General features: G+C 36.1%; 1 pseudogene; it reads left to right on the top strand.

Annotated features, from left to right (window-relative positions):
- The first annotated feature begins 56,023 nt into the window (after positions 1 to 56,023).
- LOC143569002 (protein CHROMATIN REMODELING 20-like) lies at positions 56,024 to 68,291 on the top strand (annotated as a pseudogene).
- The last annotated feature ends 3,798 nt before the right edge of the window (positions 68,292 to 72,089 follow it).

Raw genomic sequence — 72,089 nt, 5'->3', positions numbered from 1 at the left:
TGTCATGCGCTTTAAGCATGACAAGTAGATTCCAACATAATCCGGGAAGTAACCATTGGATGGCGGTTGTAAGGCCCCGAACCCGGTAGCCCCACTTTAGCGTCGGATTTACTCATAAACACAGTTCTTCAAATCAGAGTTTATTAAAACTTTTCGCGGAATATAAAACATCAATCATTTGTTACAAAACATTAAATCTTTTCTTTGATACCATAACACAAAACTTTATATTTAAAACATCTTTACTTCTTTCTTCAGATGCCAGCCGTTCAATCCATGCCGTGTGTCATCCTCATGCTAACTCTATAATCAGCTCACCTGCGTGCATACTAAAAGTCAGCTACGCTGAGTGAGTTCTAGTTAATCATACAATATCATACAATACCTTCTTACATACATTCGTACTTAACCTCATAACTTTCTTTCATACACACATAAGTACTCATACCTTCATTCTTACTTACATACTTTCTTTCTTACTTACATACTTTCTTTCTTACTTACATACTTTCTTTACATTCATAATCATACGTTTTAAAGAGCCTTTCGCCCTATAACCTCACAGATATTATAAGGGTCTGGTCCCTAGTTTTCGAATATTAGAAGGGTTCGATTCCCTAACATCACAGATATTATAAGGGTCTGGTCCCTATCATCACAGATATTATAAGGGTCTGGTCCCTAACATCACAGATATTATAAGGGTCTGGTCCCTAACATCACAGATATTATAAGGGTCTGGTCCCTAACATCACAGATATTATAAGGGTCTGGTCCCTAACATCACAGATATTATAAGGGTCTGGTCCCTAACATCACAGATATTATAAGGGTCTGGTCCCTAACATCACAGATATTATAAGGGTCTGGTCCCTTGGTTTTCGAATATTAGTAGGGTTCGATTCCCTCTTCGTTTCCATACAACCATACATCCTACCTCGAGTATTATTAGGGCTCGGTACCCTTTTCGTAACTATACAACCATACAACCGTCATTTCCTTCTTTTCCTAACTTTATTACGTTCATACACATAAACATACATATCATACTTACCATATTTATAACGTTACAACCTGACAGTACGTACAATATCCGAAGATCGTTCACGTACCATCAAGCAATCATTCATACATATCACACATATCACATACCATTCGTGTACCTATACACACATACTTACATTATATCATAAGAACACTCTAGGCATTCTTTACCTCATCCATTAACAACCATACCCCTTGTCGTTACGTGCAATATCCGAAGATCGTTCACGCCCCGACAAGTATTCATTTGAATATTCATACATCTACGACATATAATATTCGTACCTTTATTTTTAACCTGACATTACGCGCAATATCCGAAGATCGTTCGCGTACCGACAAACAATCATTCATATCTATCACACATATCACATATGACATACACTTATCACTTAGGATAAATGTATTAACAACACATCGAGTATGCACACAGCCCCGAAAACATAACAAGGAATGGGGCTAGAAACTCACCTGAATACTGTTACGCTCTCCGTTAATAGTTATTCCCCTCTTGAGCTGTGCACGGCTAACTGTATAATATTTACACGTATCAATTAGCTACTACTACTTATGTTGCGTTTCTATCTTTATATGACCCACAACGAACGGGGGTCCGGGGGCAGCGCCCCTGGTAGCGGGGTTCTAGGGGCAGCAGCCCCTAGCGGGGTCCAAGGGGCAGAGCCCCTGGCTGGGGTTAAGCTGCCAGGTCAGCTTGGAAAAATTTTATTTTCGATAACTGCCTTAACACATTTTCCATTAGGTTTTTAATTTATTTTCTAAACGAACCTCACTTCAGGCGAAGTTAAACCTTAGGCGAACTTGGCTTCAGGCGAAGTTAAACCTTAGGCGAACTTGGCTTCAGGCGAAGTTAAACCTTAGGCGAACTTGGCTTCAGGCGAAGTTAAACCTTAGGCGAACTTGGCTTCAGGCGAAGTTAAACCTTAGGCGAACTTGGCTTCAGGCGAAGTTAAACCTTAGGCGAACTTGGCTTCAGGCGAAGTTATCCTTAGGCGAACTTGGCTTCAGGCGAAGTTATCCTTAGGCGAACTTGGCCGTAGGCGAAGTTATCCTTAGGCGAAGTTACGCTTGAAGGCGAAGTTACGCTTGAAGGCGAAGTTCATCAGGCGAACTTAATCTTGCAGGCGAAGTTGTCGCGCTGCAGATCTGTTTGCCCATAACTCCTTCGTTTCTTAGCCAAATAACTCGATTTTGGTACCCACGGAACCGTATGATCGGCGCCTACAAACCCCAACCATCAAATCGGCCTAAAATCGACGTTTTAGGGGTCCGATTTGGGCAGTTGGGTTTCGGGTCCGGTTAACCCATCCAATCCTAACCATTTTCAGTAATATTAGCTTTGTTGGATATGTTCTTACCTTACCAACGCAGATCTATCAACAAAACCTCGGGTCTCGGCTCCGAATCTTGATCGGTTAGGATGTGTGTGTTTTGAGGGTGTAAGGAGTGTGTGTTAGGGAGTTTGGTGAGAAATGAGATATTTTGGGATTTTGGGGGTATTTATATCCCTGAAATCCCATTCTCATTTAACCTATCTCAATTAACCCAAGTCCATAACCCACTTCCATTACCCGACACTAGCCCGACCCATACCAACTCCTATTCTTTTATTTATTTCCTGATAACCCGAGTAAACTTCCCATCTATTAATAAGTAATATAATTAATAAAATTTCGGGATGTTACAGCGGTCAAGAGTATATTGAAATACCTTAGAAGGACTAAGGACATGTTTCTAATATATGGTTCGGGTGAGGAGGAACTCGTTGTAAAGGGTTACACGGATGCGAGTTTCCAAACCGATCGAGATGATTCTCGATCACAATCGGGATATGTGTTCGTGATGAATGGTGGGGCAATCTCTTGGAAGAGCTCAAAACAAGATGTGGTAGCTTTGTCCACCACAGAATCGAAATACATCGCCGCCTCATTGGCAGCTCAAGAAGCTGCGTGGATTAGGAAGTTCATTGCCGACCTAGGGGTGGTCCGTACCATTCAGGACCCTCTAGAAATCTTTTGTGACAACGAGGGTGCGATTGCTCAAATCAAGGAACCTCGTGCTCATCAAAAGACGAGGCACATTGAGCGAAGGTTCAACTACATAAGGGATGAAGTTGAGAAAGGAAAGATATGTATTCGCAAAGTTCACACCGATCAAAACATTGCGGATCCACTCACGAAGCTCCTTGAAAGGCCAAAGCATGAAGGTCACACTTGTGCCTTAGGACTTCGATATTCTAGTGATTGGATATGATCGAATCTTGTATTTGGATATCGGAACAATTGTAATTTGACTCATCATATGATTATGGTTAATGATTATGATATTTTGAGTTATGTTCCATTTTAGCATGTTTAAATCATGAATAAGTTAATTATTCTAAATGTCCGTAGTCGTTCATATTTGTGGGAACAAATATGAAGGTAAGACTATTATGAACTAGGATTGGTGGATATTCATGGGATATGAATATAGAGCAAGGGTTGCTGCCAAGGTTCATAGATATTTATGGGTTATAAATATTAGACTGACCCGCTCTCAAATATTACTACATGGAATCCTTGTGATTGATCATAAGTAAATTTGAGTAAAGGCGAATATCATAGTATCCTCCGACCCGAGATACATATTGGGTCTTGATATTCACCAAGTATTATACTTTGACTTAGTTCTTAGCTGTTCTGAAACATGACAGTACACAAGGCTAAGATCAGGTCTGGTACAAAGTGATTGTGAGAGACGCATGTAGTCAAGAGGGGATTTGTCCCTCTTATTCGTTGAGAGTGAGATGTCTAAGGCCTGAAAGTTAAATCAACAGAGAATGATCACTCTGTATCTCTGGATTTGACATGACATCTGTGGCAAAAGGATAAATGACAGATGTACCTAAATCATTCAAGTAAGGGACTTGAAGGGGATGATGTTATTGAATGGCACTTTGTCATGCGTATTAGGGGTAGTAAACCGTAGTTAGGCGGTATTTGCTACTTGCATCAATCTTCTATGTATCTTGTGCAAGTGGGAGATTGTTGGACTTGTTATGCCCAAGACACATATTATTATTGATGTGGCTAGTACGTCATGATCCAAGTCGGGTCATACCCAATAACAAGCTAGACAAACACCGATTATATTTGTTTATATATGATATGATCATAAGTAAATAAATATAGACACTTATGTTATTTGGAAAGGGTTTCTAAATACAATATACTTGTGAAATGAATAAATCATATGGATGATTTATATTTTGAGAGAGAGAGCATTTCATAGTGTTATTTAAGATGGTTAAATAACAATATGTGAAAATGGCTACCAAGCATGTTACCTATATTGTGTTATGTTTATTTTTGGAAATAACACAATTGAGTTTTATAATATAAAAAAAATAAAATAAAATAATAATAATAATAATAATAATAATAATAATAATAATAAAGGAAGAGGGTGCCCCCCCCCCCCCCCCTTTTTCTCCTTTCATTTTCTATTATTATTTTTCCCTTAGTGGGTGCATGCAAAGAAGGCAATTGGTCCATGGAGTGGTGCATTTTGAATGACCACCAAATCCCTCTTTCATTTTGATTATCACATTTTTGCAAGTATAAAAAATACTCTCACTCTTCTCCTTTCTCTCCAATTTCGGCCAATGGAGAAGAAGAACAAGGAGGTGTTTTTCAAGTGCTAAAATCCTAGCTGAAGGTGTGTTGTTGGAGCTTGGGGTATACAAGCTTGAGGAGCTTCTACGTTGGAGTTCTTGCCCTTCCGCCATCTCCTTCTTCACCCGGTTTTGCTACTTGAAAGGTAGTTATAACATGCATGGACTTATAGTGACATGCATGTATTAGATAGTATGTATTTCGTATTTGGATCCGATTTTGGGTTTTACATGTATAAAATTGGTTTTATACACTATAAACTAACAAGATTTAAATCTTTTATCCGCTGCGTTTTTCATACAATTGGACTTTTATGACTTTGATAATCTTGTTAAAACTCAACACAGGCTTCAATACTCTCTATATATCTTTTTCTAGCCTCGTCAACCCGTTCTGATCTTTCCTTTGCATCAACGACAGCCCTCTCACAAATTAAATCAAATAGAATATTCTAAACATTCAATGTCTAGTCCATCATAACCAAATACTTTTAGTTCTATAGTAAAGAAAGCAGGTTAAAAATCATAGACCAAAAGTTTAACTTTAGCTTTATATTCAATTAGTTTCATATTTGTCTCAACAAAAGTTGTTATCTATTTTGTAAAATGCCTATTATACCCAAATACTATAAATTGACCAAAAAAACAAATAATCTTAAAACATATAATCATAAGGTGAATGTGATTGTGAGTATGATCCAATATTACCTTTGTTTGGAATTAGTTACAAGAATTTTAACAACCGCTTCGACCATTGTCATATGAGCTTTACAAGCTGGACCAAAAGCCCACCGGCCTATCAAAGATGTGAAATTTTAGGTTTCTTTCGGCAGATCTCTGTTTAATCCAGAAAAATAAAATAGTGGCAAAAGGAAACAGCAATAAAACTAATACACAAGAGTTCATGATTCAGTACCCATTGACGCACCAGATATTGTGGACAAGAATCAGCACAATATTATATGAAATCATCACAGAAACAAAGGTGTGACTATTGAAGTTGTTCAAAATATTATATGGAATGAAATAACACATCAAAAGAAATGGAAAATTCATACCTTAATCACTTAGTGAATTATTGCCCGGTAAATATTCGGCTAAAGCCCTCTATCTTGATATTTACAGCCATACGTTCTATAAACCCTAAATTCATCACAATTAGCAAAGACATTTAAAAAATTACAGCCTTCTATAATTGGATTTGGACTGAGAGCCTACCAGAATCCTCCAGCCTATTCCTGCTTTCTCTCTCTCTCTCGATCTTATCGCTTTCTGTCTTTGACTCTCTTCAACGGGAAAGAACCTGCTATTACTAAAATAAATTCAACCGATGGTGGATCTGGAATCATCAATTTTGTTCTTGAAAACAACATTTTAGAAATCGAGCAGCAAATCAAGCTGAAGAAATCAAACCTTACAAGTAAGGACCACCACCTAAACAACTTTAAATCAAGCCATCGAACATCTGTTTCTTGATTTAGGAGAGAGAGAGAGAGAGAGAGGATAACTTTCGTAAGGTCTGAATCTCAAAACCTGGTTGTGATGCTTTTATGATATTTACGGATTTTGAATTAGCCACGGATGGGATGCGCGGGATATGATGAATTTTACTCCTTACGCATTACAAACTTGTACATGGTGTATCAAGAGTACTAAAACTCTTAATTTTAAGAGTTTTTGTTAAATTACTATTTTGCTCTTCCGATATGTATTTTAATATAGTATATATCCATAATCTATATAAACGAAAACCCAAAAATCATATGTGTCATGATATGGTCGCTCCCCCCATTTTATGGAAGCCACCAGATTTTTTGATTTTTAAATGGAGGTCTCTCATTGATTTACCCCAAATTCATGGGTATGAGTTTTACCAAAACCAGATAGCTCATAAACAGGTTATAACAGATCATTAAATTAAAAATTATTCTTACCAATTATTTGATATGAAAATCCTATAAAATAGGAATATACTAAAGTTTAATATCCAATTTAAAAAGAAAAATATTATTTATAATTAATAAACAATTTTATAGTAAAAAACATAAGCGGGTCATTGGTCCAGATAGCTTTTAAACGGGTTATAACATATCATTTATTTATGAAACCCTTTCATCATCAAACCCTAAGTATATTATTAACTTTCTTACAATAAAGAAAATTAAAATCCAAAAAATAAATATTAAAAAACGAAAAATGTAAAACAACTATTATCTCAAGCCATCAGATTACTTTATTTGGAAATGAAGGCTTCTCACGCATTTAACCAGAATTCACGGGTAAAGGTCTCACCAAACCCAGATAGCTCTTAAACGGGTTATAACATTTCATTATATTAAAAAATAATCTCATCAAATATTTGATATGAAAATCCTATAAAATAAAAATATATTGAAAATTAATATCCTATTTTATTTTAAAAAAAAAGATAATATTTATAATTAAGAAACAATTTTATAATAAAGAAAATAAACGGATAATGGGTATCACCAAACCAAGATAGCTTTTAAACCGGATTATAACATATCATTTATTTGTGAAACTATTTCATCATCAAACCTTAAGTATATTAATTATTAACTTTCTTACAATAAATAAAATTAAAAATCCAAACATACATATATAAATATTAAAAAAGAATAATGTAAAACAACCCCCGTAATACGAGGGATAAAATCTAGTATATATATATATATACACACTCATAATTAAAGAGATAAATTATGAAGCAAGGGGAAAAAAATAAATCCCGAGTTCGGTTTCGTTAAACTAATGTTCCTTGAGTACTATATCATAATTAAAGGTGTAAAAATAAAAGGAAATAAAAAAAGATAAAATTGAGGGGCATGGGACTCGAACCGCGTCCTAGCATGGCCAGAGTCTTAACAAAATGTGCACTAGCCACTCTGGCCAGTGACTAACTTGGTTGAATAATATAACATCTTATTTATATACTGGACTCAAATTCAATCCTAAACCCTTACGAACCCCAAATCATTAAATCGGCTTAATTGTTTCTTGTTGGTACAAATTGATTTAGGGTTATTATTTGCTGATAAAAATGATTTAAATACATATAATTGTTACCTTAAATGTTAACGAATTGGGGAAAAATGGTTAGTTAGGGTTTCGGCTCAAACTCGAATTCGATATGGCTATTGCCGGCTTCGTATGTTGCAATTGATTTAGGGGTATGAGTCGTGATGATGAGGGGATGGTGTGGACGAGTTCAATTGCATTATAAACGTGTATTTATAGTGTTTTGAGGTCAAGACCAATCCGTGTGTAGAGTTGATGAAAATCGATATGTTTCGATGTAATTAGCTGTCAGTTGGTTGTTCTTACCATATAGATTGATTACGCGTTGATTAAGTAACAAGAAATGTCATCAATCCCTTGTTAATCGGCTGATTAGATGGGTTTGACCTTGGTCAAAATCGTGGAAGGGGGGGTCTGATGATCACGGCTGGGAGGAAGAAGAAGGGAAAGGTTTGAGTGTTTGGCATAATTGGCCTCTCAAGCTTTGGAATGGTTTAAATTTAGATAAAACTTAATAAAACTAACATATATCAATATTAAGATAAATATGTTTTTAAATTGTAATAGATTTGGAGGGAAGGAAAAAAAAACAAAATGGGTCGAGTTTCGGGTGCGAAAATAAACGAATGTTACAAACGACTTGATCGATAGCCGCATTCCAATCAAAGTTATCATCATTTCCCCATAGATCTTCAACGATATCGGGAGGGTTTGGTTCTTTATATACTTAAAAATATAGCCGCTGGAATATATGGTCATTAAAAAATATATCCATAGGAAGTACTTATTTTAAAATTTTAATGTTAATTTATTTTAATTTTATATTATAATTTAAACTATCTATAATATATATAAACGAAAACCCAAAAATCCTATGTGTCGCGATGTGGTCGCTCCCCATTTTTATGGAAGCCACCAGATTTCTTGATTTTTAAATGGAGGTCTCTCATTGATTTAACCCAAATTCATGGGTATGAGTCTTACTAAAACCAGATAGCTCTTAAACAGGTTATAACATCTCCTTAAATTAAAAATTAATCTTACCAATTATTTGATATGAAAATCCTACAAAATAGGAATATCCTAAAATTTAATATCCAATTTAAAAAGAAAAGGATATTATTTATAACTAATAAACAATTTTATAGTAAAAAACATAAACGGGTCATAGGTTACCAAATCCAGATAGCTTTTAAACGGGTTATAACATATCATTTATTTATTAAACCCTTTCATCATCAAACCCTAAGTATATTATTAACTTTCTTACAACAAAGAAAATTAAAATCCAAAAAATAATATTAAAAAACAAAAAATGTAAAACAACCATTCTCTCAAGCCATCAGATTACTTTATTTGTAAATGAAGACTTCTCACGCATTTAACCCTAATTCACGGGTAAAGGTCTCACCAAACCCAGATAGTTTTTAAATGGGTTTTAACATCTTATTATATTAAAAAATAATCTCATCAAATATTTGATATGAAAATCCTATAAAATAGGAATATACTAAAAATTAATATTCTATTTTATTTTAAAAAAAGATATTATTTATAATTAAAAAATAATTTTATAATAAAGAAAATAAACGGGTAATGGGTATCACCAAACCCAGATAGCTTTTAAACTGGATTATAACATATCATTTATTTGTGAAACCATTTCATCATTAAACCTTAAGTATATTAATTATTAAATTTCTTGCAATAAATAAAATTAAAATCCAAATATACATATATAAATATTAAAAACGAATAATGTAAAACAACCCCCATAATACGGGGGGATAAAATCTAGTATTATTATATAATAAAAAGATTGGTTTGGTTGGGTTATAGATGAGAATGAAAATTTAAGTTTGGTTGAGTTGTATAGGGGGAATATGAAGAAATTAATTTTTTTATTAAAAGTTAAGTTTGATTGAGTTGTGAATGGAAGTAATCTTAGCATGTGTATTAAACATTTGCAAAATTTGTTACCACGTATATTTGTATTATTTTTTATATGAATTGTTACTATAATCTTTCTTTCCATAACTTATAATAATTTCATAATTACCATATGTAAGATTATTATTATTAGGCGAAAGTGAATACGGTTCTGTTAGATATCTAAGCTTAAACGTAAAATCAATCAAAACTACGTAGTTTTGATTAAAAATTTCTAAAAAAGTCATTTAATTAAATTAAATCTACTTGGGCATATGAGATTATGAGTGATTGGACATCGTTGAGTCATTGTTATGCCGGCTTTGATTCCTGCACTCACTTGCAGATCATTATGGCTAAGTAAGAGAAAAAAAGAGATTGAAATAAACATTTTGCTGATAAACCGGTGGCCAGTTTATGATAACACGAAGTAAAAAAGGTTAAAGTTGATTTTGAATGGAAGACGATATAGGGACACGGGTTTTTCTTTTTTACAAGTAATTAATGGGTGGGTATTTCTTTTTGCAAGTAATTAATCTTTAAAATCTTGTATTGTATTATTATATGAGATTTTGGTTAAATAAGGAATTTTAGGTAAACCTTTAATCAAAACTACGTAGTTTTGATGGGCTTTGTATTTAAGCTTGGACGTTTAACAGCACCGTATTCACTTTCCTTTTATTATTATTATTATTATTATTATTATTATTCATAACACTTTGAGTTGTGAAGAGCTTAGTTAAAGCGTCAAATCACTGTTACATAACCAGTAGGTTTTAACTAACCAACTCTTTAACATCGTTGTTGTGTTTTGGTTAGTTATTAAAAAAATAGTAAAAAAACATAAGAAAAGGTTATTGGCTTAATTTTTCAAAAATGAATATTAGAATTTTAAAAATTTAGGAATTTATAAAATGAACCTTAAGAAATTAAAAAAATAAAAATTGAAAAACTTGTTGGGAAGTTACGTCACGGTACTATCATTTAACTTTTAACCTTATTAAGAAATTGTTTATTTGAGGGTGTCTCAAAAACGAAAAGAATATCACCATCATATTTTTCTCTCAAATAGTTTTAGCTGAATCAATCTGTGATTCTTTCTCATCTAAGAAAAAAAATCTGTTGATTATTATAAAACATTATAAATCATTGATTTCATGTAATCATTGTTATAAATATCAAAAATTTATGTCACGAGCTCATCAATTTTGTGCAAGTATATAAAATACTTGAACCATTTGAGAGAAACATACTTTTTCATAATCTTTTGATTTCAATACATCAAAAATTTATAAGCATGTCATTTATTAAGTTTTATGTTGCAATTTTACTCATCCTTTCAATTGCCGGTAAGCTACAAATTCCTATGTATCGTTTATGTATTGCTTCTAATTAACCCTATCACATATTATTAAAATAGTTCTAATGACTTATTATTTATTTTTATTGATTAATATATGTCTAACTAACTCAGGAAGCACAATAACTATTGGCGAAGCATATGAAGAAACTTGGCCCTCTTCTCCTTCATGTGAATATACCAAGTGCCACAATGATTGCATAGCTAAAAGAGGGGAACGAGCGGCAGGTCGCTGTTTGATGGCAGATACTTATAGATGTATTTATCCTTGTTAAGCTACCCATAAATTTTAATAAAAATACTATGCATTATCTTCTTTAATTAAAGAGTTTCGCAAATATGTTATTATACTATCCGTAAGTATAGTTAAAAAAGAATATAAATGCTTGTAGAAATAAGGGTTTTTAAAATTATTAGTCCATAAATTTATTCAACTTTTGAGCAGAAAATGGCTTAAAAAATCATTTTTCAAATATACATTTTTAGTTGTTTTCTTTTCTTTTCTTTTTTTTTGTTTTTTTTCCACTCAGTCGTCGATCCTCCTGATGTTTTTATTACTTTTAATAGAACAAATTTGTCATAAAGTTGTTATTTTTCTTAATTGTACGTCGACTAGCACCTTTAAAGTTATCAAAAATCTAGTATATTGTCTTATCAATGAGGGCTACAATCATTGTAAATTTATAATACGAATAATTTGTGTTTACGTCTATCGTTTAACGGTCTACATACCGTAACTATAATTCAAAGCTAGTAAAATAAAGATTATTTTGATTTAATAGTATATAGAAAAACTGATATATATTATATAAAACAAAGTTGAATACTCGTTAATTACAGGGAAAAATCAATAGAATAGTAACCAAGTTTGGTGAATGTTCCAATCAAGTAACTCATTTTAATTTTTGTACCAATTAAGTCACTTAAGTTTAAAGAGATGTTCTAATACTAGGTTTTTTACCTATATAACAAGTTACCATTTTGCAATCATTCAATTTTCAATTAGACTATCAGGTGTGAATGTCATTTTGTTTCTAATTCCACAATGTCACGTTAACACATCATATCCCACTTCGCTTCACACTTTTCCACAGTATCAAGAAAGTGGTTCACAATTCACCGATTCACCATTTTCTTCCCTTTTCAAATAATATAATAATATCTAGATACTAAAATGAATTTCATACAAGTAAATTAAAATTTAAATAAAAATAAAGTTACATTAATTAAAAATAAAGAAAATAACAACATTGATGAGCAAATCAAGACACTCATTTTTTAAATAATTTACAACCTGTAATACATAAGGTACACTTTGTATAGTATGTAAGATGGTGACAAATTTGTCCATTAGAAAATATGTCTAGAAATAGCTACAACATAACCCCCTTAACTTTATCCAACTTTTGTAAATTTTAAAAATAGTTACAACTTCGGACCTTCTCTTTATCCATATATTCCTTTTAAGCTTAATTGTAAGCCAACTTCCCACCAACGATTTTCCAACGCCGTAAATTTTTCATACGTTGATCCCTTTTTTATTGTCTTCAATTTGGATATGGTATTGCTATAGTTTATTTCAACTAAAAAAATTAACATATTACGTGTAGGTGTTCACAATTCGATTTTAACAGTTTCCAAACCACTAGCCGAACCGTTGTAACACCCTTGCTAAAGCGGAAACGCCCGAGTGTGACGTACAGATTGTTCAAAACACATGCGACACTATTAAGTGACAATATTATCATTAATTAATTTACAAGTCAAGTACACAAGTTTGTAACAAGAAATACAAGGAAAATAAATACAACTAAACCAATTCGTCCATTATTATTGTAACCTAAGTCTCATGTCTTCTCCGTTTGTCATCTTCTACTAACAGTACTTGTAGCATGTGTATAAAATAATGTCAACTAACTAAATAGTTGGTGAGTTCCCACAGTTTGATATAAATACGTAAAAATAATGCAATTCCATGACCAAGTGTAATCAAGCAAGTAAAGTCCTTTCCAGTTGGTAACAACAAACGTACTCGAATAATCGCGCAAGTAAGGTCCTTTCTAGTTGTAACAACCAACGTACTCGGATAATGAGGCCCTTTTCCACTCATAACAAAATGGTTCTGAGTGCGAAAGGGGGCATATGATCATACTTATTGAGGCAACCATGAGCAAGTAATTCTGAGCAAGTAATCAAGTAAACACACAAGTCCATGTAACGAATTGTAATTTGTAAGCGAAATTGTAAATACTTGTAGTTTATAGGATACATATGCTACCCCCAAAAGTAATAAAAGCGTTAAAAAGGGGTGTGAGAAACTCACCTTGAAATCGAAGATAAACATTGCAATGAAAAGTGAAAGCATGATAATGAAACCGAAGCAACCAAAATTACATTAAAGAATCCGAAACGATTGGACTTCTCGAACTATAAAAGTAAATACGAGCATTTAAAGACTAACTAACGGGATTAATAAAGTTACTTAAAGCTTAATTATGTCGGGAATGTAATATTTAAGGCATGAATTATTTTAATATTAATCTATGCCTTAACAGAAATTTTTAACGGTTTTATATTATTTACACTTTAACACTAATATGCTGATGTTCGGTTTATTTGTACATATTTATTTGTGTTAACGTATTTGTTTTACTCGTTTCTTTTAGGAACTTTGGTACTTCATACATGTTTATTATGTTTCAGGTCACAGGTACTTAACGCGCTTAATTTGGACCTGTATGAGCATGGAATGAAGACCCGGGATGTCCAGCACGCTTACCGAGTCAGTTAAACGAAGTTGCTGAGAAAAGAGGCCCATCGCGTAGCGCGATGGGTGTTAAAGGTGGGGCATCGCGCTACGCGATGCCCTGTAAGTTCCTGCGTTGACTTTGGTCCATCGCATAGCGTGATGGACCAGGAGAGGAGGCCATCGCGTTATGCGATGGTCCCCAGAATCGTGAAAGTTAGGGTTTGTTTTATATTAAATTCTTGACGACCCTAGACGAAACTTCTTCACCTTCGAGGCGATTTCCAAAGCAGAAGAGCAAGTCCCGATCATCCCCAATCATCTCTAAGTGTCCTACATGGCGTACCAGATCATAACCGAGGCTCGAGAGATGCCGATGCGCGGCTAGTTTCTTCGAGTCATACCCGGGATGTAGAGTATTGTATCTTTCAGTTTTTCTCATGTATTTAGAATGAATTGATTGTAATGATCTTTGATTAATCTATGAGTATTGATGTCTAGTATTATTGTGCACTCAGTCGGTTTAGGTTTATTTCGATCATAACGATTATTGTGCCAGTTGCTATGATAATTGCTTATAGGATTGTTTTGACTAGTTGAATGTGATGAAGCATACGCTTTCCCTTAGTTGAGTCACACTGGCAGGGACTGTTTGATAACCAGTGCTGTGTGTTAGTAAGCTTTGATGCCTAAGGTTTGTCTAGTTAGTCAATCGGTGTTAATCAGTGATTGTTAATCTGTTAAGTTGCATGAGTTTGCTGTTAGGTTAATTACTTGGATTCCCAGGTGTGATTTGTCTTTGTTAATTGATTGAACACGTGATTACTTGCTTGCTTGTTACAACATATAAACCAATTGCTAGTGTGATCAGCACTTTAATTAAATTACTTCATAAGTTTAGAAATTGATTTCACTTCACACTGACCACATACTCCTGGTGGATACGATACCTGACTTACCCTAGCTGCTTAGGTTAATTAGGTTTTTACATGACTCAAACGACGGTCATCATATGCGAGTTTCAATTTTACATTGAACGGATTTTAAATGGGAATTTTATCTTGAACGATTAAAACTAAGTTATTGAATTAAAGTTAACGAATTACAAGCTAACGGATTAAGGTTTATGAATTAAAGTTAAACGAAACTAACATTGACGGTTTAACAAAATATATTACTTAAATATTATTTCCACTAATAATTTATTATTTAATAGGGGAATTTAATTATACTAACGAAGTACGAATTTTGACGAGATTTTATCTTTAAACAATTATTTAAACGAAGAAAGAAATTAACAAAACGGGAATAAAAATAAAATATTAATCAGGTTTTACGATTCTTTATCAAATTTGAAATAGGTGGGTTTTCGAATTAAAATTAATTTATAATTAGTTTATTTAACTTAAAAAGGTTTTATTTTATTTTTATTGATTTTTAATATATTTATTTGGCTTTTTTTAATATATAAGAAATGGTTTAAAAAAAACAAAGAAAGCAGTTGCACTAACTCGGGTTCGGACCCGGGTCTATTGTAAAGAACTCATGTGTGTTAACCAACTAGACTAGATTACTATTTGATATATTGAAGAAACAAAAAGTATATATGGTTATAGTCAAGTTCATCATCTTCACTGTCACACCCCAACCTAAGACAGAAATGTCGGGGCGTGATCCGATTGCTCACTGCTTGAAGATACTATCACAATATAAATGTAGCAATATCTATTTTGTCACACCCCAACCAAAGGCGGAACATGTCGGGGCGTAACGTATTGATTGGACAGTAGCTCAAAAGACACTAATTAAAGCGACAATAATTATTTAACTTCATTAACATTAAACAAGTACACGAATTCAATAAATAAATACATCATAACTTGTAAGACCCTGAATCCCGGGAATCCTACAATTGGTCATCATATCCAAAAATTCTCAAAAATTTAAAACCAAACAAGCTCATCTTATTAAAATCAATTCAAATTAATAAACAGTGGAATTGTAAATATCAAAATCCCCAAAAACCTGGAAGAGTACCCAAAACCAACATTTAAATGTTTAAGTAATAAATGAAAAGAAAACAATTTGCGTTATTAATCTCCAACTAGATATACCTTCAACCGTCCGGGTAGTCTCGAGCACATCCAAGCGGTAGTTCCCTACTTCTCAACTTGAAAATCAATATAACATACATACAAAGTCAGCTAGAGCTGAATGAGTTCAAGTTTTCATAATCAGTATTCATAGTTTATTCCAAAGGTTATAGATCTAAAACAGCAGAGGGAATAATAAGCAAATAAATAAATAAATATCACCAAATAATACATTCATGGTCGAACACACGTACATGGGCCTCTCCACCACGAGTCAAGACTCGAGTAATATATTTGACTCGGACGCGGTAAGACATAAGCACGTGACACGAGCCTCTCCACCACGAGTCAAACCCGAGTAATATATTTGACTCGGTCATGGACTTACATATCCAAACACATGATACGGGCCTCTTCACCACGAGTATAACCCAAGTAATATATTTGACCCGATCATGGTTTAACATACAACGGGCGTCTCCACCACGGGATTTTAAAACCCGATTAATATATTTGACCCGCCTTAATGATGATCATGCCACACGGGCCTCTCCACCACGGGATTTGAAAACCCGAGTAATATATTTGACCCGGCCGTAATCATCATGCACACACACATCAATGAGTCTACTCACATAATTCTTAGTCACAAGGAACTAAATAATATCAACAACCGTAGGCTATAAGGTAATATATAATAGTCAGTCCAAAATATGAACTACAGTAAATGGGCCTACTCGTATTCAATTAATACCAAGCCTAATAACATCCTCAAGTCTAGACCTAAACAATGTATATAACCTCAAGGAATTTATGACCAAAACGAGTCTAAAATATCCTAAGGCATAGAATATAATCCACACCGGATTTCATAAATGCACAAATATTAACAAGACAATACAATGTCCTTTAAGTTGTTTTAACGAGTAAATCGGGTAAAATTTGCAGTTGAGTGTGTATGCCAGCCCAAAATGTAAAAAGAGTTAAAAAGGGGCATCATGAACTCACCTGATATGAGGCACACAGTCAACAACTAGCTAGAGAATCCCTAATTATTCCCACGACTCAAACGCCTGTCGAATTACATGCAAAGATTACTAACGGAAACAAACCGACTCGTTTATCCTACGAGGCGTTCTAGCATGGTTTGATTTACCTAAAGCCTCGACCTTACCAAGTTCAATTAAAACAGTCCCCGGGGCCTTGTATTTACCAAAACCTCCCTTAGCTAATCCCGGTGACAAGGATTCCCAAATTACCCCCGGAAGTTGCTAGTTGAACGAATATGTGCGTTTATGAGTTGTTTATGCTCTTAACAACCAACTCAGCCCCGTGTGTACCAAATTTAATAAAATCACAGCCAACAAGTCCACACGACACTACACGAGTTGGATGGGTCGGTAACTCGCAAACACAACGCACCAACTATCAAATAAACGCGAATTCGCGTTATACCGACCCGTTTGAGTAACCGACAACCAATGCAGCCCCGGTACTTACAAAAATAATTTTTCCCCAGCCCGTATATCAAACCAAAGTTACACAAACTGAATTGATTGTTAATTCCTTCAAACCTCGCGCTAAACGCAACAATTTAACAATCTAGACAACCGAACACTAGTTTTCAATCTATCACTAGTTGACTAATCAAACGAAAACCATAGCTCACCATATTAAAGTATGTTGCACTAGACGTACCTAAGAATATTATGGAGTAAGAACCTCAATCAAAACAGCCCCGAAAGTGTTCAAAAGGACAGCCATCGGTTAAGCCTAAAAAGAAAGTATCGATCAATAACTAGTATAGCATGCAGATTTTAGCATGCAAAGATGTATTTTAGTACATAGGAAAACCATATAAATAAATTTTGAAATTTTTACCAGAGTTTAATAAATGTCTTAAGCTTTTAAAAATATTTTTTTTATATTTTTATAATGCACACAAAAAATCATAAAAATTCCTCCAACACAGAAAGGTACGTGCAGCTATTTCAGTGCGCAGAAAAAGTGTTTTATTTGTTTAAAAATAATTACCAAAACAAATTAAGCGATTCCAATTGGGTTGTAATCTTATCTCAAAACGTGAACTTTCAGAAGTGGAATCAACCAATTTAGACTTGTCAAAAAAGAGTTATGATGTCGGGAAGACAGACCAGAATCCGCCACCCCGCATCAGCTTTGACACCCGTTTGTATAAAATCATAAAAACCATTCAAATCTCGTCCAAAAATTACAAATCATACCTTTCTGGAAACTAGATTCAAATTAGAACATTATGGAAGCAAGAATCAATCAAAAACAATAAATTTTCATCAAGCTACAGATAGAACAATAAACAAGTACGAATCTGTCAGGAACTGTTATAATAAAAACTCAACCCTAACATGTTCAACCAAGGGTTTAATGGTGAAAAAGACTTGCATGGACGTTAGACTAACCTTGAAGTGGGATTTCACACCTTAAACTTGGCTGGAAAAAGAAAAATGGAGCTTGGGGAGCGGCTGGAAGTCGCAATCGGCTGGAGAGAAAAGGGGGTTAAGGTTTTTTTTGTTATGATATAATCCAAGTTTCACTCTAGACCCTTAACTATGAAAGATGCAACAACTTGGAATGGAAATTAATAAATTTAGCTTACTGGAATGACGAGAAGGTCTCCAAGGAATGCCGGATAAATCACGAGAATATACAATCTTTGTTAGGCATAACCCTTTTTATGAAAATTTACGGACGTTACATAACTTGTAACTTGAATAAATATCCTAAGGTCAACTAACTATCTTCGATCTTGAATATATCAAATACTTGAACCTGTAACATGTATAAAAATAGAGTTCATCAACACGAATGTTGGTGAGAATACATAAGTTTTAGTTGTATATATACAGGTAAATCACAATTCATATGTAAATGGTGAGCATTACAACACTTATGAAAATATAACAACTAAATAGATATGGACCCATTCCTGTTGACACAAAATCAATATACATGGGTAAGTGTATGATCATACTAGATGAGAATAGATGAGGATGAGATACCAACCACAAAACATAAAATAAACACTTAAGCACGTAGAGCATAGTCTTAAAGCATGCAATAATCACACATAAACATAAATCGAATTGTGTTTTAAATAGATGAGGAAATAAAACATGAGTAAAGTTAATAAGGTATACATGCTACCCCCAAAACATAAAAGATGAAAAAAAAGGGGGTATGTAAACTGACCTTGACGAGTGGATTAACGAAGATGAGATAATGATAAAATTTAGATAAACGCGGTTGATTTCCTTATGTAACGGTTATTAAAAGGATTCGGAGTCTCTTAGGATTTTTGATTGTTATATACTACTACTACTACTACTACTACTACTACTACTACTACTACTACTACTACTACTACTACTACTACTACTACTACTACCACTACTACTACCACCACCACTACCACTACCACTACCACTACCACTACCACTACCACTACCACTACTATCGTCGTCGACGACGACGACGACGACGACGACGACGACGACGACGACGACGACGACGACGACTACGACTACCACTACCACTACGACTACCACTACCACGACGACCACTACTACCACGACGACGACCACCACTACCACCACTACCACTACCACCACTACCACTACCACCACTACTACCACCACTACTACCACTACCACTACTACCACTACTACTACTACCACTACCACCACTACCACTACTACTACTACCACTACCACTACTACCACTACCACTACTACCACTACCACTACTACTACTACGACTACTACGACTACGACTACGACTACGACTACGACTACGACTACTACCACTACTACCACTACTATTTTATATTTATGATTGATAAATAAAATGAGTAATCCCTTATATGATATATTTATATTTACGAGTAGGTGAATATTAATAATAAATAATCAATGTTAATTATTCATAAAAAAATATTATATATAATATCTATCTATATATGTTTTGATGGAAAACCTAAATGCAAATTTGTTGATAAAAAGAAAATTATATATTAACGGAAAAATTATTCAAAGCTCTAAGCTAGTTTGGTTTAATAAGCAATTGATAAAATAAAAGAAAAAAAACCCTCATCATATTTCTTATATGTAAAAGATATAGTGACTATATATATATATAAAGAAAAAAAATTATCAAACTAGGGTCAAAATCAGGGAAAATAATAATCCCAGGGTTCGGATTCTTAAGATAGTGCTTATTTAGAGTTATAAATATGTAATAATATCAAAATAAATTGATTAAAAGTATTTACAAAAAAATTAAACTTAAAACCGGGCCTGGGGGACGCGCCCCAGGCCGGTTCGTCACTTGAGAAAACATGCGCAGCCATTAGGCCAGCGCCTTAATTTGTTAATAACTTAGAACGGATAATATATATATATACACAAAAGCCTAATCATGTTCTTCCTTAATTCATAAACCCTAGAACTCGTAATCGGATTAATGGTTCCAGGTTTGTTATAATTGAATTAGGGTTAACGTTTATTGAAAACATACTACTTGAATGCTCAATTCAATTACCTGAAATGATACTGGATTAAGGGTGACGGCCAAATAGGTTTCGACAAGAACCGCGAACCAAATAGGATGCTAAGCTGCTTCTAAAACACAATTGTTTAAGGGGTTTAAGTCGTGGTGTTGCAAGGATGATTTGGTACAGTTTAATTGTTTTTTAATCATATATTTTAGTGCCTTAGGGAAGAATTAGGCCACGGTTTGATTCGACGAATTAGTTGTCAATTTGTCCTCAATTACCATGATTAGGGTGTCGGTAGGATGCGTTTGTGATCACTTGGCGTGTAGAGGAGGTCAATCCCGCGATATTCGGCTGATTTGGTGGATCAAAAATAACAAAGGGGGGGGGGGGGGGTTGGTTTGTGACGGGTAAGAGAGAAGAAGAGGGAAAGATTTGATCTTTTTGTTATTTTGCAAATTAGTCCTTGGAGTTAACTTGGTTATTCAAGTTAGTTCAAAACCTGGTTAGGGGTGAAAATTGTGCATTCTTAATAGTTACAATACTTTATAAAATATGCGAACTAGAACCGAGTGACACATAATAAGGTGAACAATAATTAACCACATAAAATATTAATTCGTCGATCTTATTTAACAATGAACGTTCGAACAATTAGTGAAACGAAAATAAATAAATAAACAGGTCGAGTTTTGGGTTCGAAAATAACGAATGCTACAATATTCACAACTTTTTGGAAATTTTGTCCCGAAATTAATGAAAAACCATAACTTACAAGAAGGAAATAAGAGGATATTTTTTTAATAAGAATAACGCAGACTTTCGAGTGACCCGGATAATGTTACAAACAGAAAATATGACAAGAACACTTATATATAGGATGTACCAGCGGCGTATCCACCATGCCCTTATCACATCAATATTTGTATCGTTACCTAAGTCACCCTAGGTTCTGAGTTATGACACACAACCGTATTCACTATGAGTTTCATGCGAGGATTTTGATAATTATGCATGCACTCATAATCAATTAGGTCGTCTCATGATGCGCATAGTTCATCCCGTTCGAAAACAAGGTAAAAGAAAACTTTCTAAATCAAAATTTAAATGAAATTAATTGTTCAAGAAAAATTGCAACTAAATAAATTGGTGAAATTTGAGGATCACAATAACTAGTAACAAGTTTGCAAAATATAAGGAACGGTTGAAGTTAATCATCAAAAGTAATAACAAGAAAATGAAATAAATAGATGGAGGAAACTTTGAAATTAAATGAATAATTTACTCATTCAAAACAAAATAATAATAAAATAAAATAATTGAGATGACAACAAAATTCACGAATAACTATCTTCATAATTAGATTCACAAACAAATCACATGATTAAGGAAATATAATAATAGATGAGGCTTGAAGATTATAAAAATTGGATGAGAGAAAAAAATACCAAGAGAATGAGGTGAGTTTTGGGGAATTTGGGTAGTCATGTATTAAAATATTGAAATAAAATTTATACATATGACCCCTATTAGATAACTATGTACAACACATGTTCATAGTCCCAATTTCTAAAACAACATGCTTGTAGGGAATGGGTCATAGGTAGGTCATGATACAAATACGGTTCTATTAGATAACCATGCATATCACCATGCACATGTCCCGGTAAATAACCGGTCGTAGACCACTCGAATTGTGTTAATAATTGCGTAGCAAATAAATAGTGCAATAAATGACATAATAGAAATAGATGAGAGATTGAATTTAATTATAAATAACCATGATTCTCATTCATTAACGAAACTTGAGATTTAAATGAAGTCATTACATTATGTTTAGAAATAAAAAGAGCTCAATAAAATAAACGCCTCTTGTGTAGCATGTATTCTTGAAAGGTGAGGTTTAGACTTGAGGACCGTTGATGTAACACACTTGTCCTTGAGTGCCTTGAGAAACTTGTTGAACTTGAGGTTGGTTGGGTGGGGCTTGGGTATTGGAAATAGGTTGGGCTTGAATTGCTTGAATGAGTTGGGCTTGGATTGGTTAAGGTTGATTTGCTTGGGCTTAGTTGAATTGGGTTTGGTAAAATGGGTTGGATAAGCTTGGGCTTGGTAATCTTGATATTGGGTGGCTTGGGTTGGGTAAGATTGAATTTGGTTCATGCGTTCGAGTCTTGGGCATGCATTGCGAAAATGGCTAGGATCTCCGCAATTGTAACAAGCTCTAATGGTTGAGGGTGTTTGAGTAAACGGTTGAGCATAAGGTGAAACTTGGGGTTGGGTAAGAGGTGAGGTAAATGGTTGAATCATGGGTTGGTTGAGTTCACGACTTGTGGTAAAGAGGTGACCAAAACGACCGCAATGAGTGCATTGACGACACTTTTGGTTAGGTGAATGGTTGAATTTGCACGTATCACATAAAGGGTGGGGTCCTGTGTAAGGCTTCTTGGTGGGTTGAGCTTGTTGGGCTTGCGATTGGGCCAAGACATAGTTTTGGGAATTTGAATTTCTTTTGTTGTTGCGGTAATAGGGTGTGTTGTTGTTGTTGTGCTTGGAAGGTTCGGGCTTAGAGGATTCGGTCTTGGATTCTTTGGTGGGCTCAGATGCGGGCTTATCATTGGGCTCTTCGGATTTCTTCCGCGTCAAGGTCCCGGCCTTAACGTAGTTCTCGGTGAGGGTGCCGGCTAGGGTAATGGCATCATTAAGATCCTCCGGGTCACGACTTTGGACGGAATCTTGGATTTGCTTTGGAAAACCCGTGATGTACTTGTTAATGGCACGCTCCAAGGGAGCGACCATGTGTGGGATGAGGAGGCTCAATTCATGGAATCGGTCATTGTAGGACACATTGTCACCACCTTCTTGTTTTAAATTCCAAAAATCTTTTTCCAAATTTTGGAGCTCATATTTCAGGCAAAATTCCTTGAGCATGAGTTCCTTAAGGTTGTCCCATGGCAAGGCCATGGCAACATCAGCCCCAAGGGCCTTCTTTTTGCTATTCCACCAAGTAAGGACACTCATTTTGAAAACGCTGAGGCGTATGTAGTATTCTTTTCTTCCGGGCATGCATAATGGAGGAACACACTTTCCATGTGCTCAAACCATTGGAGGAGGGTGGTAGCACCCTTGGTCCCAAAGTAGTCGGTCGGGTTAGCATTCTTAAACTGCTTGATTGAGCAAACAGCTAGGTTTGGGTTTACGGAAGCATTCACGATTTGGATTTGAGAGATGAGTATTGGGAGGGCTTCTACGATTCCCTTCGTAATGCGGGACGACATGCTGCGGCCAGAGTTGCCGGTGCGACGGTTACGGTTGATGACGCGGGAAGATGACATGCTACAAGGACGAAATTTTGAAAAATTTGTTAGATTTTGGGATAAATTACAAAGTTTTGAGTTTTTTGTAAGACCCTGAATCCCGGGAACCCTACAGTTGGTAATCATATCCAAAATTCACAAAAATTTAAAACCAAAGCAATTCGTTTTATTTAAAACAAGTTCAGAGTAAATAAACAGCGGAAATTCATGAGTGTCAAAAATTCCCAAAACCGAGAAGAAGTACCAAACAATAAGCAGTGGGAATAGTTAGTATTAAAAATCCCAAATCCGGGTACAAGTGCCCAAAAATCAAATGTAAATAAAATGTCTGTTTTATTTGAAATCCTCGACCAGAAATGCCTTCCACCGTCCAAGTAGCCTCCAGCACGACCAAGCGATTATCTCTAGTCTTTAACCTGAAAATCAATCTAACATACGCACAAAGTCAGCTTTAGCTGAGTGAATTCAAGTTTTATAAGTAACATCCATAAGTCAGATTTATTAAATAAATATAAAAAGATTTGGAGAAAATAATAAGTAATTAGATAAATACTTTCCTCTTGGTCAAACACGCAACACGGGCCTCCTCACCCCAGGTCTTCCCTGAGTAATATATTTGACCCGGCCGTAGTTTAACAAAAACCAACAAAATCATGCAACACGAGCCTCCTCACCCCCGGGTCATCCCTAAGTAATATATTTGACTCGGTTACAGTTTAATAAAACAAAAATCGCGCAACACGAGCCTCCTCACCCTGGGTCTTCCCCAAGTAATATATTTGACTCGGTCACGATTAACAAACCCAAACATCACGCAACACGAGCCTCCTCACCCCCGGTCTATCCGAAGTAATATATTTGACTCGGTCACGGTTTAACAAACCTAAACATGTGATACGGGCCTCCTCACCCCAGGTCTTCCCCAAGTAATATATTTAACCCGACCACGGTTTAACAGAACGGCGGGCCTCCCCACCCCGGGTTTTCCCCAAGTAATATATTTGACCCGCCGGGACATAAACATGCAACACGGGCCTCCTCACCCCGGGTCTTCCCCAACTAATATATTTAACCCGGTCACAGTTTATTAGCACATACACATTCACATACACACTTACAAACATCTAATTCAAATATTCAACCAAACAATATCATCACATACAATCCATAAATAATGGATAATCTAGGAATTAATACTAGGCCTAATAGAAACCTCGAGCCTAGACCACAAGTAATATGTATAACCTTAAGGAATATACGACCACAACGAGTCTAAAATATCCTAAGTCATAGAATGTAATTCAAACATAGATTTCATAGATGCACAAACACGAGTAAGGCCATGTAATACCATCCAAATAGTTTAAACAAGTAAAATCGGGTGAACTTGTAATAGGATGTGTATGCCAGCCCAAAACTTGAAAAGCGTGAAAAGGGGCATCATGAACTCACCTGAAACGAGGCACAAAATCACCACGAGCTAAAGAACACCTAAGTATTCCCACAACTCACACGCCTGTCGGATTATACACAATAGTTACTAACGATACTGAATGAACTCGTTTACCCTACGAGGTGTTTCAACATGGTTTGAGTTACCTAAGCCTCATCCTCACCAATTCCAATTACAACAGCCCCCCGGGGCCCTATATTTACCAAAACCACCCTTAGATAAACCCGGAAATAAGGAATTCCCAAATTACCCCCGGAAGTTGCTAGTTGAATGAATATGCGTGTTTATGAGTCGTTTATGCTCTTAACATCCAACTCAGCCCCGTGTGGACCAAATTTGATAAAATCACAGCCTACTAGCCCACACGACACTACACAAGCTGGATGGGTCGGTAACTCGCAAGCACAACGCACCAACTATCAAATAAGCGCGAATTCGCGTTGTACCGACCCGTTTGAGTAACCGACAACCAATTCAGCCCCAATACTTAAAAAAATAATTTTCCAGCAGCCCGTATATCAAACCGAAGTTACCCGAACTGAATTGGTTGTTAATTCATTCAAACCTCGCGTTAAACGCAACAATTCAACAATCTAAACAACCGAATACTAGCTTTCAATCTATTAACAATTGACCAATCAAACGAATGCTATAGCTCGTAATACTAAAGTATGAACTACAAGACATATCTAAGAAGGTTTTGGATAAAGAACCTTATTCAAAACAGCCCCGAAAGCTGTTCAATTGGGCAGCCACCGGTGAGGCCTAAAACAACCGATTTTTTACGAATAAGCGAGCTAAAAGGATGAATTAAGGTGAAAAAGAGTTGTAATAAGCTAGGACCTACCTCGAATTAGATGTGAGATGGCTGCAATGGAGTTGGAGTGGCACAACAACCAAGGAGGCAGCCCCTCCTAGCTGCCGATCGCAAAAATGAGACCGGGGGGGGGGGGGGCTTAGGGTTTTAATTCGGGTAGTTACAAAATCAGCCCTCCAACTTATAGATTGTGATGTTTTGCCCCAAAATTTATATAATATGACTTTCAAAAATGACCTGAAAGCCCCTTAAGATGTCAGGTCGGTTCCCGGTTAAAGATACAAACTTTACATGGCATGAATCCTTTTGACTAAAACTTACGGGCGTTACAAGTCTACCCCCCTAAAAAATGGGATTTGTCCCCGAATCCCGCTACATAAAAAAACGAACGCAGATTGAGAAAACTCTAAATCATCAAATCATACACAGGACTGATAAAAGTAGAACCTCTACGGAATGAGAGCATACTACATCCTAGACAAGCCAGTACACACAAAAGCTTTCGAGAGAAAAAGAGATAGACCGAAAACTTTTAACGAATAATACGACTACAAGGGATTACCTTAAATCATGTCTGCGTCCTCCTTTGCCTCTTTCATAGAGATATTGAAGGCCCTAGCCTTAGCCTTTGGCTTGTCTTCCAACTTAACCCTAGATCGCTCAGAACCTACCGCCTTATTTTCAGTACACCGAGATGCCAAATGCCCAGACCCCTCACATCGGTAACAAGTCAACGTCGGACACTCATAGTGGAAGTGTCCAGTTTTCGCACATCAGAAACAAGTGATAGACATAGACCTACATTCTCCACTATGCGGTTTCCCACACTTCTTGCATCTTTCGTCATACGTCTCCCCCTGAAATTCGACGTTTCAGCCCTCGCTTTCTTTCCTGCCGACACAGAATCATTGTCCCCATACCGCTTGCCATAGGAGTTAGGGTTCGGCTTCTAATCCTTTTTAGGTTCAGTTGGGCTCACTATTTCTCTCTGATCATACAAGGTGCCTGCCAGAGTAACCACTGAATGGAAAGAGCCCATGTCCGTAGTCATCACACCCCTCCAAATATCCGCCGGAAGACCCTTCACATACTTCTTAATCCTCTTAGCTTCAAGAGTAACTAGATCGGGACATAAACGGGCCATTTGATTAAACTTTGTAGTATACTCTCGGTGGGTTATATTTCCCGCTTCTAAGGTTAAGAAATCATGCTCTATTTTATCCAATTCGTGCGGAGGACAAAACTGATCGAGAATCAACTACTTCAACTCCTCCCAAGTCATCCTCCTGATAGACTAATCACCTATCAGGACCGTGAAAGGTTGACAAGAACACACTGACTTAGTTACCCAAAGGCATATTGAATATCCCGGCGGAATCAGGATACCCAACGAGTGGGAACGAAGGTGTGATATAGCCAACACGAAACAATAACAGATAATCAATGAGAATACATTCAAAGACAAAGATTCACTGTATTTAATGCATCATTCAATGAAACAGTGAAAGGAATGTCTAGGGTTTCGTGACGGCGGCGACGGTACGAGGAAACAAATAGAATATTCTTTGGAATGTTTCTCGTATTGCGTGCGTCATTATCCTTGCCCTAAATGGAAACCTAGGACCCTATTTATAGACACTGGCATTCCTTCTAGAATCCCTATCTATTACATAATGAAAGACAAAATAAATACAAGTGTAGTAGTCTTCGTGCAAGGTTTGTCTCTTGGTCGAGCATACACAATATGCTAGGTATGCTCGATGAATGTCCTCGAGCATACTTTACTTAGAATATCTTCATTGAAGATATTCTCCTCCAGCAAGCTTCATTTCTCTTGACCACTAATTGCTTTGCTCGAACTAGTCCATCGAGCAAGCTCATTCTTCTTGATGTCTTTAGACTTGTCCTAGACTTATTGAACAATCTTTAGATGTAAATCTTGCTCGGGGAACTGAACTGTGCTCGAAGTCCTTGCTTTGAACACATGACATCTTCTTATTGCATCCATGCTTGTCCCCATGTGCTCGTAACACTTGGTTAAAACTTGTATGATCAAGCTGTTTGCTCGATTGGCAATCCATGCTCGATAGAAGAATACTCTTGCTCGTTGAAGTGTAGCTTGCTCGAAGCTTTAAAACTTAGAAGAATTAACCACTAAAGGTTCCGAAGACCTTGCTCAAGGTAGTAAAACCATGCTCGATCGTCTAGGCTTGCTCGAAGTCCATACTTAGACGTTTCCTGAGGAGTTTGAGAAGATTCCAATCTTCCTTATAGAAAATCTGACCCAACAATCTCCCCTAGATTGGAACAAGCTCAGATGCACCAAAACACACGTGCATAGAGTTACACTTGTATCAAATATCAAGTATAAATCATTTAAGAACATGCTATTTCATTACATATAGGAATTCTGCCTCTTGGGCATTACACATTAAATTTTTACATTAAAATACAACTAAAACAAAAATTACAAAGATAAACAGAATTAAATTAATCATCATTAAGTATTTATTCTGCTATCTCCTCCTCCTGCTCCTTGTTTCAGATTTTTCCTTTTTCAGTTTGACAAGAGCGGCCTTTTGCTTGATCATGTCTAATTCCACAGCATCAGACGAGTCGATGGGAAACTCTGCATCTACTATATATTGGAGATCTAGAGGATGTATGAATTAAAGATCCCCATCATACCGAATCACAGCAATGGTTATACCCGGCTTATTCCTTAAAGAAACTGAGTCATTGTGCTGGTTGTAAGAGATGTAGGTGATTTTTCCATTATGCTGCACAACCGAATTTGGTTCTAGCATCTCCTGCCTCATAGCTAAGCACTCTTTTAATGTCTTTCTTTTACCATGTGAGCTACTTGCTTGGATTTTCCTTTTGTTGGTTTCAAATAGAGAGAGTTCAAGAGTGTGAACTTCATTGATCCTTGGTGGAGAGGCGCGTATCACGTGCTTGGATGTGTAAGCTGTGACCTAGTCAAATATATTACTCGGGTTTAACCCGTGGTGGAGAGGCTCGTGTCACATGCTTAGGTCTTACCGCGTCCGGGTCAAATATATTACTCGAGTCTTGACTCGTGGTGGAGAGGGCCGTGTACATGTGTTCGACGATGAATGTATTATTTGGTGAATTATATTAATTATTTTATTATTATCCCCTCTATTGTTTAGAATTATAAGTTTTGAAATAAAGTATGAAATATTGTTTATGAAAACCTGAACTCACTCAGCTTTAGCTGACTTTGTGTGTATGTTAGTTTGACTTTCAGGTTAAGGATTGGAGGTTACCACTTGGACGTGCTGGAGACTACTCGGAAGGTTGAAGGCATTTCTGGTTAAGGATTTCAAATAAAACAGATATTTTATTTAGATTCGATATTGGACACTTGTACCCGTGTTTGGGACTTTTAATACTTAAACTTTTTCCGCTGTTATTCACTCTGAACTGGTTTTAAATACAAAGAATTGTTTGGTTTTAAATTTTTGTGAAATTGTGGATGTGATTACCAACTGTAGGAATCCCGGGATTCGGGGTCTTACAAGTTGGTATCAGAGCCCTGGTTCGAGGGATCCGAGCATTCTCGAATGCTTGGACTCGAACTGTAAAAGAAAGGACTAGAAATGCCAATCGCGAGTAGCTGCACGACAAGAGGTAATTTTAATTTTTTTTAGTCATTCTTATAAGTTTTAAATTTTTATTATGTGCATAAATTTCTTAAGTGTTAGATGGGATGCTAATATGGTTAGGGGCAGGGGGTGCTTAGGATGGGCGGGTAAAGTAAACAATTAATAACACTTGATCAACATTATTAGCAGTTTACCGTTACCTACCATGTTCTAAATGCCATTTGTGCTTGACTGTGTTAGGGTTCTGTCTTTATAGGGATAGGATATGGCTAATGCTTGTGTCTTAGCGTTAAAGTTCCTCTCGTTCTTTAAATTCTCCCACCCATTTCTCATCCTTTTGAACGTTTCACACGTGATTGTTTAGCTGAGGCGTAGCATGCTATCACTCTAGGTTCTTTTCCTTTTACTTCTTGAGGTTTAAGCTTTGTTCCTGTTTGACTCGGGCGCTAGTAGAGGTTTTTTCCCTATCGTCCTCTTGTGTATTTAGATGATTAGGTTTCGTTTCTATCCGCGTCTATTCCTGTCGCGACGGGATTTGGGGACGAATCCCATTTTTAGGGGGGTAGACTTGTAATGTCCGTTAATTTCCGATAAAAAGGTTTAACCGTGTAGTGTTGTGTACACCTTTCGGGCTTGACCCGGCAATCTCCCGAGAGCTCCTTGCTACCCTCGTAAACGTATCTTACTTAACTTTCTTACAAGTTCACCCATTGTTAAAGTAGAGGGACTAGGATGTATTATCATTATTATATTATACAAAAAAAAATAAATAAACCTAAACCCTAACCCAACCCCTTACACCGATCGGCGCCCCCTCCCCCCTCTCTTCTTGATTTCAGTGAAAGACCAGCCCGTTTCCCGCCGGTATAACTCTTTTTCACCATTAAACCCTTTGTTGAACACGTTAGGGTTGAGTTTTGATTATAACAATTTCTGACATATTCGTACTCGTTTATTGCTCGGACTGTAACTCGATGAAAATATATTGTTTTTGATCGATTCTTATTTCTATGATATTCTAATTTGAGTCTAGTTTTCAGAAAGGTATAATACGTAATTTTTGGACAAGATTTGAATACTTTTTATGATTTTATAAGATCGAGTATCAAAGCTGATGCGGGATGACGGATACTAGTCTGTCTTCCCGACATCATAACCCTTTTTTGACAAGTCTAAATTGGTTGGTTCCACTTCTGGAAGTTAATATTTTGAGTTAGGAACCAAACCCAATTGGAATCGTTTAATTTGGCTGGGTAATGAATTTTATAAAAATAAAACCATTTTGTTGCGCACTGAAATAGCTGCACGTACCTTTCTGTGTTGGAAGAATTTTTATGATTTTTGTGTCCACTAGAAAAATATAATAAAAATATTTTTATAAACTTAAGATATTTATACAACTCTGGTAAATATTTAATAATTTAATTCCATGGTTTTCCTATGTAATAAAATACATCTTTGCATGCTAAAATCTGCATGTTACATTCGTTATTGATCGATAAGTTCGTTTTAGGCTTAACCGGTGGCTGCCCTTTCTCGCATCTTTCGGGGCTGTTAAAGTTCGTGCTCCGTCATCTTCTTAGGTATGTCTAGTTTAATATACTTTAGTACCATGAGTTTTGGCATTCGTTAGATTGGTCAACGGTTGATGAAGTGAAAACTAGGTTTCGGTTGTCTAGTTTGTCAATTGTTGCGTCTAGCGCGTTGTTTGAGGGAATTAACAACCAATTCGGATGTTGTAGCCTCGGTATGATTCGTTGGCTGTGAAAAACTATATTTTTATATTATTGGGGCTGAATTGGTTGTCGGTTACTTAAACAGGTCGGTACGGCGCAAATTCGCGTTTATTGGTAATTTGTGCATCGTGCTTGCGAATTACCGACCCATCCAACTCGTGTAGCGTCGTGTGGACTTGTTGGCTGTGATTTTACTAAATTTGGTCCACACGGGGCTGAGTCGGTATCTATGTACGTAAACAACCCGTTAACGCGCGTATTCGATAAAGTCAACAACTTTCGGGGGTAAATTGGGAACCCTTTGTCCCCGGGATTAACTAAGGGTGGTTTGGTAAATACATGGCCTCGGGGGCTGATGTAATTGAATTTGGTAATTCAAGGCTTTAGGTCAATCAAATCATGTTAGAACGTCTCGTAGGATAAACGAGTTGGTACGTTTAGTTAGTAATCTTTGTGTGAAATCCGACAAGCTTGTAAATTGTGGATTGGCTTTGAAGTTCTCAAACTCTTTGGTGTTTGTTTGGCTCGTTTCAGGTGAGTTCATGATGCCCCTTTTTAATCTTTTTACGTTTTGGGCTAGCATACACACCGTAATACAATTTTACACGATTTTACTCGTTACAACTATTTGGATGGTATTACATAGCTTTACTTGTATTTGTGCATTTATAAAACTATGAGTGGACTATATTCTATGCCTTAGGATATTTTAGACTCGTTATGGTCATATATTCCTTAAGGTTATATACCTGATTATGGTCTAGACTCGATGATGTTAATAGGCTTGGTAGTAATTGAATACGAGTAGACCTATTTACTTAGTTCATGTATTGGACTGATTATTATATATTACCTTATGGCCCATAGGCTTACTTGTAATTTGGAATGTCTTGGGATGATATATATATAGATATATATATATATATATATGTATGTATGGAGGTATGTATGTATGTATGTATGAGTATGTGTTACCTTATAGCCTACGGTTGTGTGATGATATTTAGTTCCTCGTGACTAAGAATGATGTGAGAAGGCTTATTGATGTGTGTGTGCATGGTGATCACGGCCGGGTCAAATATATTACTCGGGTTTTCAAATCCCATGGTGGAGAGGCCCGTGTAGCGTGATCATCATTTTGGCGGGTCAAATATATTACTCGGGCTTTAAAATCCCGTGGTGAAGGGGCTCGTTGTATGTTGAGCCATGATCGGGTCAAATATATTACTTGGGTTGTACCCGTGGTGGAGAGGCCCGTATCACGTGCTTGGATGTGTAAGCTGTGACCGAGTCAAATATATTAGTCGGGTTTGACCCGTGGTGGAGAGGCTCCTGTCACATGCTTAGGTCTTACCACGTCCGGGTCAAATATATTACTCAAGTCTTGACTCGTGGTGGAGAGGCCCGTGTACGTGTGTTCGACGATGAATGTATTATTTGGTGAATTATATTAATTATTTTATTATTATCCCCTCTATTGTTTAGAATTATAAGTTTTGAAATAAAGTATGAAATATTGTTTATGAAAACCTGAACTCACTCAGCTTTAGCTGACTTTGTGTGTATGTTAGTTTGACTTCATAGTCAAGACTTATCAAATAAGCTTTATCTTCATTCTCCTTCTTGACATCTTTTGATCCTTCCTCATCCTCATTATCATCAAACTCTTCATCCAGATTGAGAAGTGCCCCAATTATTGGTTCTTCAGTTTCAGGTTCAGGAGACTTGAATACAAACTTGGATTTTTTCGGTCTTCTCTTATAAACTGATTTTTGTCTTTTAGCCTTAGGAGGTTCAACATCAGATGTTTCTTTCCTTTTTACTCCCTATTTAGCTTCAGTTTCGGGTTCTGTTGGCTCAGTGACAATTGGTTCTTTGTTTACAGTCTTCTTCACTTCATCGCCAACAGTCTCTGCACTTGTAGGTTTTTCTGTGTGGGTTGCAGGTTCTTCATAAAAAAATTCTTGTACTATTGGTTCAGTAGGTTCAACAACCTCTTCAACTCTTGGCTCAGATTGTGTGTTGCTGCTCAGGTTTATGAAATCTCTTTGAGACTTTTTAGCAGTAGACACAATCTCAGGATGATGCCCTTCTGGTTTGTTTAGAATGTCTGTTAAAGTTCTCATAATTACCAACTTCACCATGGTGCTTGCAGATACTTCAATTGTTTCATCCTGTTCTTGATGTACTGGACCTAGACCAAGCTCTTGTTTCTTATGTGTTTCTGGTTCAGGTTCAGCTTGCACAGGTTCAGTTACCATAGGCTCAGTTGGTTTGGCCTCTTCAGGCTCAGATAATACTGGCTCATCAGTTTGTGTAGGCTCTTGATCATCAGCACTTTTTTTTGCATTTAATGCCTCTAATGTAGCCTTAATGGCATCATCTGCTTCTTTTCTCAGTCTTTCATCCTCTGCCTCTTTCTCATTCATTTTAATAAGTACTTCAAGCACTTCTTGAGGAATTTCCTCCTCATCTTCTTGATTCTCTTGGTTTATTGAGTCCAATTCTTCATTTATCAGTCCTATAGCTGTTTTGACAGATTCTACTTCAGCTATATCTGGATCAATTACATTGTCTTTTTCTAAGATCTCATCACCAGATTTGTCTTTGTGAGTTGGTATTGGATGGATGTCTTCCTCAGATAGAGCCACCCCTTTGCCTTATATTTGTCGTTGAGCAATCTGTTCAGGGGTCTCTTCTTCTATTTTTGTCTCCTTTTCTTTTACCTCTCCCTCAACCTAATTTTCTTTCTACACCTTCTGGATTTATCGATTTATTGACAATAGGTGTTTCATCAAACTCATTCTGATCTTCTTCTTCTGAACTGGCATATGTGTTTTCAATCAGTTTTAGCCCTTCATTTTCATTTGATTCTCCCCCTGTTTCGGTGCATCTGAGGTCTTCTCAACCTCAGAGTGCTCCAGTGCTTGAATTTTCATTAAGGCCTGTTGCAGGGCAGTCTCAAGAGCTTGGTTCTTGACCTCCAAGAAAGCGTTCTTCTCTTTTAAAATTATGTTCTCAAATTCCAGTTCAGCATTTTCTGTGACAAGGTCATAAATGTTGGGGCTTGAAGGTGGTGTCTCTTGATTTGGCTTTGGGGCAGGTTCAGAAAAAGGTTCAGATTTAGCTGTTTCTGGAGATGGTAACTTATATGGCTCAGGGTCTGTGTGAATGGATTGGGTTGTTTGAGCAATGGTAGTAGTAGGTTGGTCCTGACTAGGGAGGATGGTGGTGTTAGAATATGTGTGTCTTGAATGGGTAGGGCTGGTTAGGAAACAGGTGGTGCAGTAGTGTGTGTATCATGAAGCTTCTCGGTGTCTGACAGTGCAGGTTCAGTACTTGCTGGTGAGGAAAAAATATCTTCATTGGCATCATCAACCTCTATGGAGTCAGTGTCATCATGACATTCTTCAGGAGGCGGTGACTCTGGTGGAGTAATTTTCTGGATGGTATCAGCAACATTTGAGATGACAGAGGCTAAATAATCATCATCATCTACATACTCAGCAGCTCTGTTCCTAGGACCCTCAACTGGTTCATTAGTTTCTTCATTGACTTCCAATTCTGCATCATCTCCTTCATGAGTAGTTTGTTCAATCATAGGCACATTACCGTCAACAGCATCTTGAGCATGATCAACATTACCCTCATCCATAGCATTATCACCATCTGGACCATTATCCCCTCCATCATTCTGATCATCATCATCATCAGCTTCACTATCATCGTCTTTAGTATCACTGTTTCCTGGGGTTCTCGGTACATCAATAGCACCTAAAGCTGGCACAAGCAGCCATGGGAGTACACCCCAATCATTATTCTCGGTAAACTTGCTCTTGGCATCTTTCATTCTTTAGCATATGTTCGGATCTTGTAGCCTTAAGACTTCACCTGTTCATTGAAGATCCGGTAATGATCTGTTTATCAATATCTGTAGGAACCTTGGATACATAAGGAACCGCTGAGTCACATCCTTTTCAGCATTTGACACCAACCCGTTGAAAATTAATCTTGATACATTGAACGGCTGTTGGTACAGAATGGCTATAGTGAGAGTGCCAAGCTCCCTGCTCAGGAGTGTCCAAGTCCCTCTCCTCGGAGATAAGGACTGGATGACATGATGAATTAAAAATCTGTATATCAGAGGGAAGCTACCCTTTTGAAATTGCCCCTCTTTGATACCTCCTTGGTAACCCATTGTTTCTTAAAAGTCTCTCAATAATCTTGGGACCGAGTAGGATGGTTGAGCTTCAAAATTGTCATTTAGATTCAATGCAGCTCTTATTGAAGCTTCTGTAATCTTAATATCATGATTTAGGACAGAGGCCTCAATCCTCTTCTCGTTAACGTCATTCACATAAGTGGCCGAGCCCCAAAAATCTGAAATGTGGTTCTTGTAAATTGTAGGGCTGTCAGGTAGGGCTACTCTCAGGTTAGAATTCCTCAGAAAAGTGATCATTAGCTCCAACTCTCTGTTATCATCGTCTAGCTCCAACTGAGCGCACATATTGTGCCTCTTTTCGAATTTTAGGGCCATCAGTTCTGCAAAAATAAGGCAATAGCCAGTACACAAAGCTGCAGAAACAATATGAGAAGGTAGTTAGAGAAGATTAGCGTCTTCAGTAACCTGCTCCGTAGTAATATGCGTACCTGCAAAAACAAGTAAAAAATTAGTCCGAAATCCAATTAGAAACCCTAATTTCAAAATCGGCGAGATGACTATCGGATAACAATATCTTACCGAGGTTGAAACAGAGCTAATAGCTAAATGTCGAAGTATGTTCGAGCAGAGATTGAGTATTCGAGTAAGAAGGGGATGCACGAGCAAGAGGCTTGCTATTAGGTTTAAGAGAGGGAGAAGAAATTTGTGAAAAAGTTTCTAAGTCCCCCTTTTATACCTAACATTTGGGTAGTACAGTACCTTCGTTTGTCGTCTGGTGCACGACAATTGTCATTTAATTTCAAATTAAATATACCTCCCTTGCTCGAGCATATAGCCAAAATAACAGCTGTCTCCCACTGTACTCGAGTACATAGTATAATCTTTGCTCGACGTACTTGTATGATTATAATGCTCGAGCACTAGTACACTTCAGATAGTTTGCTTGAATATACTTGTGCTCGATGCCTTAGCCAAATGTTAATTGATAATAGTTTGATTGCTCGAGTATAGGATCATGCTCGACAAGAAGTGTACTACACAATACTTAGTAAAATTCCTTTAGGCATGTATACGTGAGACACACTCATTGCTGAACCTTACTCGAATATGCATCATGCTCGACATTACTTAGATCTATCATGACCAAACATATGCTCGAGATGCAACTCCTCTTAGCAGTGTTATAACCTTTGCTGACAAGTTTGCTCGAACTACTTAACAAATTTATCCATCAAGATCCTTAGCTTGAATTCTCATACCTATGTGTCTAGCATACAGCTATGCTTGAATCACTTAGTAATTTTGTCACAACCTTGCTAAGCTCGAAATTCACAGACCAAAGTTCCTAGCACACAACTATGCTTGAAACACTTAAACATCTCCTATCATTCAGTTCTTTGTGCTCGAAAACTTAGGTCTGACTACTTACCATGCAATCATGCTCGAAACACATAACATCAATTTTCATATTATAGGAGGTGCTCGGAAGTAAAATGCATGCTCAAAATACATAGATGAATCTTACAAATTATATAGCATACTCGAAGCAATGTAATCACACAAACAAGCAAAGTTTCTTTGCTTGAAACACTTAAATGGTTTTTCAGTTCAGATTGTGAAATCAACACATCTTTTTCCAATCAGTTTGGACATGTTCACACATATCCTTTGCTCAAATTGCAATTTTGCATAAAAGATAATCATTTCAGAATAGTGAGCTGACCTAAGCAATTTGTTTAAGGTGAAATAAGAGATTAAATTTTAGTTGAATATTCTTTTTGAAAACATTTTCATAGAAAGATCTCAACATGGGATCAGATTATTTAAAAGCTTTCACACCATTTCATAGTAAGCCTTATTATGATTTAAGTTAGGTTGACATTGGGTGATTGCACTTAGCATGATTATCATGACATTTGTGATATACTTAAGGTTCAATTAAAGCATAAGTGAAGAATGGTTACATTTTAGACTTCAGGTTGTTCCTTATCTCTTCTCAAAGCTTATTTAGCTTTCCACAATCACCCCAATTTAACTTCAACCCCTGATGCCTTGGTCAAAATTTGTTTTTATGAGCAGTTTATTTGAAAGTTTATATAGATATCAGACTATAAGGTTGAACGTTGGACTTACATGCCATCCGGACTTACAAGCCTTACATTCAGGGTGTTTAGGACTTATTTGGATGCCCCACCCTTGTAGTTCCCTTAGTGCCCCTTAAGTCATGATATATTGTTATTTGATATACTATTTTGAGGCAATTTTCCTTTTTCTATATATTTTCTCTTTCTCTTTCTTTCTTTTTCTTTTTGATAAGCTTTTGTATATCTATACTTTTATATCTGCTCAGATACTTTATAAATAAATTTTTGTGTGACCAAATCACAAACAGACTCATGTATGATTGGATAATTTCCTTTCTGCCTATCATTCGAAGAGATATGCAAGGAAACATACCTTGGTCTTCAAATGAGTCACCACATCAGACTTAGCAATTTCATAATATTTGTATTACTCATGTCACTACACTCATGAAAAGATACTCAAAGCAGAATGTCAATTTACTGAACAGAAATTCTTTAAGCCTATATTCCATGGGTTAGGGATTTTAAACAATATACTATCATTTCCCACAAGGTTGGATACAATTTCTATCCATAACCTTTAAGCTTCAATAAAGCTTATAACTGAATAATCTTATCATATCTCTTAAGAGATCACCAAAAACAGTGTGGCTTAGTCAAAAATATTTACCAGTTTCAAAATCGTTTCTTTTAAAAGTTCATTTAAAACATATATTCTGAAAACAGTGTTGTTATTTAAGCACAATGAACAAGCATACACTTCAACAATATCAAACAGATTCATTCAGACAGCATATAACATTCAGATAAACACATAAGTCTGTCGAGCATGCTCAGAAATTCATCGAGCATACTCGGAAGTCTATCGAGCAACCTTAATTTCTATCATTTCAGTGCTTGTGCTCGAAAGACTTAACCTGTGTGCTTGAGCAATAGAATTGTGCTTGGAATACTTAGAAAGTTTTCCGGAGCACGTGTCCATGCTCGACCAGTAATAACATATCATTTGTGCTCGAATTACTTGAGAGATCTCAAGTATGGTTTGTTTGTTCTCGAAGAACATCAAACATACCAACAAACACAGAGTCATGCTCGAAATACTTAACAAGTTTTCAAGGCAAGAATCTATGCTCGAGCAACTGAGCTATGACATCTGTGCTTGAAAGACTTAGAAAAGTCTTCCAAGTACTCCTGCTTGTGCTCGAGGAGCAACAACCACAGTATCAAGCACAGATTCATGCTCGAAGTACTTAAACCACAGAAATACATCATGCAAGCATTGATCAAAGTACTTTAAGATGTAATTAACATAATACAATATTTTTCACACAAAGACAGTCACATACATGATTCAATGCAATCAGAATAATCAGTTACGCATAGCAAATCATCATGCAAACATTCAAAGTGAGTAACAAAGATAATCAGTAAGCACCTCACTTAAGCATACATCCTCAATCAAACTTCATAAGCATTTATCATTCCTAGGCATTTTAACAGAAAATGAAACATGGTTTTATCTAAAGGTTTGGTGAATAAATCAGCCAGATTATCAGATGTATCTACCCTTTTCATTTCTATTAAGCCTTTTTCCTGACAGTCCCTAATGAAATGATGTCTAATCTCAATGTGCTTAGTCTTAGAATGTTGGGCTGGATTCTTAACAATGAACATAGTAGCAGTATTATCAATTAAAATAGAAGTAAAAAATTCAGACCATAATCCAGCAGTTGATTCTGAATCCATAGAACCTGTGCACAGCAGGCAGAAGCAGCAATGTACTCAGCTTTAGCAGTGGAGATGGACACTGTAGTCTGCTTCTTGCATTTCCAGGACACCAGCCTGTTCCCTAGAAACTGGCATCCTTCTGAAGTTGATTTTCTACTTATGTTGCAACCATAATAGTCACTATCTGTGTAGGCCATCAAGTCAAAGGAAGGGTTCTTTGGATACCAAATCCCTAATTCTGGTTTTTCCTTTGAGATATCTAAAAATCCTCTTAACTGCTAGCATATGTGAGACCTTGGGGTTAGCTTGGAATCTTACACAGACACACACATCAAACATAATATCTGGCCTAGATGCTGTAAGATACATCAGTGATCCTATCTTGACCCTATATTCATGCTGGTCCACCGGCTCCCCCTTCTAATCAGGTACCATTTTCTCGTGTATGTCCATTGGTGTGGACACTATCTTGAAGTCTTGGCACTTGAACTTGTTAAGAATCTCTTGAACATACTTTGATTGGTTAATAAAAATTCCATCAGCCTTCTGTTGTACTTGAAGTCCAAGGAAGAAATTCATTTCCCCCATTGAGCTCATCTTGTACTTGGATTTCATCACTTGCTCAAACTCCTTGCACATTTGTTCATTTGTAGAGCTAAAGATAATGCCATCCACATCCTTGTTCCATCTTTTGTAGAACAGGGTCTTGTCAATAGCTCCTTTGCAGAAGCCATTGTCCAATAGATGGTTTGACAACTTATCATACCAGGCCCTTGGTGCTCGATGCAGTCCATACAGTGGTTTGCTGAGTTTGTAGACCTTGTTGGGATGAACTGGATCTTCAAATCATCGAGGTTGAGTCACATATACCTCTTCATAAATCTTTCCATTTAAGAATGCAGATTTCACATCCAGTTGATAAACTTTTATGTTCATTGATGCCGCATATGCCAGAAAGATCCTGATGGCTTCTAGTCTTGCAACTGGAGCAAAAACTTCTTCAAAGTCCACTCCTTCTTCTTGTAAGCATCCTAGAGCCACCAATCTTGCTTTGGTTTTTTATCACTATGCCCCTTTCATCTTTCCTGTTTCTAAACACCCACTTGGTTCCAATAGCATACTTACCTCTGGGCTTGTCAACTAATTCCCATACATGTAAGTCTCTGAATTGTGTTAACTCTTCCTGCATAGCTTCTACATAGCTGTTGTCTTTTAAAGCTTGATTGATGTTCTTTGGTTCAACTTGGGATAGAAAGCAAGCATATAGGCAGATGCTTGCTTTTTCAGAAGAGCTTCTAGTCACTCTTTCATGCAAGTCTCCTATGATATTCTCTGTAGGATGACTTCTTTCAACAGAAGTAGTCTGCACAATTTGTTGTGCTGACACTTCTGTCTCAAGATTGGTCATATTGATCTTAGCAGTTTCACTTTTCAATTATTTCTTGAGTCTCAACAGCTTCTTGAGTTTGATTAATCTCAGATGATGATGCTTCATTTGATCCAATTTGTAGAGAGTCAAACAAAGACTGAAACCGGTCTTCAAATTGATTTGTCACTTTAGGCTGAACATGTTGCTGACTTTGTACGGGTACACTCTCCATATCACTTGGACCTTCATTAGAAACTTCAACTGCAGCTTCTTGTCCATTCATCTCAACTTCAGCTGCTCCTTGATTGCCTCTCTCAAAGTTAAATCCATTTGGTTCAGGAGCAACAGATGACCATAGCTTGTCCAGATCAGCTTGTTTTTGTTTTCCTTTATTTTCAAAGCTCGTTCTGTACATGCCGTCATCCATGTCTTCATTATAAATTTTGAAAGACTTGATCGTCTTCTCCAAGTCAAATAGCCATTTGGGACCTTCAACATTGTTGAAATGGTTTTCATTAAATATTATGTCTGAGGACTCAATGACTACCATGTGCTCCTTGACATAGACTCTATAAGCCTTTGACTGAGATAGTCCTTTGTATTCAACAGTAAGCATCTGCATCCAAAAGGCTTTAAGAACTTCACATAAGGTTTTCTTTTGAAGATAACCTCATATGGGGTCTTATTTTGAGCCTTGTTTAGTAGAACCCTGTTCTGCCCAGAGCATGCAATGTTGATTGCTTCTGCCCAGAAAGTGACTGGTAGGTTTGCATCAGCAATCATGGTCCTTGCAGCTTCAATTAGTGTTCTTTTTCTTCTTTCTGCAACACCATTTTGCTCAGGTGTTCTAGGTGCACTATATTGCGGAAATATCCCCTTAGAAGTGTAGAATTCTTCCATTATTCCATTCTTGAATTCTGTTCCATTATCACTTCTAATGACTTTCACTTTCCTTTCAAGTTGATTTTCCATTTTCAGCACATAGGTTCTGATCAAATCTGGGGTCTCATCCTTGCTACCCATAAAGTATACCCAAGTAAATCTTGAGTAATCATTTGTGATCACTAAGCAGTATCTCTTCTTTCCAATACTTGGAACACTCACTGGACCAAACAGATCCATGTGTAGTAGTTCCAAGACCTCATCAATGGTATTTATCAATTTGCTCTTATGTGAGGATTTATGTTGTTTCCCTTTTAGGCAAGATGTGCATTTTTCTTCAAGCTTAAATTCTCTAGTGGGAAGGCCAACAACATGTTCACCTTTCATTAGCTTGTTCATGTTCTTCAAGTTATTATGACACGTCTTCCTATGCCACAATTGGGTCTCACTTTCAGTGGCTTTGGAAACAAAGCATGAACCACCTCTAGATGTAGCAGTATTCATTCTCTGTTCATAGAGGTTGCTATTTCTTGGAGCCATCATCATGATTATCTCAGTTGGAATCACAAATTCAGGCTTTAGAATTAGGCAGTGTTCATCATTGAAGGCTACTTTGTATCCTTTGTCACAAACTTGTGAAATGCTGAGTAGATTATATTGTAGTCCTTCAACATGCAGCACATTCTCAAAGGATACCTTGCCATTGGTGAGTGTTCCTCTTCCAACAATCTTCCCTCCATTTTCATCACTCCCAAAGGCAAGTGGACCTTCATATTTTCTTTCATAATTGATAAGAGCTCCCTTGTCACAAGTCATGTGCCTGGAACACCCACTGTCCATGTACCATAAGTCATTACTGTTCAAGGACTGTTCCTGCACATATACACAAAAGAGAATAAGTTGGATTCTGAGTCACAAACTGCATCAGTTTGCAATTCAGATTCAAGTGAAGATTTATCAAGAGTTGGAACTGGAAGTGGAAGTGGATCTTCATAGATGACTTCACATTCTTCTTCTGAGTCTGAGTCTGACCCAACTTTTACAACTTGTGACATGATTAGGTTTTCAGTTTGCTCAATCACATAGTCTTTCTATTCATTCTACTCCTTCTTTGTCTTCCACTGAAATCCTTTTGGTTCATAAGCCTGCTTCATCAAGAACTTTTCATCCCCATTAAGAACACCAGGTCTCATTTTGGCTTTTCCTTTGTCATTTGACCTTTTTTTCTTTGCAGATTTTCTTGATACTTTTGTATCACCCTTGATTTTCAAAAATTGTTTCAGTCTCTTTTCCAAAACTGATCTTTTCTCTTCATCACTTGAGCTGTTCTTCTCTTCATTCAAGTATCTTTGAAACATCTGCTTGTATCCTTTCATGTCAAAATCACAAACCACATCAGGGACCACAAACTCTTCTTCTTCAAACCAGCAAGAATCAGTGTGATGACCATAGGCATCACACTTCTTGCACCATACCTTTGCATAGCTCCCCATATCCTCAAGCAGTTGCTTGTCTTTAATTCTATCACTTGGTTTGGGGAAGTCAAAGCCTAGGGATGTCTTTGGATATAGAGAGTTGCTGAAGTCCATTTTGATTAGCTTGCTTAAATCAGGTACAAGATGATATTTCTCTTTAACAAACACAATTGGCTTCAACTTGGATGGTAATTTTGAACAGCTTCCTTCCTTTTCTGCATCAAATCTTCTCATTGGTACATACTCCAATATCAAATAGTTCATGATTGGAGAAAACTGGATAGATTGAAGGATGGGATTGATCATATGAAGATTTCTTTGTCACTTCATTTTTTTTCTTGATTTCTTGTTGTGGTCTTGAACAAATGTCAAATACTACATGTTCTTTTCTTATCTGTTCATAATGTTTCTTCATCTTGGCATTCATCTTTGGCAGTAGAGGAATCTTTTCATCTTTCTTCTTGTTTGATCCCTTCTTTTTCTTCTTACCCTTAGATGATTTGGTACTACCACAACTGCAAGTACTCTCCTCACTGGAGTATTCACTCCATTTCTTTTTCTCACCATCCTTTTTTAATTCCTTCTTGACTTCTGGTTTCTCATTCTGCTTCATTACAAACTCTCCATTTTCATCAACCATCACATCTTCATATTGTTTTGCAAATTCAGCTTTGTCTTCAAATACATTCTTAAATTGTTTCAAATACTGATTTCTACTTTCCTTGTCTACTTTTAGTGGATAGCTGTCACAAAAAAGGTGGTGGCACCTTTTTTTATTTCAACAGTCATTCTTGATTGGGTTCTGTATGCTTGCATACAATCTTCTTCAAGTCCCTTAATTTGATTCTCATAGGTTGCTTCACTAGTTTCATACACATTCAACAATGCTTCCTTTCTACCACATTCAGTCTTCCATTTTCCAACTTCCGGATTGAGTTCATCAATTGTAATAAGAAGATCAGAAATTGAAATATCAAAATGTACATGCGCATTAGAAGATTCTGGCTTGTCCTGCACTTTGGCCATAAAAGTAACGCTTGCTTTTTCAATCTCAGCTGCGTGGTTACTCCAATCAAACTCCCCATCTTGAGGCACCCTTGTTACTGCAACATTCCCTTGATCCCTAACCTGATTCACATTGCTTTGATTGACTGTCCTCACCCACGATGCGAGTAAGATGAAAATGCGGGTTCTCGTGAAGCAACCCGTGAAACTGAGCAGAATGAGAAATAGTATTCAGGATGTTCGACGGAATCTGCCAGTTTGTAGTAACTTTAATGGCGGGTGGTGCGATACTAGATCTCGCGCCAGCATTAGCCGGACGGGCCCGGTCTGCAATTCTCCTGCTCGGTTCGGCCATAATCCTATCCCTATCGTCAGAGTCAACGGATGAAAAAGTGGACGATGGTTAAACGGCGCAACGTCCCTCACGAAACTCTCTCTCTGGCTCGGGAAATGCTTCAGTGTCGGGTGGTCTTGGAGATCAAGTCTGTCGCATAAAACTATAATTAGAAATAAAATTAGCTAAACTATTCTAACAAATAAGCAAAGCAAAACAAAAATAAGTACAAATAGCACACAAGGTAAATCCAAACTCGAGTCGCTCTCAAAACGCCTAAAACCATGTCCCTGGTAACGACGCCAAAAACTTGAAGTGCGTCGGATATGTCTAAAAGAATGACCCTCAAAACTAAGCTTTAAATATAAAACGAAAATCCTAAAACCACACACAACCGGCAAGTGTACCGATCGCAAGTAGTATAGACCTAGGAAGTCTGAGTATCGAAAATCCTAAAACCACACACAACCGGCAAGTGTACCGATCGCAAGTAGTATAGACCTATGAAGTCCGAGTATCGAACACGTGGACAAGTAAGAACGCTAATGATCACTAACCCTAGACAAGACCTACCTAAGAATAATATTTAATTGATTTTTGATTTTTAATTACTTAACTGGACTAACTAGATTGACTGACAAAAGTCACCAAAAATAGAAAACTTAACGACAAACTAACTGTGTTAACTTAGGATGGAGAAAAACGTCTACCTAGGTCTGAATCAAACTGTAGGCCTAACAAGCTAATGGATTGAATGACATCAAGACACTGGTCCCTAAATATGACACGATTAAGGATCGCTCGGGTTCACTGGATCACCTCTCGGTCTCACTCAATAAACCAAAACTACTCAAAATTGGCTAAAACGACCGAACCGGGAAACAATTGCTAACGTGTTCTAATGCTGACTAACCTCTCGGTCTCACCAACACTCGACCCTAATGGCAATGAATACTAAAAAACCAAGGATAGAGGAACAATTCAACTTAAACCAAAATAGATCAACTAGTCGCTCAAAACACCTAAACCTGACAAGAAACGAACTCGCTCTCGCGCAATTCTTATTCTAGCATGCAAAGGCAATGAGACAACCCTACTTCTTATCACCTCTCGGTCTCTAAGAAGGTGTCTAACCGCTGTTCTTTAACCACAAATTCATGCAACAAAACCCTACGGTTGTACCTACCGCAAATAAACCCTAAACACAAAGTCTAGAATCAAAAAAGCACCGATCAATCAATACAAAACTAATCAATCAACGCAAGGAGTTTAAGCAATGAATTACCCAAAATTTCCAGCCCTTAAACACAACCTATTTCATGTCTAAATCAAACTTTACATTAACAAATCAAGTCTATCAATCAAACAATCCAACAAACTCATCAAACACTAACAATAATTATCATTCCTAGGTAGAACCAACAAGTTTAGCCTAACATACTTTTTGGACAGCAGCAAATACTCAATAAATCATCTTATAACTCATCCCAATCATCTCAAAAATCATTCAATTATCAACAATAATCAATAACAAGTCAATATCTCAAGCAATTGCAAAACTAGTTAACAATTAAGCAAGAAAATCAAAGTTGTTGAACAATGTTATGCAAGAAAGGATATAGATGAATATGAGGCTGCTCCTTGCCGTAAAAAACGATGGTGAATCAATCCCGAGCTTTGGTTCTTGTGTCCTTCTTCCTTCCTTATCCGCCACACTCCTTAGAACCCTAGCTACAAAACTTTTTTTCTTTTCTTTTCCCTTGCTGCAGTTCCGATCGGCCAAGGCTGCCCACCTTAGGGTTTTTCTTTTTATTTTTATATTATGATATAATAGGAGGCTTGGGCTTTTCCATGATGTAACGGTCCGGGCTTTGAGTTTTACTTGAAAACGTATGCGTAAAAGGCCTTTAAACTGCTCAAGAAACTCGGTTTTTCTTCCTTTAAACCCTTTGCCTACAAGATAATCAAAACTATGTAAAACCTATATAAAACAAGTTAAAATACATGAAAAATAATATAATAACGTAGATAAAAGGCGCGGAAAATAAGTGTGTTTTACAACACATCACCTTTGATTTGTCAAAACCTATTCTATCATTGGGTCCATTGAAGCTTGATCTTCCAGTTCTGTTGTATAACCTCTTGCTCCTTACAGCCAACATGGCAGCCTGCCATTTGATGTCCATATCTTCCAAGTCATCAGCATCAATTTACTCAAGATCTTCCTGCACAATGCTTGTGTTGATCAGGTTCTTGGCCACAAATGCATGATATGACTCAGTAAACATAGAGAATAAAGCTTGGTAGTCAGTTCCTTGAGTTGTATTGTTCTGCACAAATGTTGACTGTCCACTTGCTGTTGAGGCTACATCATTTTCTATCAACTGAACATTAAATCTTGGCTGTCCACCACATGTTGAATTTGTCTCAGATGGCTCTTCAATGATTGGCTGTTGATTCTTGATTGAGAGATTTCCCATTGGAACTACAAGAGCATTGTTCACTTGAAAACTAGGCTTATCTTCTCTAATCATGTGGTTTTCGATCATCTCATGTTCTGCAGCCTTGAGGAATGCAATTACATCATCCAACTTAAAGTTGAGGAAATTTACCTTTTCCTTGATGAATTTGCTGGCTGTATGCCACTCACCAGACAAAGATGACAGAAGTTTCTTGTTTAGCTCAAAATCAGAGATCTGCAGGTCAGTTGTTCTTATATCATTAACAATCACCATGAACCTTTGCAGGACTGATTTTAGTCTTTTTCCATCTTTAAACTTGAAGCTATCCAGCTGTTGCTTCAGTCTATCTTTCTTGATATCTCTCAATTATGTATTTCCCTCAAACATATCAATAGTGACTCATACATTTCTTTAGCAGTTTTGTGATGGTTGACGGTTATCAGTATTTCCCAAGACAGACCTAACTTCAGCATAGACAGTGCCTTATCGTCCCTTTTCTTCATTTTTAGCTCAACAGTGGCATTTTTGTTCGGAGCAGTTGAAGGAACATAGTTTCCGTCTGTGATAGAAGTCCAAAGTTCTGGGTCGTTGTAGTTTACTGCAGCTTCGAAGAGCACCTTCCATTTGAAAAAATTTTCTTGTCCAAGCAGTCTAGGAATTTTGTGGGTAGAAACTTCTTGGTCTTCCATGTTAGCAGATCTGACCTTTGCAGCAGAGAAACAGAGTAAAGCTTCAAGCTTTTTCACAAACCTTCAGTCCTGTGGCCTTCAGCGAGCATCCAAAGCTCTGATACCACTTGTCGGGACCATGAGTCGGATGAAACCTTAGAAAGGTTGACAAGAACACACAAACTCAGTTACCCAAAGGCCTATTGAATATCCCAGCGAAATCAGGATATCCAATGAGTGGGAACGAAGGTGTGATATAGCAAACATGAAACAATAACAAATAATCAATGAGAACACATTCAAAGACAAAGATTCACTGTACTTAATGCATCATTCAATGAAACAGTGAAAGGAATGTCTAGGGTTTCGTGACGGCGGCGGCGGTACGAGGAAACAAATAGAATATTCTTTGGAATGTTTCTCGTATTGCGTGCGTCGTTATCCGTGCCCTAAATGGAAACCTAGGACCCTATTTATAGACCCTGACATTCCTTCTAGAATCCCTATCTATTACATAATGAAAGGCAAAATAAATACAAGTGTAGTAGTCTTTGAGCATGGTTTGTCTCTTGCTCGAGCAGACTCAGTATGCTAGGTATGCTCGATGGATGTCCTCGAGCATACTTTACTTAGAGTATCTTCATTGAAGATATTCTCCTCCAGCAAGCTTCATTCCTCTTGACCACTCCTTGCTTTGCTCGAACTAGTCCATCGAGCAAGCTCATTCTTCTTTATGTCTTTAGAATTGTCCTAGACTTATTGAAAAATCTTTAGATGTAAATCTTGCTCGGGGAACTGAACTGTGCTCGAAGTCCTTTCTTTGAACACATGACATCTTCTTATTACATCCATGCTTGTCCCCATGTGCTCGACCATCCTATGCTCGTAACACTTGGTTAAAACTTGTATGATCAAGCTATTTGCTCGATTGGCAATCCATGCTAGATAGCAGAATACTCTTGCTCATTGAAGTGTAGCTTGCTCGAAGCTTTAACACTTAGAAGAATTAACCACTAAAGGTTCCGAAGATCTTGCTCGAGGTAGTAAAACCATGCTCGATCGTCTAGGCTTACTCGAGGTCCATACTTAGCCGTTTCCTGAGGAGGTTGAGAAGATTCCAATATTCCTTATAGAAAATCTTACCTAACATCACCCATCGCCTGAGCCAAATTATCCCACCAACACAACGCCTCGGAACTAATGAGGCAGTAGCAAAAGTAACGATATCCTCCCCTTTACACTAACTGATCTTCAGTACCGTTTCCATTTCTCCCACCCACGGATGTGCTGCCGCCGCATCCTTAGTACCATCGAACGTGGGAGGGTCTCACTTCTTGAATTCCCCATATGAACAACCCCGGGTAGAGACGCTAAACGCACGAACCTCTCCTTTTACTACACTCGACAAAATCACCTTATCTTCAACTTGAGTCTCCTTGCCCTTTCCCTTCTTATCCAAACTCTTACCAATTATTGTCTCTTCCATAGCTCTAACAGCCTCCGCAACAATTTCAGGAATGGCGCTATGAAGAACCTGATAAACTTCATCCGCGATGGCCGCGCACATAGCCGGATCTAAGGCGGGGTTATCCCCCTCCTCCTGAATCGGGGTCTCTTCCTGCTGAGGAGTCGGGTTCTCTCTCTCAGTCTCGACATGTGGCTTACGACCACGATCGCTAGGATGACCACTCTTTGCTGAACGGTGCTGGCCATATCCTACTCCTACAAAGACAGAACCCCAACACGGTCAAACACAAGTAGTATTTAGAACTGTAACGCCCGTTAATTTCAGTTCAATGATTTGAAACATGTAAAGTATGTACATCTCTTGGGGTTTATCTGGCATTCCTCGGAGACCTTCTCGTCATTCCAGTACCTTAAATTCATTAACTTTTCATTCAAGTTGCTATATCCTTCAAATTGGAGGGGCTAGAGTGTAACATGTTATATTATATAATAAAACCCTAACCCCCCTTCTCCTACCTGCCGATCGGACCAAAGAGCAGCAGCCAAGGCTTCGTTTTTTGTTTTTTGTAGCCAATTCCAAGTGTAATACTCTAATTCAAGGTTAGCCCTACATCCCTACTAGTCTTTTACACCCTAATTCACCTTTATATCTCGCGTAATGATCGATAAATCACTTGTTTTAGGCTTACCGGGTGGCTGTCCATTTGAGCAGTTTTGGGGCTGTTGTGCTTGATGTTTTTGCTCCATAATCTTCCTAGGTATGTCCAATGTAACATACTTTAAAATCGTGTGCATTGGTGTTCGTTTGATTGGTCAACTAGTGGTAGATTGAAAGCTAGTATTCGGTTGTCTATAAAAGTGAATTGTTGCGTTTAACGCGAGGGTTGAAGTAATTAACGACCAATTCAGTTCGGGTGACTTCGGTTTGATGTACGGGCTGTTGGAAAATTACTTTTTTAAGTTTTGGGGCTGAATTGGTTGTCGGTTACTCGAACGGGTCGGTACAACGTGTATTCACGTTTATTGAATAGTTGGTTAGTTGTGCTTGCGAGTTACCGACCCATCCAACTCGTGTAGTGTCGTGTGGGCTAGTAGGCTGTGAATTTATCAAATTGGGTCCACACGGGGCTGAGTTGGATGTTAAGTGCCTAAGCAACTCTTAAACGGGCATATTCGCCTCACCTAGCACTTCCGGGGGTAATTTGGGAATTCTTTATTCTCGGGACTACCTAAGGGTGGTTGTGGTAAATATAAGGCCCCGGGGGCTGTTGTAATTGAACTTGGTGAGGTTGAGGCTGTAGGTAACTCGAATCATATTAGAACACCTCGTAGGATAAACAAGTCCTTTCGGTATCGTTAGTAATTATTGCGTATAATCCGACAAGCGTGTGAGTTGTGGGAGTACTTAGGGGTTCTCTAGCTCGTGGTGACTTGGTGCCTTGTGTCAGGTGAGTTCATGATGCCTCTTTTCACTCTTTTCAAGTTTTGGGCTAGCATACACACCTAACTAATTTTGCTTGATAAACCGTTTAAATGATTGTGCATAGGCTTACTTGTATTATAGCATGTCTTGGGATGATATTTATGTATGTTTGCACGTATGTTATCTTATAGCCTATGATTAGTGATGTTAATTAGTTATTATTAACTAAGGATGTTTGCGTATGCCTACTTTGTGCTTGCATACGGTGGGTGGCGATCTTGGCCGGGCCAAACTATACTACTCAGGTTCTAAAATCCTGTGGCAGGCCCTGGAAAGCCCGTGAGGGGGGAAGCTCGTGTGGCATGATCACCATTGGATGGAATGTTGCGTGCATAATGATTTTGGCCGGGCCAAACTATACTACTCAGATTCTAAAATCTTGTGGCGGGCCCTGGAAATCCCGTAAGGGGGGCGGCTCATGTGGCATTATCATCATAACGGGTCCCTAAAATCCTGTATCACGTGTTTGGGTCGTACGCGTGTTCGGCCTTGATGTTATTACTTGGATGTTATGCATAGGGATATATTTATATATATATAAGTATGAACCTTATATATTACCAAATGAGCCTTGTACTTTGAAATATATTTAAATGAAATGGGAATTATATAATTTAGATATTTTCGTATTAACTCGGATATTTTGCGAATTGTTTAAACTAAGTAAAAGCTCTAAAACTCAGAGTTTCGTTAGTTGATCAAAATGAAAAAAAAGAAAGTGAATGATAACATAAATTCTCGTGAATATTATTTTAGTGATGAACGATGAACAAGGCTATATCGGAACGACCAAACAGGTTGGTTTAACAAATACAAATGAATCGAAACTTGATATATATATATATATATATAACCGAAAATTTGAAATGGGTCGGGTTTTCGGGTTTGAAAAGTAACGAATGTTACAACCGTTGGTCCGATTTTTTGTCACTGAAAACCAAAACTGAACCGTTGAAAATTTAAACTGAATTGTTACTGTTGGTTTGGTTTTACGCATTGAGCTTTAATAATAAGTTTACCGTTCTGCCAGGTTTTAATGATCGGTTTTATTATAAACCGTAAACCAAACCGGTTGTTATGGTTTGAACATTCAGAAACCACCAGCTGACCTAAATGATGATTGATTTAAATGTTTTTAAGGTTTCAAACGAACCTTAAACATCCATAATTATTACATGATTGCTAGAATTATTGTTTCCCGCTGCATGGAAATCATCTAGTATATATAGACAGAGTTAATTTATTGTATAATAATCCTTAACATACAAAAACATATACAAATTATGCTCAAGCTAAAAACAAAAACACTCAAAGCCAAAACAAAACATGCGCTCAGTTGAATTCCAACCCCTAATACGCTCAAGGAAAAACCAATTACGCTTAGATCAAAAAGTGATTCGATTTAAGATCTAGATGTGTTATTTGGATTTGATGATTAATTTCGAAATTTAATTGATTAATTGCTAAAAAAATTGCTTAAAAACAAACCTGAGAACAAAAAGAAAAAGTGAGTTGTTGACGCCAATGATGGTGACGAAGGAGTTTGATGCCGACATGGACCTCTGCCCGTGGAGATGGCTTGGAGGAGTGGTGGATTGGTGGCGGGTGGAGGTGGAGATTGCTGGGCGTATTTGTGATTTAGGGTTTTCTTTAAATCAGAGGTTGTGGGAATCGCGCACGTTAATGTACGATAAGGATTATTGTATTCTAACTTTTATCTGTATATATCCATACTATATATAATAATACACGAGACAAGGGTAAATTAAGGCACTTGATTTTAAAAGTTTTACAAATGCTAATGCATAATATACATGTGTAAAAAGGGGGTAAAATTGTCTTTTAAACACAATTAACCAAACTTACAAGTTTGCTCCCTCATCTTTAATCATATTATGTTTTTAATTCCAATTTAAAACCAATTTCCCATCCACAATTTTTAAACGGCCATAACTTTTTTCATACGTTAATAGTTTTGTTAAAGAATTGCACCATAAAAAACGAGCATTTTATTCTCTTTAATTTGAGTATGACATTGTTATAATTTTTTTTTTAAAAACTAATATTCTACGTGGGGGTGTTTGGCTTTTAGGTTAAACTTGTGAGCCCAACCGTTAGTAACGATTTTTTGTCGTCCAAAACAAAAAATGAACCATTCATAATTAAAACCGAACCAATAATAACAGTTTGGTTCTGGTTTAATTTCACAGTTTAAGCATTGATAATAAAATTTGTTTAAAATGATTATTAATTTAACTGTACGTACAGCTAAGCATCAACAAAATATGATACTTGATAGGATCATTACAAGAGGAAGAGTGAACTGTGGTTTTCGTTCATGTGGTTTGTCCAAATATGCGTCTTTAGTCCAATAGTTTCAAATTTGCGATTTTTGTCCCCGTGGTTTCATTTCACTTGCAATTAAACTCGAATTCACTAATCCCATTAAGTCTGGTGGTTAAACCCATCAGCTTGTCCTTCACGAGAGGGGCGGTTTTGTCCTTTTTCCCCCAAATACATCCAAGCCCCTCACATGAGTGGGCTTGCGAATTAAGAATGGGGCTTAGTTGGGGAGAAAAAGGACAAAACTGCCCCTCACGTGAAAGACGCGCTGATGGGTTTAATGACCAGACTTAACGGGATTAGTGAATTCGGGTTTAATAGCAAGTGAAATGAAACCACAGGGACGGAAATCGCAAATTTAAAACTATTGGACTAAAACCGTAAATTTGGACAAACCATATGGACCGAAATCGCAGTTTACTTCTAGAGGAATGATAATTTTAGTCACATAAATAGTAAACATTGATGAAAGACTCAAGAGGCGAAACAATAGAAAGAACAAAGATTACAAACAATCATACTATAATTAGACTAAATTAAAGTTGTAATAGACAAGTTTGCTTGTATTAAGAAGACTTAATTCAATTATATTTTAGCTATATCTAAACATATACTAAATAACAAAAAGATTAAAATGCATTCAACTTTATAGTCAAGCTTGCTTTCATATGGTCGATTTTCGCTATAAACCGTGAACCAAACTGTTCGCTACGGTTTGAAAGTTTTGTCGATCAACCGACCAAAGGTAAAAAACCAACCGTGAAACCATACCGATAACTTGTTTAAATGGTTTTAAGATTTTAAATCGAACCACGAACACTCGTAATTATTACGTGATTAACAGGTATGCGTTCAAACACCCGCCTAGTGTGTGTGTGTGGAGTTAAAAAAGTGGGAAACCTCAAACTCTCCCTTGGTTCAAAAAAAGACGGAAAGAGGGGGGAAACCGTATCACCAGCTATTTAAACCTCCCACGATCACACTCTGCTGCGATTGAGTTCAAACGTTCTTGAACAACATCCACAATTGAATTAAGCAACGTAAAAGTAACCGTTACGTCTCGCTAGGTATAATATATTATAATATATTGTTTATGGATTTAGGTTAAGTTGCAGGTTAAATAGCTAACTTCTGGTTTGATTATGTGTTGGATTTTAGGTTTAATGATGAGTTTGTGATTGACCGAGTACGTTGCATTAAAGGTAGATTGTTCCGTTTGCTGTAGGTTTTGAAATCTGAATTAGAATGGAGTGGAGGATTGGGTATTTGATATTTAGATTATTATCGTTGAGATATGTTTAGATTGTCGTTTGTTTACGATAACCTAACTATCTGGCTATCTGTTAATGCTCATTAGTTCATGATTTTTAGGACTAATGCCAGTTAAATCAGTTACATTTGGTTTTACCGTTTATGTTTTCCGTTTGATTGAGTGTTGCATGTATGAGGATTTGTTGTATTATAATATACTGTTTATGGTTTCTGATGGATTTAGCCGTTTAAATAAAATTGCAGGTTAAATAGGTATTTCAAGCTTTTTAATCGTTTGCTCTCAACTTTTGATTTGATTACGTTGTGGATTTTAGGTCTAATGATGTGTTTTTGATCGATTGAGTATGTTGCATTAAAGGTAGATTAGAAGTATGCTGTAGGCTTTGAAATATATATTAGAATGCGAGGATTGGATATTTGATATTATCATCTACATGACTACATATGTTTAGATTTTGTATGTTTACAATGATACAACTATCTACAATCTTTTATTGCTCATTACTTCTTGATTTTTCAGAATTATTGTCAGTTACGTATAAATTCAACTACATTTTATGTAAAGCAAATGTAATTAGTCGTGTTCATGTTTACGATGATAAAACTATCTAACAAGCAGAAATAATCTGAATATCCGCTTGATCTAGTGTGTTGGTAATTTCGGACTCCAAGTTGCAAGTTGGTGAACTTGATGGACCAATATTAACAAGTAGGCCATAGTTGGTAATGTCTTCGCTAGCAAGTTAGGGCTAGTCTATATAAACTGAGCTATGGTTAGACATTATATAAACAAATGGTGCGGCCGAATTAGGGTTTATCAAGGGAGACACAAGTTACATATAAGGGTTTTTGAGTTATAATTCCTCTAGAATATATTGAGAGTTATCCAGTATTCATTTCGTGTTTTATTTTGGTGAGTTATATGAATTCATTCTTGATAGTGTTGCATGTATGAGGATCTAATGTATTATAATATATGGTTTGTGGATTAGGTAAAATTGCAGGTTAATCTAGAAATTTTGATCTTTCTAGTTGTTCCTTTTCAACTTTCAATTTGATTATGTTGTGGATTTTAGGTTTAAGTTTAATGATGTGTTTGTGATCGGTTGAGTACGTTGCATTAAAGGCAGATCGTTCCGTCTGACGGAGGTTTTAAAATCTAAATACGAACGTAATGTAGGATTGGAGGTTTGATAATCATTTAGATATGTTTTGAAGTTTGTGAGTTTACGATAATCTAACTATCTAACGATCTGTTATTGCCCATTACTCCTTGATTTTCCGAATTTGTGTCAGTTACGCATAAAATCAGTTACATTTTATGTAAAACAAATGTAATTGATGATTTGATGCAACTGTTCTGGACTTCTGGCCAGGTCTATCAATCATATTAATTATCTGGTTTTTTGTTTGACTTAGTGTTGCATGTGATGTATGAGGATCTGATGTCTAATAATAAATTGTTTATGGATTTAGTTAAAAATTGCAGGTTAAAAAGGTAGATCTTTCTAACTGTTTGTTTTCAACTTGATTTGATTATGCTGTTGATTTTAGGTTTAATGATATGTTTGTGATCACTTGAGTACGCTGCATTAATGGCAGATCGTTCCATATGCCATAGGTTTTGAAATCTTAATGAGAATGTAGTGGAGGATTGGATATTTGTTATTATCATTGAGATATGTTAGATAATGCAACATATCTGTTATTGCTCATTAGCCCTTGATTTGCAGATTTAGTGTCAGTTATGCATGAAATCAGTTCATTTGATTTTATCAGTAACTTTGATTTTTTGGTTTTCTGTTTGACCTAGTGTTGCATGTATGAGGATGTGATGTAGTATGATATATTGTTTTAGGTTTTCTGATGGATTATGGTAAAGCTGCAGGTTAGGAAAGTATCATTGTATTTAATTTTTATCATTGATGGCGGTTGATAAATGTGATGTGGAAGAAGAAGATATTGGCAGTTCATCAAGTGACTCTTTTATCAATGATAGCGACAGTGATGAATCGTTGGCACCTGGTCAGGATGGTGAGGTACATCACGAGGCAAGTCAAACATTTATTCATAATTGAATGTATAAATTATGAATTAAACGTGTTTTGATTGTCAAAGTTGAGCTGTTATCGTTTTGTTCTTTTGCAGGCACCTCTTACGGATGAAGACATTGAAGGTCTAATTGCTGAGCTCTTAACAGTTGAGGGCAAGGTATTTATTTATCTTTGCATGTTTTTAGAGGTGGAAAAATCTGGCTCATTTACTTATGAATTGGTCAATTTTGGTTAATAGAAATCTCAAACAAGTCAATACAAAATGTAGATAAATGTGAAACGGGCCATAACTGATTGAAGTGTATTTTAATGCATACTTCTTTGATCTATTAATTTGATGATTTATATTCTTGGCATGATAATCTTGTATTTTTACATATTAAATGGACAAATTTGTGAGACCTGCAATGAAAAACGACCGTTGTTATTGTTATCCATCATCCATGTTACCCTTACTTTTTTTGTTGTGCTCTCTGAGACAGTATATTGGGTATTTATGGTATTAAACTATATTTTCTTAGTCTTTTTCATTTTTTATTTGGATTCACATTTTTGTGTTGCAATCCAGGCTGCAGAGGCACAAGAAGCACTTGAAGACGAGTCACTAGCAAAAGTGGAAGTTGAGGTGCGAGAAGAGTTATCACAGTCTCTTGAAGGGGAAGCTGTTAGTATTATTCTCTCAAAACAAACAAAATAGAATATTTCTCATAAGAAATACACCTTGAATTTCAAACTTAACGATTAATGAAATTGTTCACTTTTCTTTTCTTGGATAGCTTGGTAATGCTGTTGTTGATGAAATGTCAGCTCTCAGAGAAAAATGGGAATACGAGCTTGATGACCTTGAAACTGAGAGTGCTCACTTGCTGGTCTGCTTCTTCACTTATTAAAGTGCATATCTTATATTATGTTTATTGGTTCTTACAATATGCTTATTGGGCAGGAGCAACTTGATGATGTGGGAATTGAACTCCCGAGTCTTTATAAGTGGATAGAAAGCCAGGTGCCAAATGGATGCTGTACAGAAGCATGGAAAAATAAGATTCACTGGGTTGGATCACAGGTCACCAGTGGTGCTACTGAGTCAATTGCAGATGCTGAAAAGTATCTGAAAACTCACAGGCCTGTTAGAAGGTAGCCTGTGTTACTACTAAAGTACTAATAATTAGGAGTGTACACGAGCCAATCGTAGCCTATGCTTGGCTCGTTTCAAGCTTTATATAAAGCTCGAGTTCAGCTCTTTTACTATTTATTCATCATTATATCAAATTTTTTATATCTGTTAATAGTTATTTATGTGTGTATATATAATTATGTATTTGCATTTAGCATAGTATATATTGTTTAATATTTTTATTATAATTTTATATTATAGTTATTTATGTAAATAGATTTAATATATTAAATAAAAATTATATAAATAATAGGCTTGTGAGCCTTCTCGAGCTCTATAAGTGAAGCTCGTTTTCGTTTAAGCTTGTCTTGATAAGGGTTTTTAGTTAGTCGATCTCAAGTAGCTCCCTAGTGGCTTGGTTTGTTTAAACCCTACTAATAATTAGAGACGAAAATATGGGCGAGGATTCTGGTAATCAGGTCTAATCAGTTTGGGTCCAATGGTGGACGTCAAAATATGCTATTATTTTTATGTAAATAGTCAGCATGTCAAATATGATTGCAAAAGTTATATTATTTAGAAGCAGTCTATTATTTTTAGTAAAATGATTTATGAGGTCTTATGCATTAAAACTTCAGTTTGGATGAATGGAAAAACACAACCCGAATCGGTTCATTCATAAGTAACTGAATGTCAAATATGCATTGTTTTTTATGACAGACATCATGGTAAGCTACTAGAAGAAGGTGCGAGTGGGTTTCTTGGGAAACGTCTTGCTCCTGAAGAAGATAAAGAAGCCAAACGCGATGTAGACTGGTCATCTTTTAATCAATTATGTTCGTCATCAACCAATAACGGTACTGCATTTGGAAGCAAAAACTGGGCTTCAGTATACTTGGCCAGTACGCCCCAACAAGCTAAGGAATTGGGACTCAACTTACCTGGTGCAGATGAGGTCAACATATTAACAATTTTTATGTTTAAAAACCTACATTCTTTCAGTTATAATATGATTTTCGAATAAAATAGTTTATATGCACTTTGTTCAACTTTCGTCATGTCTGACTTATATTTGGCTTTTTTTAATAGGTTGAGGAGATTGATGATATTGATGGGAATTTAAATGACCCATTTGTTGCAGATGCTATTGTGACAGAGAGAGAACTATACCAAGCTGAAGATCATAACAAGAATTTCAAAAAGGTAAATAAAGATTTTAAGATTTGTTGGCTTCGTTAGTTATATGTCCAACTTTTTAATTCATTACATGTCACTATTTTAGACATTATGAACACTGGGGATACTAGCTTCATATATGTATTGCCAATGGCATTGACAGGTTAGAGAAGAAGATGATGTAAATCATGAGCGTAAGCTTCTGTTTCGTTTGAATCAAAAGAGACGCCGGAGGAAGTTAAAGCAGGTGTGTTTTTCTCACATATTCTATTTGGGCAAATACCACTAAAAACCAACAAACTTTCTGTAGTCTCTTGTAAAAGTCTCTTAACAGTCTTTTGCACATAAAAAAACCAACATACAACCCCCTTTTTTTTGGTAAAGTCCTCTTTAACAATCGTTTGCACATAAAAAACCAACATACGTTTTGTCTTCTTATAAAAAGCCTCTTAACATCTTAATTTTTTTGGAATATCTCTTATTTATGATTAGCTGAAACCATGTAAACATCATTTGACAAATTACATTATAATAACAATAAAAATAATTCGTTTATAACTTTTTAACTTTATACAAACCGTTTTCTATATCGTTTTAGTTTTATTTCATTTTGTTTTGAGTCACCTCATTCATGCTAATATATTTTTATTACACTGTTTTCAAAAGATTATTTGTTATTATCAACTTACTGATTTGTAAAATGGAAAAGAAGAGACGAACATTGAACGAACTTTGCCTTCCACTTGTCTCCTTTAAATCATAAGTTCATCTCAATCTTTACTCACCTAGAATCTAGTATTAATAAGTAGAAAAGAATTATATTTTTGTTCAAATTTAACTAGCGGATAGACTTTTATGAGAAAAAAAAGTATGATGTATTTTTACGTGCTCTATTTATTTCTATCTAATTTTGGTTTTATACATTATGGATTACAAATTCATTTCTTTGTTTTTGAAATATAATCAGGAGGATATGAAGGAAGCTGATGAAAACAACATGAGTAACAATATTGCACATCAACCATCAAATACTATAGAAATGAAAGATCATAAAAGTAATGGTCTTTGCGGGACCAAGCGGTCATTTGACAATTTTGATGTCGAACCTGTTGAAGTGGATGGATCTGATTCTTTATCTAGTGATAGTGAAAATCTTGATCAATCTGATCAAGAAGATGGGGACCACTCTGCTGATGAGTTCCATTGTACGGCTTGTGATAAGGTCGTTGATGATGTGTATACACATCCACTCTTGAAAGTGATTGTATGCAGAAACTGCAAGTATCGGTTACAAGAGAGAATGAGAGAAACGGTAGGCATTTGCAGTTATGAATAGGCTGTAAAAGAGTCGAGTCTAGCCAGGTTTGGCTTGGGTTCAGTTCGTTTACAAACCGAGCCAAGCTGGCTTGACCCGATATCTTGATGAGCTCCAGCCTGTCTTGTAAAAAGCTCGAGTCGGCTCGTAGAGCCAGCTTGCTTATTTAAAAAAATTAGTTATAATGTTTTTTACACGTATTGATATATATAAAGAAAAAATAATGTTTTTTTAGAAGGGGTGTGCATTGGTCAGTTTGGGTTGGTTTTGGGGTCAAATCGAATTTCGGTCTCTTGAATTTTTGAAAACCTTCGGTTTCGGTCCTTTTTGTTTTGTCATTGGGGCTTGAAAATTTTATGCTGAAAAAAATATTGGCCAGAAGGAAACAGAATTTGGGCACAAATCTTTTCTTAATTAATAATTAGTTGTTATTCTGCATTTGGGCTATAATAGTTGGGTTACACTAATTTCAAATAAAAATTGAAAATCTATAAGTTCGGTTCCGTTCTTTATTGCAGGATCCTGATTGCGCTGAGTGTTTATGTGGATGGTGTGGGAAAACTGGGGATTTAGTAAATTGCAAGTCATGCACAAACTTGTTTTGTTTTTCGTGTATAAGAAGGAATCTTGGGGAAGAATATATGTTAAAAGCACTGGGTTTAAGTTGGAAATGCTGTTGCTGTTCTCCAAGTATATTACAATCTTTGACTTTACAGTTAGAAAAAGCTTTTACGCCATCATCTTCAAGTTCAGATAGTGACTCAGATGACTCTAATAATTCAGATGATGGCTTCAAGGTCCCAATTAGGTATTCTAACTTTTTGTACGCATATTTTACTCTTATATTTTTGTGCGGGTCAAAACAGATTCGGTTGGGTTGGGCTGACCCGCAAACACTTCGTTATCCTCTCTTATCGAAGTTGATGATATTTAATTTATTATTATGATTGCAAAACTGTAGAAATACAATGGTAATTTGAAATTGAATTTTCCCTCTAATTTGAAATTGATTCATTTCACTCGCTTATCCTATTTGATCGTTAGAAATAAAATACACACCAAAACAACACATTTGTTTATAAATGGGTTATGGGTCGTAATTTCATTTTTGTGAAACATCAGCAAAAGGAGACAACAGAAGAAGATTCGTAGAATTCTTGATGATGCCGAATTAGGAGAAGACACTAAAAGAAAAATCACCATCGAAAAGGTATCGCATATTAATAATTCAATAATTTAGTTGTAGGATTGTGAAGCCATTTTTTGTATTAATAATTAACTATTTTGATTGTAAAAACGTCAGGAGCGCCTTAAGTCACTAGAAGCTGAGCGTTTGAAGTCACTGAAATCAATGAAGGCTAGTTATGAAAGTTTTAAAGAAAATGCATCTACGGGTGCTACCCTTAATATGTTAGGTGATGCACAAACTGGTTATATTGTAAATGTTGTGAGGGAGGAAAATGAGGAAGCTGTGAGGCTTCCACAAAGTATCTCAACCAAATTGAAATCTCATCAGGTTCCTTTTCTTCCTTTTTGTTTAACTTATTATGAATACTTAACGTTGTAATAATCTGTACTAACTGTATGATAATTATGCAGGTTGCAGGTGTAAGATTTATGTGGGAAAATATAATACAGTCAATCACTAAAGTTAGGTCAGGAGATAAAGGACTCGGCTGCATTCTTGCACATACCATGGGTCTAGGTAAAACATTGCAGGTACGTTAATAATTTAACTTTTCATGCCCTTGAATTTATTAATCAGAATTAGTCTGCTCACATGTGAGTTTATTGAGGGAAGACATCACACAATAACAATCAAGTTCCAAGTGTCCCATTGAAGTCGATCAACTTTCATTAGGTGTTCCAATCTTGATTAACTTTTTTATGAATGTTTAAATTTTTATAAAATAAGTGAGACAAATGAAACATCTATGATTTCTAGTTATTATTTAGTGATTTTCTTTTTAAATTAACTTGATGTACGAGGTAATATGTAGTGAAGAAAATAAAATTCACAAAATAATGACCAAGTTTTACAATTGGTCAATTTATGTCAATTTGGAAAAAGTGTATATAGTAACCATAATTCACATATATTTCATTTGCCTCAATTTAAAAAGAAAAAAAGTTATTGTTTATAACAAAGTTACACAAGACTGGAACACCTAATGAGAGTTGTATGACTTTAAAGAAAAAAAAACAAACGTTTTGAGTGACTTTAGTGGGACATTTAGGAAACTTGAATAGTGATTACTATTGGTGGTGAAATAGGTAAAAAATTGAACTAATTGGTGGTTTTACCAGGTTATAACTTTTCTGTATGCTGCCATAAGATGTGTGGATTTAGGACTTAAAACTGTTATGATTGTGACACCTGTAAATGTTTTGCATAACTGGAGGCATGAGTTTAGAAAATGGAGTCCGAAAGAATTTAAGCCTCTTCGTGTCTACATGCTTGAAGATGTTCCAAGGTTCTTTTTTTTTGCATTTTATTAGTAATGATGCTTATATTCTTAAAATATTTTTCTTTTGTCTTCACTTATTTTTAATGATATTAAATTGTTGATATGATATTTGTAGGGATAGAAGACTTGAGTTGCTAAAGAAGTGGAGAGCAAAGGGTGGTGTCTTTTTGATCGGGTACACTAATTTTCGTAATTTGTCTCTCGGCAGGCATATCAAGGATTGTCGCGTGGCGAAAGAATTTCACACAGTTCTTCAGGTAATTTTAACGGACTTCCATCAGTCCATGTTTATCACCTTTTACCAACTCGAAGCGGGTGCTTTAATCTTCATCTTGGAACTGGTTATCTCATTAAAATGATGTAGAATTTCACACAATTTATATCATAAACTCAGTATTTATGCTCTTTAAAATGAGCTAGATATTGTTAAATTTTTCAAAGAAAATATTAGACGCGATTGTTTTGTCTGCAAACCAGACGATGCATCGGCTTTTAACTTGTAATTAGATGCAATCATGTAAAATTGCACAAAAGCATAGATCTCCCATACATAACTAAAAGCATTTTGATGTAAGTAGTATCAAAAGTGAAGGTTTTACACCTTTGATCAATATTTAAGCATTTGAATATCAAATTTCTAGAAATGACGGGTCAACTCACATATGATTAAGTCTATTTAATGTGATTATCGGTGAAGGCTCAAACGAAAAAAGTCAAACTCACAAAATTTGATTTGTTCACATGTGAATAGCCTGGACCATTCATATGTGAGCAAGTCCAATAACGTGTGAATTATAAGCTACTATTGTGGCTTGGACTTTCTTTTAGTTCTCATATGAACCTCTACCGGTAATCACATATGAATGGACTTGGATCACGTGAGAATTAACACATGATTAGTTGTTATGGTTCTCAACTTGACTGTTGATACTGTAGAATATTATTATTATTATTATTATTATTATTATTATAGACGCGTCTTTGCGTATTCTGGCAACGAAGTTTCAAAAATAAAGTAAAAATATGTTAAATTTTACCAAAAACCTATGTTTTTTTTGTGCTAATATAGCTTGTATTTGGACAATTTTTAACCAAAAATATTGCAGGATGGACCTGATATACTTGTTTGTGATGAGGCCCACATGATTAAAAACACGCAGGCTGATACAACCCAGGCCTTAAAGCTAGTTAAATGCCAGAGGCGGATAGCATTAACAGGTTCACCTCTCCAGAATAACCTCATGGAATATTATTGTGTAAGCAACTGTCACCATTTTCTTTTTTTTTTCTAAGTAGTGCAAAGTAGTCTTTTAAGTACAAATGACTTTTACGGGTTTGTTGTCATCACGATTTATTTGTAAAACAGATGGTTGATTTCGTTAGGGAAGGATTTCTTGGCAGCAGTCAAGAGTTTAGAAACCGGTAAGCTCTTTTTTAACCTTTATTTGTGTTCTATAGAGGTGGCAATTTTAACTCATTTCACATAAAAAATGGTTGATTTGGATATAGTTTCTAATAAATGAGTCAAGTAGTCAATTGGGTAAGTTTCCCAACCATTTGTTTGTGTGAATGAGCCAAGCCGACGTGTTTACAAATCCAGCTAGCTCGTTTATTTAACGAATTGAGCTCCAAGCTACTCGTTCATTTAAAAAAAAAGTTTTTTTTATATTTTTACACATTGATATATATAAAGAAATTATATATTTAGCATACACATCTTATACATGTAATTTTACGTTTTAAAGGAAAAAAAATGATTCTGTTCGAAAAGAAAAAACATTATGCAGAATTTGTAAACAAAATATATATGTAATTTTACGTTTTATAATATATAAAAGATGTATGTTATAGCGTGTGTGTGTGTGTGTATAATTATATATATATATATATATATTAAATTTGGGCTTTAATTTAAACAAGCCAATGTGTCAGTCAAACAAGCCTAACGAGCAAGCCAACGAGCCGAGCTTACCTGGGCTTGGCTTGGCTTGGCTCGGCTTGTTTTAAACGAGCCAATGTTGAGCTAGTTTTTTTGCGAGCTAGCTGCGAGCTTTTTGAGCTTACCCTAGATTCTTGGCACACGTAAAACTACTTAGTATGACACGAATCCAATATGACCCGTTACTCAGCTGCACAAGATGTTCATTTTGCCATGTGTTTTGCTACATTGACTTCACTACATGTGTATGACTAACAACACTCCCCATGTCTTGCAGTTTCCAAAACCCTATTGAAAACGGACAACATGCTAATTCCACATCAAAGGATGTCAAAATCATGAGCCAGAGATCTCACATTCTCTACGAACAATTAAAAGGATTTGTGCAAAGAATGGACATGAATGTTGTCAAGAAGGATTTACCTCCAAAAACCGTATTTGTAATCGCGGTTAAGCTTTCTCCCATGCAACGTCTACTCTACAAACGGTTTCTTGATGTACATGGGCTCACTCAAGAAAAGGCTTCTAGTGAAAAGACCCGGAAGAACTTTTTTGCCGGTTATCAAGCATTGTCTAAGGTACTTACTTTGATAATCCATAAGTGGGTTTTGACCTGTTTGGTAATTAATGGGCCGGTTCAACGCTTATTTTTTGTCTCTTTACGGTCAAATAGGTATAATAAGAACAAATTGTTTAATAGGAGACTTGGCTTGAGTTCTATATCTAAAGCTTGAGCTCCAAGTAGATTTTGACCCGTTTGCTTATTAATGGGTTAGTTCAGTGTCTATGTTTTTTGTCTTTTGGGTCAAATAGGTATAGTGTAAACAAGAGAAAGTTATCCAAATGGTCCCTGTGGTTTGCCCAGATTTCACCTTTTTCCATTTGTTTGCGAGATTGTCATGCATTTTGGTCCCTGTTAGATGTCAGTTAAGGTTTCTCTGTTGCGAGTCCTATGAAATTCAGCACACTATTTATTTATAAAAAAGTCAAAAAAATTCTTGACAAAAAGCTTTTCAGATCAATACATCCTGACTAGTACCAAAAATACATCTGTTGACTTTGATTTCTAATCTCGAGCTCACCACATGAGTAGTTTTTCAAGCTCGAGATCGAATAGTTTTCGAGCTGGCTCGGGTTTGATAAGGAAGCATATGCTCGTTTATAGACAAGATTGCTTGGCTTGATTCGAGCTTTTAGCGAGCTGGGCTCATGTAACTCACAAGCAGCTTGGCTCATTTACACCCCTACTCGTCACTTAAAAAAGAAATAGTGTTTTCTACAATCATTTAAAATATACAATCATCGAGTGTCTAAATCTTGACTTCTCTACTGATTCGAAATAACAGTGGAACATTCATTTTCTATGTTTTTGGAAAGGTATAGTTATACTGGATTTTATACTATGCATTATTTTCCTTAGCTGCCTATATGCTATGTTGCTTTGTGGTTTTTATATTTTTCTCCTTTTTATACAATTAAAATGATATTATGATATGGGTTACACTTGGTAGATATGGAATCATCCTGGAATATTGCAACTGATGAAAGACAAAGACTTTAGCAAACATGACAGTTCTCTTGAAGACACTTCTACCGATGATAATATGGACTATACCATGGCCAATGGAGGTAAAATATACATTTTGATAATATAGAGTTAAAGACATCTTTTTTTGCATACAAATTTCGTTTTCATGTTTTTTTTTCCTTCCAGATAAGTCGAGAAACAAAATAGATAAAAAGAATGTCAATGGCTTTTTCAAGGAGGTATCTAAGTTCTCAGATATATTTTAAAAAATATCATATACAAAAATTAGAACTTGCTTGGTAATGCTGTTATATGTTTTCAATGTTGTACAGAATTGGTGGGAAGATATTGTTAAGGAAAACGGTTATTATGCTGAAAATAGTGGTAAAATGGTTTTACTGCTTGACATTTTAACTTTGTGTTCTGATATTGGCGATAAAGCACTCGTTTTCAGCCAAAGTTTATCCACACTTGATTTAATCGAACACCATATTTCCAAATTGACCGGTAACGCGGAAACCCAAAAATGTTGGAAAAAGGGAAAAGATTGGTACAGGTGTGTTAATGACATTAGATGCAAGGGGCGTAATAGTCTTTTCTTCTTTGTTTTAATCTTGTTCTGGTTTGGTGTAAAACAGGCTAGATGGACAAACAAAAGGGTCAGAGAGACAAACTGGTTGAGAATTTTAATGATCCGTCTAATAAACGGGTCAAATGCACGCTAATATCGACCCGAGCGGGATCTTTGGGTATTAACCTTTATGCTGCTAACCGTGTTATTATTATTGACGGTTCTTGGAATCCAACGTATGATCTGCAGGCTATTTATCGGGCTTGGAGGTATAAAATTATTAATTTAATGGTTAAGTTAGAAAAAAAATAACAAAAAATTATATTAAAGTTACTGAGATTTTTCATTGTAGATACGGGCAAATAAAACCGGTGTTTGCATACCGTCTAATGGCACACGGCACAATGGAAGAAAAGATTTATAAGCATCAGGTAATAGCGTCTGAATTTTATTAATGGGTCAATTTGGGATTATGTTTTTTTTTTCTCTTTTACTGGCCAATTAGGTAAAATGAAAACCTGTCAAAATGGTTGAAAGATTCCACTATCTGTGTTTTGAATAATGGTATAAACGAGCCAAGCCCAAGCCCGAGCTTGGCTTGTTTTGAGCTCATTTTTTAAAGCTCGAGCTCAAGTTGTTTTTCAAGCTCGAGCTTGCTTATTCATTATTTGTTAAATAATTTATATACTTTTTTAACTATTTTTCGCATATATTTTTATTATAATTTTTATATATAACATAGTATATTATTTAATTATTTTGATCTTAATTTTTTATTTAATAATATTTTCTATATAAATATATATTTAATGTATTATATATTCATATGTTAATAATAGGCTTGTCTAGGCTCGTTAGGCAGCCCGAGTCATTTATTTTTATTCTTTTGTATGCATTTTTAATTTCTTTTTGTATTTTTTATTTATATCTTTTGTATGTAACATAATATATGTTATTTAATTATTTTGATCATAAATTTATATATAATATTTATTATATAATTATATATGTTTAACATATTTTATAAAGTTTATATGTAATTAACAGGCTTGTTTAGGCACACGAACCAACTCGAGCTCAATAAGTAAAGCTTGGCCACGTTTATTAAACAAGATTTTGCTTAAGCTCAAGCTCAAGCTCTTTTAAGCTTGGCTCGATTCTAGCTTTAAGCGAGCCAATTCGAGTAGCTTGGCTCATTTACACCCTTATTTTAGATGCATACAACCTCCAACATTGCTTTTTTTTTTTTTTTGTGTCAAAAGTTAGATTATTAATATTGTAACATCATCTAGTTCTTGTAATCACATTCATCAATTTTTTATCTTTAAACATTAGGTCACCAAGGAGAGTCTATCAGCAAGAGTTGTTGATAGACAACAAGTACACCGAATGATATCCAAAGAAGAGATGTTACATCTCTTCGCCTTTGGTGATGAAGACCAAAATGTGGCAAACACGCAAACAGATTCTTCAAAACAAAAGGATCCTCATCATTCAACGGGTTCTTCCGACAAATTCATGGAAGCATTACTTAAGAAACATCAATCTAGGTAAATTTTATAATCTTCATACAGTAACTTGTTTAATGATTACTTGCTATTTTTGTTTTTACTTTATTTAATACGTGTTTCATGGTTCAGATGGATTGCTAATTATCATGAACATGAGAGCCTTCTACAAGAAAACGAAGACGAAAAGCTATCAAAGGAGGAACAAGACATGGCTTGGGAAGTTTACTGTAAAAGCCTAGAATGGGAAGAAGTCCAGAGGAACCCCGTCAGTGGGCCCATCACAAAACCAACTGTCAATGAAGGCCCAGAGACCAAACCAACGGTTCAAGATGAACCCGCAACTAAGAAACCACCTTTGGTCACTCGAGTGTGTTCTAGGAACCGTTTTGTGCTGCGAAACTGCACAAACTTAGCCCATATGCTGACTTTAAGTAGTCAAGGTGTGAAACCGGGACACACCACTATTTGTGGTGAATGCAGCCAGGAAATTAGTTGGAATGGCATTAAGAAAAGTTAAGAACCAAAAGGCACAATTTTTTGATCATGCATTGGACGAGATTATTTTATATAATTTTGTAACTGGGCTGTCGCATTTCTGCAAGGTTATTGTAACCGTTTTGCGAAGAATGTTGTTATACATTAATAGTTGCATAGTTTTTGGAGTATTCGATTTAGGAATGAATTAACATTTGCCATTTCGACGATTTTGATATTGATATTGATATTTGGGGTTGTTTTTTTTCTTCTCATTTTCTTTTTATTGTATCATGCCACTTATATTATTCGAAGGATAATTTGGTTTAAAACAGAAATTATCATTTTTTTTGTTATATTAATTATTAAACTAATAATATATTCTGCGAAAGATAACTGACTCTTACTAGTTTTGTATAGTAATCCGGAGATCCTGAAGAAGGAAGCCTTAAAGTTATTTGCATCATGGTTCAAAGAACAGGTTTGTCATAGGCCATTGATTGATTGTCACAACATTAAACAGTTGTCGGCAGATGCAAATCTCATCATCATCATCATCATCATCGTACTCAGTATATCCCACCAATAGCAATGCTATGGTAGGGTCTGAGGAGGGTAAGATGTAGACAGCCTTACCTCTATCCCATAGGGATAGAGAGGCTGCTTCCGGTGAGACCCCCGGCTCGATAGTAGTTTTGCATCAAGTCTTGGACATAAGGCACATAGCACTCAATCATCGGGACACCGGCTGATCGGTGCATGTGCCCTTGTCTTTCGGCTATCAACGCCACCACATGATGCCTGATTAACCTTCCGCCACTTTTAACGTTATTTTCACGAGATTAGTAAAATAACGGTTGCAAATCTCTTTCTCAGAAATTAAGGTGGCGGTTTGGGATTGTGTGGTTGACCGAGCCTGGGTCTAGATGGCTTTAGTTTCAAGTTTATAAAGTATTTTTGGGATATACTTGGCTCGGATTTCATAAACACCCTGAACCACTTTCATAGTTCCTGGGAGCTCTCTAAGACCATGTGTGATGGAACGTTTTGGGCTCCAAAACCCCCTCAAAAAGCACCCCCCTCCACCACTACACTTTTTACAAAACTCTCAATTGCTAACTGGAACGCCATGTGTCGCACAATGGCCCTATGTGGAGAGTTTTGACTACACATGGTCTAGAGTTGTGGTGCATCCTTCATCTCCTTGGTTCCAAAAATAGAAGACCCTCTTGCTTTCAACAATTACCAGCCGATAAAGTTAATTGGTTCAATCACCAAGGTTATATCAAGAGTGGCAGCAAATAGTCTGAACGCGATAATTGGATTGCCTTTTATGAAAATCAATCCGGTTTTCTCAATAATCAAAATGTTATTGATGGTCGCTTATCATCAACGAACTTATATCTTGGCTAAAGAAGACTATATCAAAAGTGTATTATTCAAAATTGACTTCGAAATGGCTTTTGATCATTTAGTAATACACAAATGTATAACTCTTTAGGAATTTCAATTGCGCTCATATTCATCACTTGGATTTTCTCGATACAATTCAAACTCAAATGAATTTTACCATACAATGGGGCATGAGGATTAGGGAAATTCTCTCCTAGGGAAGGTCTTTTGTACTCGTATCTTCTACTTTTGAGTTTACATACCAAAGGGGATGTTCATGAAGGGGACCGCTTTCTCCTTTCTATTTCATAATTCTCCTACGTTTTAATTTTTATACCAAAGGCCATGTTCGTGAAGGGGACCCACTTTCCCCTTTCCAATTCATAATTCGTATAGAAGCTCTAACGTGTATCATAAGTTGATAAAGGAATCTTCCAAGGTATTAAAACTTCAAATAGTGGGTCGATTATCACACCTTCTTTATGCTGACGACATTTTGATTACTGGTGAATGAAATAGTAGGAACAACCTTAATATGGACCAGTTGCTTTGATGTTCTTTCTTTGGTATTCGACCTTCAAATAAATTATAACAATTCAATTTTACTTGGCATTGAAGTGAAGTTCAACTCAGTTAGTAATATGGCGTGCGAGTTGGGCACCTGGGCTGCAACCTGGCGCAACTGCCATTTACTTATTTGAGTTAATGGCGGGGGTGTTGGGGTATTTTTTTTACCCATGGGAAAGCCAAACAATTTATCTCTACATGAGTTTATTTATTATTATTTAATAATAAGAAAAAGAAAAAAAATATGTATTTTTTTCATCCGATGTAAACACACAAATTCATATTTGTGTTTTGGTTATGGGGCCCATGACCAAAAGATGAAGTCTTGGTGGGCTTCTTTGAGTGGTCGACAAGCAAAAGGAAGATTTATAGGTTTTGTTTTGGTGTGCATATATTCAGCCGTGAAACACAAAGAAAAATATATCGAACAACTTTTGGAGAATACCTCTTCTACTGCCTGCCATCTATTACGAAGAGAAGGTTTAGTGCTCCAAGGCTTTTTTTTCTTTTGATGTTTCGAAGATACGAGACATTCCAGAGACCGATAGTTTTCTCGTTGGTGATACCTGTTACTCGTTTACTCTTTAGTAGTTTGATCCCATATACTTGAAGATTGTTTGTTCCAAGTATATGATAATTTGTGTATGCCTCTAGTTTTACCTAGAGAAGATTTTGTATTGCTATAATTGGTGATAGTAGATTTCAAGCGGCTCTAGTAGTCTCGTGGTTTTTACTCTCGCCTTGAGAGGTTTTCCACGCTAAAATTTTTGTGTCCTTGTTACTTTTAATTGCCCTATTTTTTTGCATCCCATTAGTTAAGACTTGTTTGAACGATGAAAAAGTTTAGCCAAACGAAGATTAATTCTGCACTTTTTTGTTTACCGTCCCTACCTAGGTTGTCGTTTTTCCCAACAGAGTGGTATCAGAGCTTCGGCTCTTGTTCTTGGTTAAGACTTGTTTGAACGATGAAAGCTAATACAAGTAGGATGGTGAATTTGAATGGTTCTAAATATCATGTTTGGAAAGGCAAGATAAAAGATCTTATTTATGTGAAGGATTATTATTTGCCTGTGTTCACTACCAATTAACCTGAAGATAAAACTGATGAAGAGTGAAAATTTTACATAGGAAGGTTTATGGGTATATTCGACAATGGGTTGATGATAATGTTTTGAACCATATTAGGGGGGAGACTCATGCTCGTACTTTGTGGACAAAGCTTGAAGAGTTGTATGCTCGGAAGACCGGGAACAACAACTTGTTCTTGATTAAACAGTTGATAAATTTGAAATACCGTGATGGAACTCCTGTTACTGATCATCTGAATGCTTTTTAGGGTGTTATTAATCAACTTGCAGGTATGGGTATTAAGTTTGAAGATGAGATATAAGGTTTATGGCCTCTTGGTACGTTACTGGATTCTTGGGAGACTTTTAGGGCATCGTTGTCCAACTCCGCAGCAAACAGTATTATTACTATTGAATTGGCTAAAGGTAGTATTATAAATGAAGAGATGAGAAGAAAGTCACAAGTTTCCTCTTCACATTCAGATGCCTTAGTTACCGATGGTAAGGGGAGAAGCCATAGTAGAGGTCCGAGTAATAGAACAAAGCATCGCAGTAAGTCCAAAGGGAAGTTTGAAGAATTTGAGTGCTATCATTGTGGTAGAAAAGGGCACACGATAAAATATTGCAAACAATTGAAAAGGAGAACAAGAAGGCCAATTAAAACAATATAAAGAACAACCACAAGAAAGATGATGGTGATGAAGGTACTTCTGAAACTAACACTGCCACCGAAAAGTTTCATATTTGTTGTGATTGTGATAGGGTGAACATTGCACGTGATGATTCGAGTTGGGTTGTTGACAGTGGTGCTACTT

This window comes from Bidens hawaiensis, unplaced genomic scaffold (assembly GCF_021521415.1).
Source record: "Bidens hawaiensis isolate Kalapana, Puna unplaced genomic scaffold, B.hawaiensis_p1.1 tig00024291_1, whole genome shotgun sequence".
Taxonomy (NCBI): domain Eukaryota; kingdom Viridiplantae; phylum Streptophyta; class Magnoliopsida; order Asterales; family Asteraceae; genus Bidens; species Bidens hawaiensis.
Note: the sequence above shows the minus strand (reverse complement) of the source record. Positions and strands in the feature narration are given on the sequence as shown.